The sequence below is a fragment of the Anarhichas minor genome, unplaced genomic scaffold (genome assembly GCF_050575085.1).
Source record: "Anarhichas minor isolate MPS153535 unplaced genomic scaffold, ASM5057508v1 ptg000027l, whole genome shotgun sequence".
Taxonomy (NCBI): Eukaryota; Metazoa; Chordata; class Actinopteri; order Perciformes; family Anarhichadidae; genus Anarhichas; species Anarhichas minor.
Window position 1 is genome coordinate 12,006,322 of NW_027466473.1, and position 58,658 is coordinate 12,064,979.

The following is a 58,658-nucleotide window of genomic DNA, read 5'->3' on the forward strand; positions in this document are numbered from 1 at the left end:
ACAAGAACACTTTGAATTGCATTGTTACATTTCGTTGAGTTGGTCCACTGGCACCAAATGACTTGACTAATTGTGTGATGAGTGAATATTATTTGAGATATTACCCCAAATTACTGCTATTTTGATACAATATATTTTGCTTACAATTGTTTATCCGTAAATGTACCCATATAGTACATTTCAAATGTGTTGGAGTTTTTGTTATAGTTTCCTTGGAGTTATTCCAATCTTCACTATCAATAAAGCTTAATGATTCGTCTCAAATTAGTGACATCTTCACTACAGGCTGTCCTTCTGCTGCTCATCTCAGTGAGAAACTTATTTACAGTAAAAATTGCTCAAATTAAAACGTGGCTGTACATAACAATAAAAAAACATCTTGTGAAGCTAATTTACGGTGTATTCTCCCTTTAATTCCAAGAGCGAAAGAGGTGCACGCTGCGCGCCCCCGCTTAACGTGCGCGCAGCCGATGTCCAATACGCGACCGTTAGCTGGGGCGAATGCGGTGGTACCAAAGAGGAGAACAATCTGACCGACCGGGTGATGTGAAAAGTCACAGTATCACATCAAAACCAGGGACTCCAGTCGCACGCTTAGGCCTGTCAATGGGATATGAGAAGGACCATTCGTCAAAGGGTAAATTAGTGTTCCTCTACACACGTCTACATTGTTGTTTCGCCACTTAGAAAGACTTGTATTTTTAATGACGAATTGCCTGCAGTCTCTGCGCTTTCCCGTTCTGATCGCAAAATGGCGGAGAGGCCGACAAGCTAAGCTAAGCTAGGCTAAGTGGCAAAGTTGGCGTTCACAAGAGCATCGATTTAAAAAACTGAACGTCAAGATAACCTGACGGTGGTATTATTTAACCACACTGAACGTGGTTGTCATCTCAAAACCAGTCCGGCGCTTACCGGTCAACGCGTGATTAGTACCGAGACACTTGTTGTGAAGCCCAGCTGAACATTTGGCTAGAACGTTAGCGTCTATTTATGGTGATGAGCTAACGTGGTGCGTTAGCCGGCTAAGCTAACTGAGGGGCTGTCAGCTTGCTGCCGTATCCTCTACAGCCGGTGCAAATGTTCTGACGTTGACACAAAATGCACAAGTCAAATGCTAAATTTACAAGTTTGAGGTGTTGGCCGTGTTGTGTAAGCCTCGGCGTGTGTATGAATGACGTTATACAATACAAGTAAACCAGTGAATAACAGCTAATAGCCCTATAATCAAACTTGGGTTACATATCCTATTCCCCTTTTAATTGTAACGAATAACTTGTTTGTTTCAGCATGGGACTGTGTTGCTTAGCTCCTTGTTGTCGTAGACCAACGCCCTTCGTGTGGTGTCTGTGTAGTACTATAAATCTAGTCTAAACTGACAGCTTCAGTTCACGTCTACGTTATCGTGCTAAGCTAACGTTAGCTGGAAAGGGCGTTGCTGAGCCATTGCTGCAACTTTGCCCTTGTGGCCACAGATGCCTTGGAAAGACGTCACTCGAGCCCGATTTTTTAACAGAGTAACGTTACTGTTGCTCAAAAAATATTAAAGCAGCTTTTAGCCAATTTGGGGTGTTTCCACGCATACTGCAAACTCCCTAAAGGCAATAATTCCCTTAAGGCTTGAGGAATCCCAATCCGGGTGGAGACTAAAAAAGGCACCAGAAATACTGATAATCAACAAAGCTGTACAGATTTCACTTGAGATGTCTATAACTGTCCGATGAGCTGGATTTCACTACCTAATTGAATGCCCTAGTAATTGTCCAGTAGCTGCAGCTATTGCTTGGCATTAAATGGGAGGGTCTATGTCTGTAGAAAAAGGCTCTGAACCTCTCAGGGTGTACAGATATGTTTTATGTTCTCCATTATCTGTTTAAAATTAAATAAAATGTTACTGAAAGTGCAATTCATGTTTTACCTCTGCTAAATTTCCTCCTGTATTCCCACTTATTATTTTTCTCCTTTTTGTATGAGAAGATCCTCACTTATTAAAGAACAATACTTCTTAATTAAGTGGAAAATCAAAGAGTAACTGGTGTTATGTTTTGACATTCTGTCAAACGTGTTTCTATATTCTCTGTCTTGTCACGTTTAGATATTGGACTGTTGGCATTGATAACGTGTGCGCTATGTTTTAGATAAAGGTTGAGTAACTTGTCTTTTATTGTAGGGGAGTAGACTCATAATGCAAAAGAAAATCCCGTTGTGGAGCGAGACGTCACCGACAAATGTAATGGTGTAGGGGAGGCTGCCAGTTTGAAGTGAAAACATGATTTGCCTTGATGTTTGATTTGTAATCAAACATAGTCTTGTGGTTCAGTTTGTGTCAGCAGGGACTTGTTTTGGCCTGAAGGTCACCCATAAGGAGAGGCATTGTACAACAGCTTGACATAAACGGAGCGTGATGATGACTGGAGCTGGATGTCCCACCAGAATGTATGCTCGTTTCATTGCCTTTTTAGTTTTGTTAGATTAACATTGATTCTCTTTTCTAAATTCAATGCTGCTTCTGTTAGTTATCACTCCTGCTTTTAAGAATAACATTGATGGGAAATAGATCCGCAACAATTTTAATTGAATTATCAATTATCAAGTGAGAAGGACAACCATTCTCTGGTCCCAGCTTCTCCAGTGTGAGGGTTAGCGGTTAGTGTCCATTGTCAGTTGAATATCTTTGGGCTTTGGACTGTTTCTGTGACATCACACAGACATTTGAAGATGTCACCCCAGACTTTAAGAAACTGTCATGGACATTTATTATAGACTAAACTATTTATTGAAATTTTAAATGATTAGTTGTTGACTAAGTGTCCATCTGAAAGATGGCAAGAAGTAAGTCTTCACAGACCACCATCATGATCAAGAATCAGAGCCCTGTAGATGAAGTCAAATTGTCCTCATGTCACATAAGGATCACACCATTACATTTACAGATCCATTCCTACATAGTGTTGGAGAATGCTGCATTCATATCAGGATTAAAACGTGTTGTTTATTTGGAGAAGAAGTAAAGTATGAGTCACTGAACATGGCTCAAATTTTGAGTGTTCTGAGGAAGACGGATTGCTGATGTCATAGTCTGATATTGTAGCCTAATGGGAGCTTAGTCAGGTGATCTGTTCATCTTTTTGCATTTCACAAGAGGATATGTTACGGTAACATTCGGTCAAGTTGTTATATCTGTGTGTGAATAAGGGCGACTGAGGCTCAGTGGTAGAGCAGGTTCATCCTGTAGTCGATGGTTCGATGTGTCCTTGGGCAAGACACTTAACCCCAAATTGCTCCAGCAGGCTGTTCCTGCGGTGTATGAATGAGTAGATGGTCCTGTTGTGCAGGTGGCACCTTGCATGTTAGCTCCTGCCATCAGTGTATGAATAGGTGTGAATGATGACGTGGTGTTAAAGCGCTTTGAGTGGTCAAAAGACTAGAAAAGCTCCATACAAGTACAGTCCATTTAGCATTCATGAGTAAATGCAGAACGATGTGTGGCTGCTCCATCTCCTAACGTCCTGACGTCTCAGTTTTCTTCAGTGGCAGGTACAGGTCCTCATGCTTCCTGTGCACTTAGTGACCTCCACATAGACACGTGTACATGACAGTAACACCTGACTCTGATCCAGATGTCCTTAACTATTGGGTATCTGCTGATATTTATCTAAATGGTGATTAAATATGTATTAGACAGCAGAAGTTTGTTAGACGGTAAGGTTATACAATAATCATATTACCGCAATTAATCAACTGTTGTTTATTAATGTTAATTCCATTTGTGTGTTGATGTAAGGCCAAAATGTAACTTGTCTGCTGTTGACTTTGTGTGTTCTCCTCCAGCTAGTGTCTCAGAAAAAGATTGTTTATGAGGTAAAAGTAGCGCCTCTCTCTTTTTTTTTGTTAATCGATAAAATTCCCGTTTGATTGCTGAATCTTTAAAATGTCAGAAAAGTAGCAAATCCTCACATTTTAGAAGCTCTCATCTTACTTCATAAATGACTTAAAAAGGTATTTACTTCAAAATAGTTAGCAATTATTTTTCTATTTTCTATTAACTACTAAGCACTAAATCTTTATCCTAACTTAATACTGAAATAATAAAGCTTATCTAGAGGTTGAAGTCCTCAGGTAAAATATGTTGCTCACCAGTAGCTGACCACGGGGGGGGGGTCCACACATGAACAGATGCATACTCTATAATAACATTGCAAACCATTTGCCTGTCCTCCTTCAGTAGAAGCTGTGTGCAAATACATCGAAATCAATCGTTTTATTCAAATAAATAGTGTTTAGATGATCGTACAGGTTGTAACACTCCCCCTTACATTACTACCTTTTGATACGCCTGACACATAGACAGGACCTTGAACACTTCCTCTTGATTTATGACTGGGATCACGTTCTCACTGTGTTCCACTGAGCCGAGATGACTACATTTGCCTTTCAATGGAATAACTGGAGGACTTTAGCGGGACTTTCTCACTGACTGAAACCAGGCCTCGTACGGTCACTTCTTTATTTCTGTGTTCCTTTCAAAACATTTCTCTCAGATACAGTTGCTGGTGAAGCTCAACAGTCTCAGGCAGGTGCAGGAGCCACAGAGATTGTCCCGGTTACATAACAGTTTGGAGGTTGGTCCGTTTAGTCAAATGGCTATTTTTGAACCACGCTGAGAATGCTGTTCAGCTAAAATCGTTTGCTCGGTCTCGTCAGTGCTGAGCGCTCGTCATGCATGCATGCAGGCAGGAGAGAAGAGTTCTTTCTAGGACACGTCATACATGTCCCTGGGTAAATGTGTTGTTGTCTGCTGCGGCTGCAGTGCTTTCACTGAAGACAAGTGCTCATCTCTAAAATAGAAATATGTGCCGAAAACTTATAAGTGGCAACTGGCAACGGACGGTGAAACGGAGAAGAACGATGCACCAGACAATAATTCAGACAAAGACGGCTTGCTGTCGGGGGTTAATCCTGTTAGCCAGCGTCCCAGCCCTTCTTTACATCGTCAGCTGTATGGAGGACTTGTGGTCTCTGTCACTTAGACACACACACACACACACACACACACACACACACAGTCACTCTAGGTTTTCTGGTCTAGCCACTAAGCAGCTTAGTGCTATTGTGGCCCCAGGTGCCAGCAGTGTTGAAGCTCAGGAAGTAAACAGTCCCACTAGCTTCACCATCACTGAGTGGTGTTTTTAAATGTGTCGTTGGTGCTGTTGATCTGTGCTCTTCTATTGGAATGGTCCCGTTGTCCCAAAATGAGTATAAAGAATCAGTCGTTACCTTAAATATCCTTTTGTAACATCCAGAGGTTCAGATCAGGTGTGCAGAAAGAAGAGAGCTGCTACTCCAGTTTTTAAGTATTATTTTAAGTAATATTTTTCTCAGTATAATTTATATTGTAATAATATGAATAAGAATATGAAATGAATGTAGTGAAGTTAGTGGCAGCATTGAAGGTTCTGAAGTGAAAGAGTCCCTAAGATGGCTTTCCCCCACTTCTCATTGCATTGTTTAACTAAACGTTGAAGTACTTCCCTACTTTCAATCCTAGAATATATGTGAATATATGTGTTTTATCATTGTTGCCGATCATCAGTTGTTTTTTAACCCCTTCTCTCTCCATTCTCTCTTCATCAGGTGATGGGCACGTCTGATTGTTGAGTAAGATTTGGGCTGCTGAGAACTCCGTGAAGCCTTGACTCAACCGTTGATTGACGGCAGCCTCTCCAGTTCACCTCCCTCTCTTCACCACCTCAGAGTCTCTGAAGGAAGAGCGTCACTGAGGGATCGGACACACACTTCCCAGCCGGACTCCCCCTCCCCAGAACATCACCTCACTCCCACCTCCCCCAAGAGGGAGAGAGCAGCAGCCACCATGGTGCTGTCACAGAGACAAAGAGATGAACTGTGAGTGCCTGGATAGAAATATTTGTGCGTAGGCTCATCACACATGCAAACAAGAACAGACATGTAGACAAACACACATGTGGTGCTCATGAAGAGGACCACTTTCAATTAAAGTGTGTGTGTACATGTCGGCTTTTTTAGCAATACCTCGAAGTTTTACCACACGCACAGACGTATGTGTCACATGGAGAGCAGTGGAACGTGTTTGGCTGTCTGGGATTAATAATCCAGAAGAGGATAATGCAGATGTCATGAGAAAGTGCATACCTTTACAAGAATGTGTAATCATTGAGGAAATGTGAAGAGACGTGAGCTTGAAGGTGCTTCATTTGATAGCTGCTTAGTGAATATTTCATAACCCACATGATTGAGGCAGAGGAGTGAGGGGGATGGGAGGAGGAGGAACATAAGTGAGCGGCTCTGTGCCGATCATAGGGCACCCCATCTCAATACACGTCAGTCCAGACAGTGTTTTATATCATCATCGGGGTTTAATCCTAATTGGTCATGCAAAATCTGGATTGTTAATGTTCTGATGAGTTCCAAAAAAGGATGTGATTTGGATAATTTTGGGGGAAACCCTTCCGTCAGTTTCTGTCTGGGTTACATTTCTAAGCCGTTCAAAGTGGCCCTGAAGCCGCAGCCTAAATTTAGCACCGTTACTCATGAAATATTCACCCGTCTCCTCATGAAAGAGCCGTCCCACTCATTTACACTACCTAGTTCGTCTGTGTGTGTTTGTGTGTGAGTCTGTACTTGTATTTAAGGGTGTGTTTCCATGTGCTCGTGGTTTCTCTGTTCTTACGTTGTCCATAGAAACACAAAACACAGTTTCCCAGTGATTCGATCCTTACGTTTTCTTTTGTAGTTTCTTACGGCACTTAGTCAAATTTGAGGTGAAACTATGAAACTTGAATCCCATTGCTCCCATCTGTTAAACAGGGTGTGGTCTGACAGCGTTTCTGTTAAGGTGGAGCTAATATTTAATAAATGACAACCTCACTTTGACTTTTATTAATTCATTTAGCACATTTTTGTACATAAAGAAGTGTAATTGCACTGATACTGACCACTTAAGATTTGCAGAGGCATCTGTGATTGATGACGAGTTAACGCCTGAAATTCTCTCACAAATCTGTTTTATTCCACTTCTTCACAGAAACCGGGCGATAGCCGACTATCTCCGTTCCAATGGATACGAGGAGGCCTATTCCACCTTCAAGAAAGAGGCTGAGCTGGATATGGTAAGAATACAACTGTGTATTTGTCATTTTTACAAAGAAGAATGTGGATCCCTTTCTCAGTGTCTTTCTTTTCTGCATCCATAGAATGAAGAGGGAGATAAAAAGTATGCAGGCCTTTTGGAAAAGAAATGGACCTCAGTCATCAGATTACAGAAGAAGGTAAGGACTGTTTGTGTGCTGTCTCGTAGTGTATTATCTATATGGACAGTAGGATGATATAAAATAGTTCACAGCCTTCTGACTCCTCTTCTTCTTCTCACCGCTCCGCCTCAGGTGATGGAGCTGGAATCAAAGTTGAATGAGGCGAAGGAGGAGATGACACACGGTGGACCTGTGGGTCAGAAGAGAGACCCCAAGGAGTGGATCCCCCGTCCCCCAGAGAGATACGCCCTGAGCGGGCACCGCGCTCCGGTCACACGGGTCATATTCCACCCCGTCTTCTCTGTCATGGTCACCGCCTCCGAGGACGCTACCATCAAGGTGCGTGTAGAAATAGGGTTTACACACTAAGCTGCATAATTTGAAAACATGTTTTTCAAAGTTTAAGAAAACTAGGGGTGAAGCCCAATCTTGACCTACCTTATTAGTGTCCTATAAAGACTATTTTACATTCATCAATTTAAAGAAGTAACGGCACTGTCACAACGATATATTACACATCAATTTGTCCATCAAAAGGTCCCATCTGTACTCTAGAACTCCTTTAGCTTTTCTCATGTTTACATAATGTAATATCTTTGAGAGCAGCGCTTTTAAAACGTGTCTCTACCAGGAACATTACAGTGATGGCTGCGTGCAGCAGCATTTGTAAGCAGAATCACCACAACATGGCCTCTGCAGCTCTGACCCTTTAGATCAAAGCTGTGCTGCAGATCTGAGGCGTTTTATCCTCTGAGCTTCTGCTTCAACATGCTTTGCTCCCCCCTGCCTCCTCCCTTTATCCTCCTCCCTCCCTGCTTCCCTTCCTTCCTCACCGTTTCTGTTTTCTGCTTTGTCACTAATCATCTATGTGGCGATGGGCTGAGGCTCATGTTGTCAGAGGCAACACTCCCAGAGCACTGCACCTTGGGAAACATGCAAATCTGTTTGTCTTTCAACTCAGCCTTCTTCTTTCCTTTGCAGCCTTTAATTTCTCTATATAACATGGTTTTAGCTGAAAGGCTTTTCTTAACCATTTAAACTGTTTCAACAGTTTTTCAATATAGCATTTTTGGCTGTGAGGCCACTAGACATAATTCAAGTGACCCAAATCAGTAATATCATAGTCGCATCATGATTTTTAGGTGAGATGTACGTCTCTGTTTGATCATTGGCTGAAGTGCCTCCATGACTGACTGTCGCTACCCCTGATCTCAGGTGTGGGACTATGAGGCGGGGGACTTTGAGCGAACCCTGAAGGGCCACACAGATTCTGTGCAGGACATCTCCTTCGACCAGACGGGGAAGTTGCTGGCTTCGTGTTCAGCTGACATGAGCATCAAACTTTGGGACTTTCAGGGGTTTGAGTGCATCCGAACAATGCATGGTAAGAGATATTCACAGAAATAACAAACGGGAGCACCTGTACAAGTGTGGATCTATTTTGCTACAGTTCACTGGAAAAGAGTTTAAATATTTGTTCCGATTCTGGGTTTCACTCTCACTGTGGTTACTTTAAGTTCATTTTTATAAACTCTTTTCTGATGATGGGTTGGCTTTACTTTAGAAATCTCGAGTGCTTTTTGACACTGTGACTTCGGGCACATCTGACTATTTACACAACTAAACTCTCGACTGTGTCGTCCAGGCCACGATCACAATGTGTCATCTGTAGCCATCATGCCGAACGGGGACCACATAGTGTCGGCCTCCAGAGACAAGACCATGAAGATGTGGGAGGTGGCCACTGGGTAAGTTAGCGGCACCTATTTTTACCATCTTCCTTCACATGGTCTTCGTTTTATCCCTGATAATATTGCATTAGTTCACGATTTGTTTTTTTGCTAAACAGCTGCTTATTATTAAACTTTATCTCCGTCTGCAGGTACTGTGTGAAGACGTTCACAGGCCACAGGGAATGGGTGAGGATGGTGCGTCCCAACCAGGACGGCTCGTTGATTGCCAGCTGCTCCAACGACCAGACGGTGCGCGTCTGGGTGGTCGCCTCCAAGGAGTGCAAAGCTGAGTTGCGGGAGCACGAACATGTGGTCGAGTGTATCGCCTGGGCCCCCGACAGCGCTCACCCCACCATCCTGGAGGCCACAGGCTCGGAGGTATGTACAGCTGTCGCATGGTCTAATATTTACCTACAGAGGATGTTTGTGTATGTTCGGTTCAGCTGGAGGGTTTCCCACAAGTGTTTATAGCATATGCAGCGCAAGTAATGAGTGCCTCATAAGACATTAATGCACTTTAATTGAATAAGATTAGATGTAGTCGGAGTCTTTCAGACTCTGCAGGTTTCAGCAATTGGTCAGATGTTCACATCACATGTTTGCTTTGATTAAAACAGAACATGACAAAGTTGAGGGACAGCTGAGGATGTGTGAAGGAGAACTCACCCCTTCTCCGTGGCTCAAAATGACCTTTATACCTTTTTTTTGAAGCATCTCTTTGATGACAAACGTTCATGTAGCCAATCACTGTTTCTTACAACTTCCCTGTGTCTCTGTTTTGCAGAGCAAGAAGAGTGGGAAGCCTGGCCCCTTCCTTCTCTCCGGATCTAGAGATAAAACAATTAAGATGTGGGACGTCAGCATTGGCATCTGCCTTATGACTCTGGTGAGTAGCCCGATGTCTACGACTGTCTCGCGTTCCTGCTTACTGATGAGGGGAGCGGTGGGTAATCGTCTGGTCTCTTCAGGTGGGACACGACAACTGGGTGCGTGGGGTGTTGGTTCATCCTGGAGGAAGATTCATAGTGAGCTGTGCCGATGACAAAACCGTTAGGATCTGGGACTACAAGAACAAACGCTGCATGAAGACCCTGTTTGCCCATGAACACTTCGTTACCTCTCTGGGTAAGAACCAGTGATGAATGGGATTAAAAACGTCGTACTTTAACCTGCACTGCACATGCAAAAATACAGAACCTAAACCCAAGCGCAAATGCTCACTTGTAGTTTATCTTAAATGCAGCGTGCCTGAACAGATGTTTTCCTCTCTTGCAGATTTCCACAAGACTGCTCCCTACGTGGTGACGGGCAGTGTCGATCAGACAGTCAAAGTCTGGGAGTGCCGCTGAGACCGTCTCCTTCTCTTGCCCCCCCCTCCCCAACCCCAAAAAGCATCCCTTAGGCCCCACCCGTCTCTTGGCCCCTCAGCCCTCTTCCTTCTGTCCTGACACCCAGCCCCTTTCCTCTCGCACTCCAACCCCTAGTTGACCAATGGCGCTTTACCTTCTCCCCGTCCACTCTCTCCTTTCCTTTCCCGTCCCTCCTCCCCTACATCGGTCCAGCCCTGTTAAGATGACTATTGTCCTTTTATGTAAATTATTCTGGATGTAGGGTACGCTTAATAAATGTCACGCAATCTCTGACACATAAACACACTCAAAAGATGAGAAGTATTCCTTGCATGGTGATTCAAACAAAAAAAATGTATACTGTAAAAAATTTGCCGAACTTGCATACTGTTCCTGTCAGGTCAAAGGGTAAATATCCTTGTGTGCTGGCGCAGGTGGATTCCAGTTAACTGACAGTGCACGAAAAACCAATAGCACCCCTCATTGAGGGGGTTTAGCTTTTGGTTTGTTTTGTTTTTTCTCCATGCTTCAACTGTTGTGGTCTGTCACTGCGTGGATGGTGATGGAGAAGGTGTGAGGAAAGTAAGCATAAAAGAAGGACTGAGTGGAAGCTGTCCAGGGCTAGATGATAACAAGTCGAAGAAAAAAAAAATGAAGCAGGATGCAGCTCCCTAGTCGAATCACATTAGGTTCTGTGGGCGAGTGCACGTGTACATGTGTGTATACTTTGTGTGTGCGTGTGCGTGTTTGTATATTATGACAGGAGAACCTCTCCACCGTCTCTGCTCTGATGGTCAGAGGAGAGAGAGGAGGCAAAGCTTCTCGTCCACTGTGTTCATTCATACTTCTTTGTCTCTTTTAACAAACTTGCTTTCTAGTAGACACTCACAGGACCTTAATGATCCCTAAGCTGCTGAGAGCACAGGCACACGCCCCCCCCCCTTAGCAAAAGTGTGTTTTACAGAGGAAAAAGTCTGCTCACCTTCTATGAGGTTTGTGTGTGTGTGTGTGTGTGTGTGTCGCCCCAGAGAATCGCCCAGTGCCCTCTTGCTCACTATCTCTGCCTTGTTAACCCATTGAGGGCTCCCTCACACGGGATTTTCATTCTGCTTTCTGTGGTCTCACTGCTCTCTTTACACACATACACTCACAAATGCACATACATGCACAGTAAAAGTTGTGTATCAATATATCTGGATGTCATTGTTTGCAACATAATGAAATAAAAATCTGTAAATATAAGTTATCTTATTTGTATGCTTTCTTTAAGGAAAGGAGGCGAAATGAGATGAAGGAAAACCTCGCGGAGTCTTGACAGAAATGACCGCCGCAAAATGTCATAGTGAGGTCAGACACTGCAGCACACCTTCCAGTTCATCCCACATAGGAAGACATTGAAGGCACCCAAGCTTGCAAGGCGCATTTGTGACCGCGGTCTCCTCGTTCTATTCAGCCGTCTTTATATTCTCAACCATTTTTTAGTCCGTGTGACTGTAAGACTTTTGGTTGTTTCAGACAAATGTTGATTAGTGGACAAGGAGACCAATGACAGCCTGTGGCCCACAAAATGAAGTGTAGATGTAAATATAGGAGTTTGGTCTAATAACTTAAAATCATAAGAGAAAAGCGTTTTGAAAGAAATGGGTCACGAGAGACAAACTGGAAAAGCACTACTCTAGGCAGCGGATATTATTTATGTATGCCTATCTGTCTGGTGCACAGATGACGATCAGGTGCTACACTGGCATCTTTTAAGTGACTTCAATCAGTCCTGACCTAGTCGTAGTTGGGATGAGATGGGGAGGATGTGGGTGAAGATGCCAAGTGTGATGTGGAGGGAACAGTATGATACGTTTTGACATTTATTCCTCAGGTACAGCCCGGTTACTGACATTGCAAGCTCAGACTGGAGAGGCAAAAACATCAGGAGGCAAAAAGGGACAGATCAGACCCCCTTATCAATTATGTACGGTACCCCAGCCTACTTCTGTGTTCACACACACACACGCACACATCTGCTCACTCACCCACACAGCAATTACTCTTTCTCTGTGGTATCCTGGCAACAGTTTCCAGGATTGCCAAGTGTGCGAGCACCACACCTTGCTCTGTCCTGCAGGTCTGAGGGGGGAGGAGCGGGGGGGGGGGGGGAGTAAAGAAGGATGCAGATGCCAAAAACTAAAGTTATTACAGCTCAAGGTTCACGTCGTAAAAGGACACCGACGACGAAAACTGTTGTGCGAGATGTGTGCGCAGAGAAGTGGCTTCACGGGACTTAATGAAAGGATAATAAACCTGTCTGAGTCTGAAACTCTTGTTTCTCAACAGAGGCACTGGAGTAGAAACATTGGCCTACATCTGCCAGCCACCACTCTCTCTCTCTCTCTCTCTATCTATCTCATGCCTTGCACACACTTTCCCCTCATGCAAGCTAAAGACATCAAAACGGGGAGAGAGAAGCTCCCTTTCTCATTCATATTTCTTCTTCTAGGTCACCCATTTCTCTCCATGTGACAAAACTAGCAAAGAGCGAAAGAGAAAGGAGCAGCGGAGAGGTATAAGCCAGCATTGATTCCGATAAGCTGGCGTGATATGGGAAGTGTTGAGAGGTTTCAAGGTCACTGTATACAACAGACCGGTCTCTGACAGATGCAGCAGTATCAATTCTCTCTATGAGGACTGAACAATTTCATAGGGCAGGCTGGATTTTTCTTTATTAACATACGCAGACGGATACAAGTAGTTTCATGCGCAGACCGAGGCTCAGATGGCTGCAGGGTCTGTGTTAATATATAGGTTTGTGTGTCATTCCAGTATATCCCACGTGAGTCCCACTATAGTTTACGTGAGCGGCATTCTAATCCCTCCGAAGCCTGGGGAGGATGGTGGAATTGTTTACAGGATGTGGCGCTCTCTAGTGGTAGCATGTGTTGAGAGGTCCATGTCCCTAAAAGGAAAGAAAGCTGCCCGTCTCTCTGCTCTCTGCCATGGAAAAGATAACCTTGTCGGTAAGATCCAGATGGAGACAGTAAGTGAGTCATGTTGATCAAGTCTAGGACTAGGTTTGTAATTAAGTTGTGGTTAGAGTAAGAGCAAGTGTTTGTCACCACAATGAATCCAAACCTGATAATGTGTTAATATCCAAGAAGTTTACAATTTCAACTTTTCACCCAAGGAAATCGACCAAAGAAGGGCGAGTGGCGATAATATAAACCGCCTTTGTGGACGTTTTGTGATTAAGTTTTGATTGTAAATTATATTTTTGGGCCCTATTTTGTGTGTGAGAAATGTTAAAAACCGTCTATTGACGGGCACTATTTTTTGCACATTCATCACATACAATACAAACGAATCCTTGAGTTCTTAGATTAATCAAAGCCAAACAATTCAGGTTTTATTTCCCCCCTCTTGAGTCTGTGACTCCACACACACTCTGCTCAGTCTAATTGAGTCCCCTGTATTGCATTGCTTCCTCTTTGTCTCTCTGTAGATCCACTAGTGATGCAGCACTTCTAACTGGGTCAGCCCCATCTCTGCCTCACGTCCCTCCCACCTCACTGTTTCTCCAAGCCACCCCTCTCCTCCTCCTCCTCCTCTGTATATGCATAACATCCCTATGGACTTGTTTTCTTGCAGCTCATGTGCTTACCATGTGCAGCAGCTCTCTTCTCCCTATTCTCTCCCTTCTCCCCCTTTTCTGCCTAATTAATTTTGTGTCATCCACCCTGCAATACAGCCTGTTGACTCTCCCACTCACACACACGCACACTTTACATCTTGCATTACAGTTGTTTAAATTCAAACCTGGCCAGCTAATGGTTTGACAGTCTAAAGCGGTGTGAGTAGGTTTGTATGTACGCATGGCGGAGGCAGCTCTTATGCTCTTCTGATCTGCTGTTTTGATTGGCTGAGACGGTCGGGAACCTGTGATGTTAAGGGATATATAAGACTGAGCGGTGTCCAATCAAAGACTGTTACCGTGCAGCAACACGTACACTACATACATGCATCTGTATACATATGTAGACAAACACATCACTGTAACATGAACCATTAATCATAACACTGAGATTTTATTTCCCCCTGAGGCAGATATATTGCACAAACTACCACATCATCAGAACACATCCATCATTGGTCACAGCATCGCAATATGCAACATAAGTAGACCACATGCACCACACCAGATGGAAATAAAAAAAGAGAGGAAATGCTTGTGATGCTAAATATTTTTTCAGTGTGTGAGACTGAAACAGTGGGTGTGAGTTGAAAAAAATCTGTAAAAGAGATGCAGTAAACTGAAACGAAAGGTAAAGTGAAACGAATGACATCATAAAAGAGAGAGAGAGGTAAATAACAAATAAGAAACTGCAAGTTCTCATTGAGACATATCCTTACGGTCTTTTGGTTGTCACTTAATGTCAATTATTTTTAGGTGGCAAGGGAAATGTAAAATTATTTATGTATTTCCTTAAAAGAAAAGAGAGACTAAAATATATCTGCTTTATGTTTTGTAAATTCAGCAGCCTATAATCTCATAATAGCTGTTAATCTAAATGTTGATCTCAATATATGCTTCTACACATTATCTGGGACAATTTAATAAAACCACGTTCGTGTCAATACCCCACACACTATTTTAATTGTAAAATTGAAGAATTTATGGGGAGAAAATAAATCCTTGTTTGTATTTAATTGCTTAAACTTGTTAACGTATTACTATGGTTGCTACATGAGGCTTAAACATCAACCAACTGAATAATAATATTGACAACCGCTCATTTTGGTCGGCTGCCTGTCCTCAGTATCACACGCGGTCACTAGTAAGCCCCGCCCCTCGTCGTTTGATTGACATCTCTGATCCCGAGACAGCAGGGTGGCCAGTCACGCTCTCGCCATGCAAATGAGCCGCGCTCGGGCCGGGCGGGTGCCCATGTGGACCAGCACCATGCCTTGTTGTTCTGAGCGCTGATTGGCTCTCCGGCGACTGATTGTTCTTCATGCGCTGCGGGCCAGCGGCGAGGACGAAAACACGGAGCTTCGGTTACATGGAGCGGACATCTCTTTCTCGACTCCCACGGAGGTCCGCGAGTACACCGTGACCCCTTTTTGATCCAGGTTTTTTTTAACAGAGGTTTAGATAGTTTTAATGTAAAGTTTGACGTGATTTGAGAGAGCTAAAGGTTAGCGCTTAGACGACAGCGCGGAGTCGGAGGGAGTGATGTGGTCGCCGGGTTTTGTCAGAGGCCGTAGTAACAGGGCGGGGCAGGAATCTGGGAGGGCGGGCCCTAACGAGAACACGACTCGCCTTGTTGTGTGTATTCCCGTGCTCGCATCGCCATCTTGTTGCAATCCTATTTTTTTTTTTTTTAACGTATGCGAGGATCTACTTTCCGTTCGGCCGGATTAAAAATCGACCGTCTGGTTTCAGGAGCAACACACGGGGGACGAGAAGCTCGGGCCTGTGGGTGTGAACCGTGCACACAGCGCTTCCTACCGGGACACTGCCTACCTAACCCTCTCGGTCTTTTTCCTCCTTCCGTCCCGAGCCACCGGGTCGCCTGTCGTGAGGGTTTTACGCGCAATGAGCATCGACACACTTTTGGAGGCGGCCAGATTTCTGGAATGGCAAGCCCAGCAACAACAGATCACACGTGGTGAGTTCAACAGCAGACTGGTGCATCGCGCGGATCGTACGTGACAGTGCGGGCTACATCCTAAACTGCGTTTTTAGGGGGGGACCGTATCCCGTTACTATCGGCGACCGGGGCTTGCATTTTCAACCGACCCGCCTATGATGAACGGAAGCGTCTGCAGTTTTTGTTCATGCAAAAAAAAAAAAAAAAAAAAAGTCTGAAGTCCCTGCAAACTATCTGCGCATCCCGAGTCGCTAATTGTTGCACATATGTGTCTTCCCCTAATGCGGAAACGGTCAAACTTGTTTTCGGAACTACTTTGCGCGCTCGCGGTGTGTGTGTATGCGTGTGTGTGTGTGACAGTTTGAACACTAGTGACTCTCCGTACATGCGTGTGCGTACATGTGTGTGAAGAGTTCCTGTCAGTAACCGTGGTCCATTTATCTGTTGTATCTTTGTCATGTAGTATCTCGCTGTATGGTGTGCAGTTTATGGCAGTGCATAGACATGTAAAAGCTCAAATACACGTGTTTCCACCCCCCAAATCTAAAATGAGTGCTCGTTTCCAACAGAGGTTCACATATCTGCTACAAATAAGCTCTTACAATCGATTTGCCCCATTTCTTTTTCCCCTTTTTCTTGCCCGTCGAGCCTTAGCAGGGCGGTGTCGAGCAGAGCTCTGCTCTTTACATAATACCCTGACATTGCTCAGCTATCTTGTGACACACACACACACACACTGGGGCGGGCCCCTCACGCGCTCACCACCTCCCTTTTTTTGTTTATCTGCATGCGAGCGTGCGAGCATTTTAGACTATTTGTTTGCGTTCCTTATATTAATTTATTAAGACACGATGAGTCAGTCGAGGTAAAGAACCGTGACTCGCTGGGGGGGGGGGGGTGCTTTTCTCGTGTTTCTCCCCTCTGATGACGTGTCTGACAAATCAACCCCCTTCCCCCCGCATACTTACCCTACCGCGTGCTAGGATCCGCCCACAACGACCACGTGCACACGTCCCCCCCCCCCCCCCCCTCCTCTTCTAGATACACACCTACGCGCACGCACGCACGCACTCCTCGTCCCCGCCCTTCCCATTCAGTCTACTGACAGTGGCGGGTCAGAGAGAGAGAAAGAGACCCAGCCTCTCAATGCATAACTTATATTTACGTTTGGGTGCACTTGCCAACTCATAGCACAGTATATGTGGATTGTACTACAAAAGTTAAAAAATAAAGTTTTTTGTATACACCAGTAAATGTCAACATAGGTCAGTATGTTGGACGTTATTTTTGACTTCTGCTACTTGGCCCCTCTGTGTCAAATTTAGATTTTTTTGTGTGTGTCCTATTTGCAAACTAAAACAACAACTGTACTATAACACCAGTGTATCCTTTATAACTAGAACCAAGCAATACAGTTGCACTAATCATGGTCTCATAAAGGTATTTTTTAAATATTCATGTGTATCAAAATATGGGACGCGTATGCAAAATCTCAAGCAATGAACGGTGTTGACCTGCTATACATGACAGGAGGCTAAACTCTACATGACTGTAAAGCAGAGACTTTCTCTTAGTTTGTGTCTCAGCGTCTGGATAGAATAAATATCTGGAATTATACGATTACGGCTGCAACAAATGATTCTTTTCTTGATTAATTTAAAATCAGAAACCACAGAATGAGTGGCGTTTGATTTCAGCTCTAGGTACTACGATGATATCCCATGCGGTCCGACTTTAAACCAAGCGTAGTGCTTCCCAAAGAGGGAGTTGTACTTCCACTGCTCAGCAAGAAGAGATGTGAGCTCATGAATAATTCAGGAGCTCAGATCTCTACTCCGAGGAAGCCCTATTAATAGACAACTCAATTGTTGACAAATCCCACAAATTAAAACCCCGACATGAGTGATATTTTTAAGGCACGTACATCACACTTCTCCGAGGTGAAGAAGGCCGGCAGGTGAGAGGAGGATTGCGTCCTCAGAGGTTTGCAGTTCCACGTGGAGAAGAACTGAAAGTATTACTTAACAGGCAGCCAGGCATGTTGCCATGTGGTGTCTCTATTTCCTCTGTAATGGTGGAGATGGGTGGGCAGTGTGTTGGCGTCGTGCAGATTTGAGGAATCCCTGGGATCGTCTGTTTCTAATGCTGCCGTTTCCATAGTGACAGAGGGCTTTCCACAGTCGGCCTGGTGCGGTGTGCAATAACTACTCACTCACAGCATTTACAGTGTGTGAGTGTGAGTGTGAGTGTGATTCAATTTTTGGTCTTTTCTTTTTTTGTTTGCAACGAAGCTTAATTTATATGTTGACCAGCAGAGTGGCTCCTTGACATCAATCCTTATGCTGCTGGTCAGACGAGCCTGACGTAACCCAGCATGCTCGGAGCTGGGACGGTCCAATCACGGCGCAGACAGACAGAGGGGGGGGGGGGGGGGGGGGGGGGGGTTCTCTCCAGTCAGCAACGGATGCAGACTTGATTTCTCTGATTATTTCCCCCTCCCCACGATCCAATTGCCTGATGACATCATTCTGTGTGTGTGTGTGTGTGTGAAGACTAAACCTTTACATCATTCGTCTGATGTTGATAAATTATAAGTTATTGGTGATGTCCAGTAAGTATGGACGTTTGTGTGTCTGTGCATCCGTGTCGTTGCATAATGTCTGTTAGGGTATGAAAGGCAGATTTATGATTTTATCTTAAATCTGAACTCCTCTTCCAACCACTCTTATCCTCTGTCCTCATTTGTACGTCTTCTTTTCCCGCCTCCACACAGAAGAGGAGCAGCGCAGAGAGACGGAGCTCATCAACCGGGAGGCAGAGTCGCGGCGCGCGGAACTTGTGACGGCGCTGTCTCAGCCAATCAGAGCCAACCACGTTACTTGGGGCCATGACACTCACCGCCAACAGCCGCACCACCCGCCTCCCCCCTCTCTCCCACCTCCTCAAGTCCCCATCACTGTCATCCCAATGGTCCCAGTTGTCACCGCGACACCCTCTGTCCCGCCTTTTCCGCTTGCAACGCAGATTGCGGTGGCGGCAGCAACGTCGTTCAACGGCTCACTGCCAGTCAAGATGGCTTCCTCCCCCCCGCAGCAGCAGCAGCAGCAGCATCAGCCGCCCTCTCCTCACCTGTTGTGCACTCACCAGATTAAGGTAGAGACCAGTCCGCAGCTCATTGGTGTAAAGCCCGAGGTTCAGATTCAGTACTCGGCCTCCATCAGCACTAATGGATCTGGCTCTCTACATGCACTGGTCCCCCATCAACTTTCACCTTCAGCTCAGCCGCGGCCTAACGGAGTGACGATGGAGGACCTGAGGGGGATGGAAGGGAAGAGGAGACCAGGAGGGTCAGTTTGTGTGCGTGTGTGTGTGTGTGTGTGTGTGTGTGTGTGTGTGTGTGTGTGTGTGTGTGTTAAAAAGTGTACGTTGGTTTATGGTTGTATTGATGATTTATTTTGTGTTTCCAGAGCGGGGACCAGAGAGGTGCATAATAAACTGGAGAAGAACAGGTTAGTCATAATAAACTACTTGTTGTTGTTGTTGGTCTCATCTCATCATAAATAAAGGAAAGCAGCCATGTTTGTTTTATCTTGACCACCACGTTCTCACAAAGTTTTGTGTTTTTATCACGTTTGTCGTGAAAGAGTTTCATCAGCCCAAAAGTAATGACATTTCCTCAACCCATGCAAAACCATGAAGTCCGTCTCAAGCATGTAAAATTGGAGTCATGAGGTCTCTTTTTGATGACCGCAACTTGGTTAAACTCTCAAGCTTTTGCTAATTGATGGTGAATACTCTCCAAGACAGTAAGCTGATGACAACCATATCAAAAAGTTTGACCCTTTCTCGTTTCTGACTCTTGGCCCTTCAGGCGAGCACACCTCAAAGAGTGTTTTGAGATGCTGAAGAAGAACGTTCCAAATGTTGATGAGAAGAAAACCTCCAACCTCAGTGTGCTCCGCAGCGCTTTGCGTTACATACAGGTAGAGTTTCAACACATTTTCTCAGCTTTCCCGGCATGGAAAAGGCTGAAAGCCTTAACATACACTGGTGCGACACATTATTCTGGGTGCTGCTCGCTGCTTGTTTTGTCATCTTATTGTTTTCATCTTTCTCCGGTCTCGAACGGATCGGTTCAGCTCAAGGTACAGCTCAGGCTTTGCTCCCCTGCAATTGATAAACGATGCTTGTTTGTTCGCCATTTAGCCCCTTTTTTTTGTGTATTTAATTGACATTTCTATCAAGTGTTGTGTAACTCCATCTTCTAGTCATATAGTGTCATGAAGTGTGTTACAGAAAAGGCTCTGGTTCTCCCAAGAACTAAATAACTAAAGAATAAAGGAGTAACATTTTTGGGGGGAGTTGGGTGGAGAAGTAGCATTGCATTGCTGCGGGTGGTGTGTGTGTGTGTGTGTGTGTGTGTGTGGGAGGGAACGGTGTAGCCTGGAGAGGTGGGTTTTTAGAAGAGGGAGGACTTCTGCACTGTGGCAGAAATGAATGGCAGCCTGGAGCCAGATTCAGTGGCTCCTTTTTTTTTTTTTTTTTTAGTGGAGTAGAAGCTTCACGATTTAGAGTTCAGTGGAATATGCCGTCGGGAGTCGGTGGAAAGGAGCTAAATTAGGCCACGAGATGGAAGAACTTGTTCAAAATAAGACTGGCTTCAAAGTCGATGGCCAGCCAGCAGGGAGCACAACAGATAAGGATTGGACTCTTTGACATGATGCTGCTGATCCATACAGTGTGGTTAAGGTTTCCATGTGTTGTAAAGAAGGTTTACAGAAGACGGGTCACTATTCATCAGCCACAAAAACAAACGGCAACATTGTTGATAGGACCTACTAGCGCTGAAACAGTTGATCAGTTAGTCGGTCGACAGTTAATCATCAACAGATTTGATAGCATATTGATTTATCGAGCATAGATGTCAAACATTGAGTTACTACATCGACTCAAATGTGAGGGTTAGCTCCTCTTCTCTCTTTTGTAAAAATGTAATAAGTGGAATAATTAAATGGTACAAATAATCATTAGTTGCAGTCTGGGTATCCACACAGCTACCAGTCGGTACCACACAGTGGCTGGCAGTAGCTCCCTCAGCCCGCACTGTCGCACAGACACTGGTTAGTGGGGAAATACACACAATATTTAAAGGAATATTCAATATCAAGGAAATCACATGAAAAACCCAATGATTTGTTTCACTCCCTCAACTTCATCACATCTAACAAAACGCTTCACATGTCAAATCTAATCTTTGTGTTTAACCTGGAATCTTTGATTTGGACTACAGCCTTGTGTAAAATAATAACACAATTTGTTGATGTGAACACAATATGATTCTACTGAAAGTCAATAACACAGAATTATTTACCAAAACCAGCTTACACCGCTGCACTAATCCCAAACTGCTTCTAGCTGATTGTCTATCTCTTGCTCTGTGTATTTCTCCTCTAATCTAGAATATAATCAGTTTTATTGTAGACGAGTGGCTCGCCCCCTCCTTTTCCCCTCCTCTCTCTCGGTGCTTCTCCTCGTGTAAACCTCCCTCCTCCCCTCCCCTCCCTCTCCCTGAGCCATGTGAGATCTGAGCACATGGCTAGCGCAAGCCTGGTGACGTCACCGTCGCCCACCCACTCCGATCTGCTCTGCACCTCTAGACTGCGGAGAGACCGTGATAGGTGCCGGCTACAGCCGTGTTTCCATGGAGGAGGTGCCGATTTGCGACAGCTGTGTCCGATTTGCTTTGTCTTATAAAACCCCGTCTGTCTCGGCCTTTTCTTCTCTACACCTCGGTCCTTCTCGGCCTGTTTCTCCCCGCTGTCTCCTGGTAACCATCGCAAAAGGCAGCAGGTGGCCACAGTAGTCTGGTAATCCATGTCTGTCTGCACAGGTGTGTGTGTGTGATGTAAAAAAACAATCAAACTCTTGTTATATTGGTCTTTTGTCAATGGCTCCTCCTGTCACAGACTTGTTGTCTGCCTTAACCTCATAGCAACCGTGTGAAAACCACACGTCCACACAGATGTGTGATTAAGACACCTTCTTCAGGCCAAATATCAGCACGCTTGAGTCATCTTCACCTCTTTTCTCTTAGGGAGGACATCTTGGAAGAGGAAGGATGAAGGAGGTATAGATGAATCGGGGGAGGAGGGGTAAAAGGAGGGAATGGTGTCGAGGGAGCGATGGATGAAGGTGTGGGGTGGAAGTGTAGAGGGGGAGGGGGAGGGGGGGGGGGGGGGGTGTTCTGAAGCCCCCGACTGGCAACCAACCAGTCACATCACTCCTTTTATGTAATTACCTCCATGCTTCACCCAATTAGATAGCTCCTTGTGTTTTTTTTTTGTTTTTTTTATACAAACTGCTGCTCAAGCAGCCAAATCCTCACGGATGAGGTTGCCAAGGAAACTGCTATGGGTGACAGCTGTTTCCTTGGTGATGTGCTGCAGGCCTAATGGTGTCTGGGTTTTAAGACCTTTGACGTGATGTTCATGGGTGCACATGTAGCACATAAACAACCAGTGGTAGAGGCACGATGTTCATTATTCAGTGAGTGTGCACACAATACAGATGGATCAGACATGAAATAACAGGCACGAAGCAGCTGGAATTACTTTTTCAGTAAATGTGACACGGCCTCGATCTGATTGGCTGTGGTTCCCAAACCTCCCTGTCACTCGTGACCTCACAGTTCACCAGGTCTAGACCGGTCGCTGTGAGTTTTGGGTTGGGAGCGGTGAGGTCATCGCATGCCTGCAGAGAGCAACCAGCTCGTGCTCACTGAGGTGAGTCTCCTGTAGTGGGATCATGTGTCCTCCATGTGCTTATTTCATGTCCCCGGTCTCGCATCTCCGTCCTTCATCTTCTCTTCTGGTTGCACCAGCAGGACAGGAGACTGTTCTAACAGTGTTGAGCATTCAACAGCTGGATATTTATTTATGGTAATGCAGTGAACCAGTAAAAGCTTACCAGCATTTGAATGGTTTCTGTTTCTGGTAACCAACATTAGCCCGTCCTGTCCCACCTCTCGACGCCCTTCTTTACACCCCCCCACAATTTTCCTCCCCCCCCCTCTCTCTCCCTCCTCCTCTCTCCCCCTCATTCCTGCCTAGTAATCTGTTAATGTCCTTATCCTGTCATACTGGTGCTCATGCATCAGCTGACCCACACATAAACTGGGTCACATTGGCCACATGCTAGGACCGGAAGGGCTCTTTATAAATCTTTTTGTGTAGTCTTTTTGTGTCTACTGCTGTGTTTGTCTTCCTTGTTTCATTTGTAAATCTATAAAAACACACATGCAGCTCAGCGCATGGCAGCGCTGTGCTCAGAATCAAGTGTAATGACTGTAATGTTCAGGCTAAAGTAATCCATTCACATCAGAACTGCTGGGATGGTGGCAAACTTGAGTGATTGGTGGTAATAAAACGATGACTCCTGCTCTGACCCCGTCGTCTCGAAAAACAAGCATGATATCCAGGAAATGGGAGGAGCTTAGGTAGATTACCAGCAACAAAAGCAGTGCGAACATGCTTGAATTTGCGTGCGTGGCTTCCTTCTGGTGTATGAAACTGAGAGCGTGGGGAACATTTTGTTTCAGGATTGTGCAAGCTGGGAGAAATGTGGGAGTGGCCGAGAGTGCACAGACAAAAAAAAAAAAATGTCTTAATTCTCTTTTCTGTTGCAATGACAGTTCTTTAAAAGATTTAAAACTACCTCTGGCTTCATAGCCTGTACGTAAGGTGCATTCTAGTAGTAATAACGGCCTCGGACAGAACACGTTATTTATTTCCCCCTGTTGTTAAAAGTATATTTTATTTCCTTGTTTTATAATCTGCTCCTGTTTTCCGTCTTAATCTGCTGTTGCTGGTGTTGGCTATTAATGCAAACTCACACTAATATTCCAACACTCCTCCATCTGTTTCACATTAACACATGGCCAGTATTTCATGGGGCATAATCCCGCTGCTCCCCTCAAAGGCTTTTATTGAAAACTACTTTTAACTTCTAACACCGAAGGAAAAACACATCAAATGAACAGAACAAATGATGTGAGTGAGGACTAATTTATTGTTCTAGAGAAACTCGCATGCAGAACTTACATGATAATATGAACCATTGTGACAGCCTTTTATTTGAGAATTAATACAGTACATGTGCCAGCAACGTACCAGTCTTCATTTCTTAATTATACTGTGATTGTCTGTGAGAATTTATTCTCCAGTGTTTTCAGACGTGCTCGTGATCCTAATCTTCCGTGCCGTCCGTATCTCCTCTGGTAGACTTTGAAGCGTAAGGAGAAGGAGTATGAGCACGAGATGGAGCGCTTGGCCAGAGAGAAGATCGCGACGCAGCAGCGGCTGGCCGAGTTGAAGAACGAGCTCAGCCAATGCATGGACGTGATGGAGATCGACCGAGTCCTCCGTCAGACCATCCAGCCGGAGGACGACCAGGCCTCCACCTCCACCGCCTCAGGTACAGGGATGAGATGCGGCGACTCGCAGAAGAGATGCACTGATCAGTCTCGTATATATCAGATCTTCAAATTTACACACACATGTGCTAACATGATGGTTTTACGTCGCACACACATATTTACATAAGCCTTCATGTACACACTTTGTGGATGGTTCCATGGTGACTAACGGTTTCCTCTCTGGTCCCCAGAAGGAGAAGACAACTTTGAGCAGGACATCGACGAGGACGTCCTTGCTCCTCCCGCTCTCGCGTCGCTCCCCAAACCGCCACCTCCCATCTTACAAGCCCAGCCGCTCCTCAACCATCACCTGTCGATCCAGCACGCCACCCTGCCTCTTTCTGGAGTCCTGAACGTGCCCTCCTCCTCCTCCGCTCCTCCTCACGCCATCGCACCTGCTCCGGGTCCGCCCCCTCCGCAGCCTGCCCATCCCATTCACCCCCCGGCGATGCAGATGCAGTCCACCGTGATCGCTCACGCTGCCGTGTCCCACCCGTCGGTCATCCAGGCTGTCAATCACAGCCTGCCGGCGAGTCACAAGCATCTAACGCACATCGCCCCGTCGCCCGGCCCCATCTCCTCCATCCATCAGCCGATGGCGGCGGCGGCGGCGCCGGCTTCCGCCGCTCACCAGCCGATGGCCGCCCAGCCCATCGGACACATCACCGTCCACCCGGTGGCTCATCTGGGAGGCCCCCTCCAATCCCACCTCCCGACTCTCTACCCCCAGGGCGTGTCTGTGTCCCAGCCCACCATGGTGGGCCACATCACGCACACCTTCACCCATCACGCCCTGCCGCACGTCCAGGCCAATCCTCAAGCCAACACTAACGGAGCCCAGATGAACAGTGCGGCCGTGATCAGCCAGGGGAGCCCGTCGCTAGGGAAACCCACCGCCGTGCTGGCCCCCCTCCCTCAGTTGGTCGGACAGGCCGCCGTCCTCAACCCTGTCACCATGGTTACAGTCCCAACCTTCCCCGTCGGCACGCTCAAACTGGCCTGAAGGTAAAACACAACGTAGACGTGGGGCTGTCGGTTGAAGGAGAGAAAGATTCAGACCTTCTGGATGCGTTTTTTATACTCCTATCAATAATCAACTGCAGAGAATCTCTGGCACACAGAAATTGACAAAAGAAAAACATCAGTTGTTTTTTTTGGACAACTTGTGATGGAAAATCTCCGGAGATATTTTGGTCACAGCTCTGTTAGTTTGTGAACAATAACATTAAAGCAGTCAGTGGGTCAGGCCATTGTTTGTGAAAAAATAAGACATTTGTCTGCGCTGCAAAGACAGGAACTCTGTTCTACCTTCCTTCCTACTTCTCTCCTTCCTTTCCTTTTCTCCTCTCCTTCCTTTCCAACCAGAAGCACTAACATAATAAGCTCAGTTCACACTCAGGCATCAAGGATTTACCTTAACGATTCATCCACTCATCGAGGGAAAGAGAGTTGTTTGTCGTTGGACTGTTGGTGATTCAATATGTGCCCGTTTTTTTTATACTCGTAATCATGACGTCACGTGGAATAATGTCACTGATGTGTTTGAGAGCAGGAGGAGCTCCTAATGAATTACAGACCGGTGGAAAGTAGCTCACGTTACATAGTTGGCTTAATAGAGCTAAAGCGTTGTCAGTTTCTGATGCAGTTCTTCACTTTTTCACTTTTAACTCATGTTTATTGCATCCAGTTCTTGCTCCTCGATGTGACTGTTAAACCTTCTCCATTTACCTCCAAATCAGGGTTCCTTGCCACTCCACTTGGCACCACACACCTTGCAAATAGTTTAAGAAAAAGCCTGAACAGTGCAATAATACAACCAGATCTACAGTTTAAGAAAGAAAAAAAAAAAAAAAAAAGACCTCAAGTTTGGTCACAAGTGTCCCATTCAACAATGGAGTTTTTTTTATCCACTACGTCTCTGTTATTAAATACGGAGCAACTCCAGATATGATCGGCAGGGTTAAAGGGGCAGAATTTGGGCAATGATTGCTTAGTTTGCTTAACGTACAGAAGCATACCGGCCTGTTGACGACTTATGAGTTAGGATGAGAAAGTACTGAATGCAGTCAGTTGAAATATACATTGTTATAGACTGTTTTGACACGATGCTGAACAAGACTCTACATTATCCCAAATGCCTCAAATTTGTGTTGTGAGTTTAATGTGAAAGACTGGAAAAAAAACCTCCTCTACAGCTGCTCTCAAAACATTCAGTGACAGGTGTTCCTGTAGGGCCATGGTCCTCTTCACTCTAATGCAACAGCTCCCTCTGCTGCCTCATCCCAGACCTCATTCTGATGTCACACACACACACACACACACCTGCGGCACAACACAAACTTCCTGCACAGGCTTTTAAAATCTACGATGAGACATGTTGAGTGTAAGAGTTCCCTCTTTACCTTGAAAGAAAAGAAAGGAAATCTTAACTCAAGAAGTTGTGTCCTGCATTATATCCCATACGGTCGCCTGAGTAACTCAAACTGCTGAGAAGATTGTAAGATTGGGAGGTGTGGATGAAACTCCAGAAGGGTAGTAAATGGACCTTGAGTTAAGATTTTTACTCGTCAAACAAGGTGACATACATTTGTCTCGTTAAACAATTGGGATACAGCACAAAAGAAAGTTAAAAAGACTGGAAAAAGTATCGTTTTCAGGCCTAAAAAACAATTCACATATTGCAGTTTTGTGAAGAATAATTTGGCAGCGACATGACATTTATTTTTGACAACAAACGATATGAAACATTATGAAACATTACGCCAAATCCTCTGAAAGAATATGTTTCCATTACAAACAAGGAAAATGTGTTGTGACACCCACTTTTCTTTTGTGTGTGTGTGTGTGTGTGTGTGTGTGTGTGTGTGTGTGTGTGTGTGTGTGTGTGTGTGTGTGTGTGTGTGTGTGTGTGTGTGTGTGTGTGTGTGTGTGTGTGTGTGTGTGTGTGTGTGTGTGTGTGTGTGTGTGTGTGTGTGTGTGTGTGTGTGTGTGTGTGTGTGTGTTCATGTTCATGTGCACACACTCAAAACGTTCATGGCCTCACAGCCTTCTTGCCAGCCTATACATGTCACACCATGAAATCTCCCATCGTCGTATGTGTTCGTAGTCGACGTCGCCTCTTCTGCTGTTTCTGTACGTTATGTCTATATGTGACTGTATTCAATATGTTTTATAATCTGTACTATAGTTAATCCTACTGTACCTGTAGCATGGCTCCGTTTGTTGGTTCTACAGTTTGCCCTGTGCATGATGGAGTGTGTGTGTGTGTGTGAGAGAGTGTGTGTAGCAAGCAAGATATTTTTTTACACAGAGGCGATTTATGGTATGAGCCTGTTTGAATGCTATCGTGTGTGCCTATACTCAGTTTTCCTGAACACTGTGACAACTCTGGCAAAACACGAACACGTCGAGCGAATGGAAGAGACAAAGATTTACTGTCATGACTGGGTTTTTTTTAATGTTTCTAAGTTTTCCATTTTGTGAGTTGGACTGAGATGTGGAGTGGAAAAAGTAAAAAATCAAAAAAAGTTGTTGCTCTTTTCTTGATAACATGTCTAATATTCGATTTGACTTTTTTGTAATATTTGTATTTACGTACGAGAGATTTGTGAACTTGTGATGGTATGCACGTTTTGGCATATGAGTGTATGCATCTTAACATTTTAAATGCTCGTTTCTTTTTGTTTTGCATGTAGATTGCCCTTTTAGTTTCTTTTGTTTAAACGTTTTTTGTTTTTCTGTTTATTTTTGGGACCATGTACAATACTGTATGACGTGGGCAGGATCTTGGACCTCATGCTACATTGATATTATATATGAATATAAAAACATGTTTTCCCTATGGAGAAAGTTTTAAGTTATATATCGCCTGTACACTTTGGGCTGCCTTTTAGATCTAACTGTCCACTGTTTAAGATAACAATGATGATAATGAATAAAACATATTAATGAAGAATTATGCTGATGAAATAATAAAGATTCTTAATAAATCTTATTACATTTACTACACATGTTGCTCCTGTATTTATTGGTCTTGTGTGAAAAAAAGACAAACTGCAGTTGGAAAGCTTTTTAAAACATTTTTTTACTTGTCTTTACGAAAAGAATGAGATTAAAAATACAAAAAGATAGAAAATACAAGTAACTCACAGGTAATAAACATGAAAAATGCTGTTTACAAATTCAAAACCCAACTTCAACATGACTACAAAGACCCCTAGATGACTGTTACATGCTTATCAAGGTTACTACTCAAGTTGCAGTCCTGGAACACATTAATGGAACAAAGGTAACTATTGTCTCCGGATGAAGACATATGATGATCGTCATTTTAGGATGAAGAATGAAGAAAATCACAGAATCGATCCACCTGTGAGCCAGTGTTGACCTGCTGAAGTCTGGAACATCTCCTGGCTGCAGGTAAGCAAACATGCGCAGGAGTTTGAGAGGCTGCGTCTTTATACTTCGTCTAAAGTTCACTTGTTTGTTATTTTTTGGGGGGACAGACAACCTCAACGTCGCTACTTTGATTTTCATACAAGTTCATCTCTTTTTGCTCATGCATTGTAGACGGGGTCTCCTCTGTGTTCCTGGGCGCTCCTCCTTCGTCTCCTCCTCTTCAGAAACCACCTCTCTGGCTGTGCTGCATGTGCTCCTGGACCCTCTCCAGCACCTCCTGCATCCTCCTCAGCTACAGAGGGGGATAAATGAGGTGAGTGGTGATAACGTCACTGTGGCCGAGTGAATGAACGAGAGAAACGTACCTCTTCGTCTTTCTCAAAGAGGATTCTTTCCGTCTGAGAGTCGGGGGGAGCCAGCGGCAGAGGAAAATCGGCCTCACTCTGCTCTCCATGCTTCTCACGCAAACTAAGACCCATAGTCACACAAAGAAGAACCTGCGTGAGCACCCGGCTTAATCAGCACAGAAAATATCAGTGTGCACATGTGCTGCATGGATTTGTTCTTTTTTTAAGAGCCTATATTGTCTTTAAAACATCCTGTAAAACAAACCCCTCTCCTCCTAGAAGCAACAATGTAAAAGGCAAGTGTGTGAAATAATCATCAAGACTCGTGTTCCTCAACTAATGGTTGCCCACAAATAAGCAACTTCAGAGACAGAGTTTTATTGACTCAAAGAAGTTTAATCAACCAATCCACGGTGTCCGCGTGCATCCCGACTCCACACACCTGCGCTGCTTCTCCTGCACCACCATGCGCGTCATATTCTGAATGCACTGGGCTCTGTAGTTTTCATAGTGCGTCTCCCCCGTCACATCCTTCAGGTCCTGCATGTGCGTCCTCACCAGCATGTTCCTCAGCAGCAGGAAGTCAGAGTGAGCCGGGTTCTCCACTGACCATGCAACGACAACGTGACACGAGATCAGACCGTTTTTATCTTTGCTATCAAATGGAACAAAAGTCATGGAACAAAATCAAGTAACCACCCAAATACAAAATGTCTAAAGACACTGTAAAAGCTGACTAAGACAAAAGAGGAATTTACCTTCTACCACACCCCAGGGATAGACACGACCCCTGAACTTGCGACCCTCACTCTCCGCCTGCACATTACTCCCAATTACTGCAAATGGGATGCTGTCCTGCAGGGAGAATCAAAAACAAGGCGCTGTCAGTCTTACCCTGGATGAGACGGCACGTTTAAACAAAATTAGAGTCAACTGAAGAACCTTGAGTATCTGGTCCTGTCTTTTAAAGTCTTCGTCCTCATCTGAATCACACTCGGGAAACTGGTAGATGTTGATCCCAAACTGCTCGATCTCCTCTCTGATCTAGAGTACGTGAACACATTGAAACAATAACGCTTGAGGAGAAACAGACAAGAAATGAAAAATAAAGCTTCTCCTCAATTACGTGCGTGTGTTTAATGATTTCACACCTTCAGCTTCTTTCTGTCGACCTCCGCTTGTGTCAGGCTATCGGCTTTGGCCACAACAGGAACTATGTTAACTTTGTTATGCAAAGCCTTCATGCACGCCACATCCAGAGGCCGAAGACTGATGTTACAAAATAAACAAACATGTGTATGTTAGTGCACACAAGCAGGAGCATGCCAAAAAGATATTGAACAACTTTTAGGTGAGGCTGTTGCAGTACTGTTTGACTAGTTTAGCCTCGTGGGCAGAAGTAAAGACATGTCGTCAGCGTACCCGTGGCCAATTGGAGAGATGAAGTAGAGGCAGCAGTGGACTCTGTTGTCCTGGATGTTCCGTCTGTTCAACCCGCTCTCGTCTCTGAAGTACTGCTCAAACTGCTGGTCGATGTAGTCTTCTATTGGATTCCAGCTGATGCAGACATACAACATCTGTGAGTAAAACAACAACCCTGGCGGATAGCTGACAGTTTAAAATGCAATGCCGTGAGTTGCAGTCTGGTTCATTATCACGGGGCCTGTCTTTAACACCAGAACAAATGTCACGTCCGGGTCAAGCTGCTTTGAGTTTGAAGGCGGAGAAACATGCCGCGGGCGCACGTTGATGACCCCCACCTTTCTGTGTCGTTGACAGCGTCTCCGAACCCCGGTGTGTCTATGATGGCGAGCCTCACTTTGATTCCTTTCTCCTCAATGCTAATGGTGTGTTTTACGATGTCGACTGTTTGATCGATCCGTTCTGCGGACACATACAAGTGCAAAGTAACTACGCAGGCAACGAGTTAACAGTGAGTGCAAAGCATGCACAAGAACACGCGCACGCCTCAGGGCCAGAGAGGAGTAACAGCATCAACATTAGCACAACAGAAATGGCAGCTAACAAAAATAAATAACAGACCTAATCTCACCTTGTGCATTGGGAACCTTCCTGTCTTGGTAGAGGTCCGTGAGGAACAAACTGTTGATGAGTGTGGATTTACCGAGGCCAGACTCCCCTACAGAGAGAAAGACACAACCCAGAGCTCTTGAAGTAGCACGAGTAACATACCACATCCAAGTGTGCAATGTCTGTATTCCTCTGAAGGATTTACTTCAACAAACAGGAAGTGCTTCTTCACACATAAAACGAGATGACATGTAGAAATCAGAGCAGGTGCGTCTGTAATCTACACCGATGAACGCATTTCTTAGCATTGTATCAGTTCATTTAACATCCAAAGTTCTAGATGTTTGTATATGGAGGTGTGATTTGCAGTGTGCAATACAATCCCCGTTATAGGAGAGATGTTACATTCTGTCACGATAGCAGCCCGTTAAAGGTTCCCAGTTAGCAGACATATGGGAGGACTCACCCGCCACCAGAAGCGTAAATGCGAATCCTTTCTTCACCGTCTTTCTATGAACCTGGTTGGGCAACGTGGCGAAACCCACATACTCTTTGTCCCGATCCTGCAGAATGAAAACACAAACGCAATGTGTGCATATTGTTTATAAGTAAGGATTAAGAGAGTGAGTACTAATGCTACTTTATGTTACAGTCATGGTAACAACCATGACTGTAGCGGCCTGACCTGGACAACGTGACCCTCATCATGATCTGCAAAGCATCATGGGGCCAGACCACCTAAGTCACGTCTAATACCCGTTAACAACGTCGTCATGCAGCACTGATTTTAACATGAAAGTTAATGTCTGACATCCGTAACTAACTTTATATTTCCTTTATGTTGATAGTGCAGCTGCAAAGAGTTTTCTGAACTCCATAGTGGGAGTTCAGAATCGTGTACAAAGTTAGGAAATGTATAAAACTAGGGCTGTCCTTGACAAAACAAATCCTTAGTTTAGTTTACTCACACGATTTTGTCGACTAATCAATTGGCTGATTTATCGACAGATCTGTAAAACTTAAGTTACTCCACAAAGAATCATGCAAAACCACCATAAAAAATGAGTAATCGACTAAAGCAATCTTAGACGACCACGACCAAAACAACCGATTGGTCGACTAAGAGTGGGCAGCCATATTTAAAACAGAAATGATGTAACTTAGGGGCTTCTTCTGACACACAGAAACCCACCTCTGGAGAGTCATAAGGGTCAAAGCGTCCCCAGGGGCTGTGTGGACGAGACGCCGGGCTGAGTGGACAGTCCATAGACACCTGAGAGATGAGCTGCCTCCTCAGCGCCAAGAGCTGAAGATCTGCGTTTGGTCCCACGCGACTTGGTCTATGGGGGACTGTCGGAGAGCCAGCGGGGTTGCAGAAGACGGCACGGGGCAGACGGGGAGTCCCGGGGAGGCTGGTGAGTCCGTTGGTTGCTGTCCCAGTTCCCTCCGCCTCACGGTGGACTGGTGCCTGGTGGTCCGGTGCCTGGTGCTGGTCGCCAGGCTGAGAGATGGGAGGCAGATCCCTCATGGCGAAAGGAAACTGAGTGTCCTCCTGGTCCTCGATGGACAGACTGGACAACTGTGACAGGAGGCACATTATGGATTTTTATGTACGATGGAAAGTCTCAAAAAATATAGTATCGCTTTTAATCAAAACTAAAAGGGGGAGTGATTTATTTTTCCTATTTACTGATCTGCTTGGAAAGATGACGGCACAATAAGAAAGTAGATTACTCTTGAGGCCAAAGTAAAAGACAGACAGAGAGCTAAAAAGAGCACAGAAACCTTAAAATATGTAGTTAATTCAGTAATCACAGAACGTTATGACTACATTACAGTTAGAGTCGTTAGTCAATGCGGGACACAAACAAATCCAGCACCGGAAGTCCTTTCCCCCTCAACTGAAATGTAATAATCTTTAATCTATGTATGTATAGCATCATTGGTATCACAAACTGACTAACAGTCACTGTCATGCTCTCTGAATACAGAGCATAATGAGTCTTCTGTGTCTTTTGTTGTGGTGGATATCCTTTCTTCACCGATTAGTCCTGACTTGTGATCCCATTATATCATTACAGAGGCCTTCATCCATCTGTCCAGGCAGGGTGTGTTGACTAACAACACACCGTCTGGAGTTGGAGGTCTGTAAACATGAGTGTCAAACTGGATTTACTGTAGAATAAAGTAGTAGTTTTAAAAATCCTACTCGCTGTCATGAGCGGTTAGCACAGCCGAGACTCCACACCTGCTTTACAGGAGACGCACATTTCAGGGCTCGCATTGTGCTGTTGAGGCCCAAAGACAGCAGAACAACACGGCCCACAGTGCTGCTGGCCTGATCACGGTTCGTCTGCCATCCCTCTACCTGTCAGCTCTCATTACCCACAAAGCTTTGCAGCAGGCTTAACCCAGCTTCTAATGCTGTGACAGGGTGGGGGTTGGAGATTTAACTCTTAAACACACACTAGCTACAAACACTATCATTAAAGACTATTCTACAATTGTGTCCTACCTCCTTTTCTGAGAAAGTTGCATCTTTTTTGAGCAGAGGATAGAAAATATAAAAGGGAAAACATTTAATGTTTGTAAAAAAAAAAAGACAATACAAATGCATAGAGACTTGTAGAAGCTGGATAATGAGTAGAAGAGTATGGCTGTTGGTCCAAGTGAAATAAATAAGCTCCTGCTATCAATACTCAAAACTTTAAAACAAAATTCACACTTTAAGCTAGTAGAACATAACACTGAGTGGCTTATAACAACATGTTCTCCCATTGTTTATATCACACACAGCATCCTCCTGATGCACTATACTTACTCTTCTTGAATAAAGGGCAAACAAATATAAGTGCCATACAAAATACCTAAAAAAACAACAACCTCTGGCTGCTGTTGGATGACCAATTCATATTGCAGAAACTATCGGTTATTGTAAAAACAAATCAGTAATGCAACCTAGATGTGTTACAGACGAAGTTACCTTTCTTGCTGCTGCTGCGGAACCTGACTGGAGATGACATGTGCTGCATGTTGCTGCCTCAAACTGTCCCCAGATCAGAGGAAGACAAATTGGAATAAAAACCACGATGTGAGTGATGCCGAAAGACCAAACTACACAAGAACTAATACAGTATGATGAGGCATGTGGTGTGCGTGGGTTCATGCACACACACTGATCTCCGGGTGCAGTCCGCTCTGACGTTAAGTATGAGAGAGAGAGAGAGAGCGCGTGGAGGCTCAGTACTAACAGCTGGTGATTCAGTGCAGGATGCTAACAGCTAGCTACTACTACTACTGACAATAATAATGATAATACAAATACAAATAATAACTGCTATTACTGCATTTTTCATGATTGTGCTCAAAAGTATGCTAGCTGTTATAAAAATGTTTAAATGTGTAAAAAATATTTAGTGTGCCTCTGCTATCATGTAGGCTAGCATTAGCTAGCTAGCTAGCCCCGGTTCGGCTCTATAAGATAACTAGATTAAAGTTAAACCTCACCTCTCCCTGGCTTCCTGAAGTTACGTAGATGTAGACAACCCAACAATTAGTCTCATGGTAATATATATATTTGAAAGAGTCCATGGAAACCTTTAAACTACACTTTGAATCTGTATTCGCTAATCAATTTCTCCTCTGTCCGCTTGTATGAGTGGTTTTCAGACACGTTAGCTCTTAGCAACGTTTGTACCGTCGTTTATAGAACGTTATATAAACTATTGAGTGGATACACATATTGTATATTATATGTACATTCTTGTATTTTATTTATTGAAATTGCATCCCAACAGCAATCAATAATTTAAATGTTCCGACAAAAAAAAAAAAATCCAGTAAGGGCTGTGGCTGCCGAGTGAGATGATTGACAGGTTCTGTCTACTTGAGTTGCGCGCACTCTACCCGCGCACTCATTGCGCGTCACCGGAGTCTTCAACTCGCTGCCAGTTTGACAGCTGAGAGTACCACGTGAGTACTAACAATAGCCACGTGAGTACTAACAATAGCCATGTGCGTTGTTTACGTTTATTATTATATGTAAACGTTCAAAATGATAAGTTTGGAGGAGTGTCCTTGGAGGGGGCTGATGGACCGGCTGCCAGTGTTGCATTTTATTTTGCATTGGTAACATTGCTCTTGTAATTGAACTGAACTACCGCTAATGGTCTCAAAGTCGAGTGTAACGGAGCCCCCCAGGGCTGTGTGCTCAGCCCCTTCCTGTTCTGCTCTACACCCATGACTGCCACCCCAAACATGAAGAGAACTCTGTGGTGAAGTTTGCCAACTACTGCTCAGTGTCAGTAAACTCAAGGAGCTGATTGTTGATTTTAATAAAAAAAGGAGGTGAAGAGGCACAACCCCAGTCTACATCAATGGAGCTGAGGTGAAGCAAGTTAGCAGCATCACAAACAAGCTGACATGGTCCTCACACATCTCCATCCTGGTGAAGAATTCTCATAAACGGCTGTATTTCTTAAGGACACCTAAGAAGGCAAAATTCCTGTGCCAAGTTCTTGTCAACTTTTACAGAGGAGCAATAGAAAGCCTCCTGACTGCAAACATTACAAACTGACGTGGGATGTGCACGGCCCAGGACGGGAGGGCTCCACAACTTCAATTTAATAAGCTGCACTTTTTTTTCAGAGCCACCTGTCAAGCCCACAGGAGGTGAGTGTGTGTGATTCCGGGTCCATAGGTTTTCAGGTAAGTATACTTTTAAATGTATTGATGTCACTCATCTATGTAAAATATCATTATACCAAAATGTGTGGGCACTTCAGGATTAGTAAATTGTTGGCCTTGGCCACTGTCTTAAATTATAAAGAATAGCCTTAGAAAAAAAAAAATATATATATATATACATTTTTACCAAGGTGATTCAATGGTAGTGATTTAACATTAGTCATTTGAATTTATACTTCTCTTTATTAAGTTGTACATTTATACGTTCACTGCTCAGTATGTGGGCGGAAACATTTCAACAGAAAATACAAAAAAGCATTCTCTTAAATACTTGACCCATGCAGTGTAGCTGGTATAAAGTGCCATGTGTTTCACAGCTTCTGGACAAAGTTGACACCGGAGCCCAACCGATACATTGGCCGACCAATTTTTACCGGCATCATCACAGATGTTGGCTGATAAGTAAAGATAAACTGTAGCACTAAAATGCCAAAGATATGACTTGAGGTAATTTAGAAACGGTGTTTCCATTACGTAGTCTGTCCACCAGAGCGCACTAACAAACGTTATGGAATTATAGGAATCCTTATCAAAAATGCTTGTTTCTGTTGTGTCTTATGTTAATGAATAACTACCGGCCAATGCACTGCAATTTAATTAATATCGACCTCTGAACTGTCAATATGGGTATCAACTAAATCTAGTTTTGTCGGGTCTTGTTGAAACAACATAAATACTGGTTCACAGAGCAATATGAGGCAAATGTAATGTGCTCGGCAGTTTTCATCAAGCAGCACACAAATATGAACTGCTAAATGTCCCATATGAATCCCACTGTTATGCCTCCGCAGGTTCTCCGCGTATTAATGCTCCACACACCTTTTTAAGAAACGTTCACTTCTCTCCCAGTTGTTTGAAAAGGCACAAAATGTCTTCATAAATAGTTTTCTCCCTCAAAAATGTGCTGCGCAGTCAGAGAAAAGAGCTGTCCTCTGTAGATCTGTCCCACAGCACTCTGCATGTCCTCCTGGTCCTGTTGGAACGGCGTAGCAGCGAGACTTTGACCTGTAGCGGCTGTAAGGGCTCGTCCTCGGCTTTGGGTTGTCCTGAGGGGTTACTGCATTCATAGGTTTCAGGCCCATTCTCGCCTGGGTCCATGCTCGTCGACCTGTAACAAGTCAGGCCATGTGTGTGTTGCTCTTCGTCCGAATGGCTTTCAGGTAGGCCATTTTGGGTTTGGTTCTGAGCGAGGTGATTAGGCTCCATGTGGTTGTTCGCATCGTCCGAACGTCGCGTGGGGTCGGAGCTCTGTCTTTGTGGCTGTGAGATGTGGGTTTGTTCATGTGAATCCAGGGTCTTGTCCAGGTTGTGAGACTGGTTTTGATGGTTGTGCTTCTGCCAGAAGGCTCTGCGGTGCTGCTCTAACTCAGACAGCAGAGGCAGGCCGATGTCCAGGTGCATCAGCAGGTTCTCAAGCCACTCCTGCAGCTTCGAAAAAGAAGGACTGGAAGACAAAGAGTTGCAGTGATTAGAGGCTGTAGAGCTTCACATGCTCTACTGCAATAATGCATTGATTGAATATGTAGCGGACTATTCGTGCAGTCGTACCGTTGATCAGCGTCCATGTCACAGCAGAGGACAGCCAGAGGCAGGAAGGCCGGGGGGCAGCGTGGAGGGTGGTACTGCTGCAGGAAGCCGGCTACATTTAGCCCGAAGTCATTGGACCGGGGAAGGTAGTCGGGGTCAGCATTCACTCGACCTATAATCTATAGAGAGACAGAGATACGGACTCTGCTTTAAAACTGATAAGATGCTTGATCAATAAAAAGAAGTGGATAATATAGGGCTGGGCAATATATTGGTATGTTATCGATAACGTGATATGAGACTAGATATCGTCTTAGATTTTGGACGTCATATAAATATTGGTTGTGAAGGCTGCATTACAGTAAAGTGATATCATTTTCTGAATTGACCAAACTGTTCTAGCTGTTATATTATTTAATAACGATATAGAGGTATTTGGTGAAAAAAAGAAATCATGACATTTGATTTTATCCGCCCCGCCCTAGGATACTACAGGTTTATTTGTTTTGACATCTATAGAACATTTTAACACTTTTAGGATTACTATTCTTTGCCCAGATGTTCTTACCTCACATATCATGATACCAAAGGAGAAGATGTCCACCCGCTCGTCATAGCTTTTCCCTGAGAGGTGCAGAGGAAAGATTGGAAAACATGAGCCACATCTTTACTGGCCCATGGTGGAGACGTAGCGATCACGTTTTCACTGTATTCATATTAAACCTGCAACTAGACCTCAGAATCATTTCAGGTCACACACTTAATACTTATTTGCATATTTTGCTATCTTGCATTACTTCTGGCATCAAGAGGCAAGCTGAGGTTAGTCAGTTCCGCTTCGAAACATCACTGAGAGTATTTATACTTTTTTTTCTAGGGTTAGGGTTAGCGTTAGAGTCTTACTCCTACGCTGTGAGGTCTCACATGAATCTAAAGTCCTTTACTCGTAATCAGAAGTATTGTACCTGTGCCATTTGCCATATTTTAGCTGGTATAAATAAGGTAATAAGGCTTACAATGATTTTTCACAAGCGTCTCCTCTGTTATAGAATTAGGAAAATGTAGTCCAGGGCCTCCAGGCTACCAAAGGTGTTGGAATTAGTTACATCATACTCTTTACCTTCACTACAAACAAGCCTCTGTGCGACTGGTTCAGGTTCAGAGATTGCTATAACCGATGGCTTGGAACCTTGTGCACTCACCGTGGATCATCTCAGGGGCCATCCAGTAGGGGTTTCCTACCACGGTGTAGCGCTTCCTCCGGTCAGGCCTGCGGAGCTCTGACAGTGTCCCCTTCGCAGGCCGTTCCATCGAGGATGTTGTGGTCTGATTCCTCTCCTTTATTACCAGCCTGGCTAGTCCGAAGTCTGCCACCACCACAGTCTGGTTCTGAGAGAGAGAGAGAGAGAGAGAGAGAGAGAGAGATCAATCAATCATGTATGCAACAAGAATTAAGCATTAAGTGGAAACTATACAGTAGGAAGAGTTTGATCATTTAAGTTTTAGATTTATAATTTGAAAACATAATGAAATACAGACGCTAGCTTTAGTTGGGAGCTGGTGTTGATGTTTACAACATTTGAATGATATTGAAATTTTAAAACTGAAACTTTAACGAACAAAAGTTCCATATAGGTTTAATATTTAAGAAATAAACATTCAAATAACTATAAGTCAGTTTATTTCCCCAGGTGTCATAATGATGACCTGTTTGGTGGATTGACTCTGCTGTTTAAACAGATTTAATAGACTTGGATTTGGATCCAAAATGAAGCTGGCTATCCAAAGCTAACCCTAGTTTTGTTTGTTCACAGTAAGTTTACAATTTTATGAAATATGAAGCAATCAACATATTGATGAAACACCTCAACACTGTGGGGAAATAGTCATTTGTGATGGGTTTGTGTATCCTACGGTGAAGCTGTCTGATGTTAGCTGATGTGTGTGATGGAACCACTTGTTTACCTCTCTGACCAGGCAGTTGTGTGAATTTAGGTCTCGGTGGATAACATTCATGGAGTGTAGATATGCCTTAGAAGGAGAGATGTTATATACATTAGGGGAAGTTGGTACTATAGATCAAATAAAGATTTTGGATATTAACCTTGAAAGACTCACCATTCCAGCTGCGATGTCTTTGGCATAACCCACTCTTGTACTCCAGGAGAAATCCTCATCCTACGAGAAGCAGAGTGTGATCAACATACTGTGCCCGTGTGCTCTGACAGTCCTTCTGGAGTTTTAACGTACCATTTTTACGATGGTCTCTCGGAGAGTTCCTCCCTGGATGTATTCAGAGACAAAGTTTATTCGTTTGTCTTTATAAAACAGTCCAATGAACTTGAGGACATTGGGATGGTCCAGACAGCGCATCACCTTCACCTGTACAAAATGAGAGGAAGAGTGGTTGAACAAATGCTTCACGTCATTGCAGCAGCAGGGAAATAGCTCACAGGTAAGATACTGACCTAGTAACCCTCTGGATGATGTAAGATGGGGTTAAAACTGTGCTAGTGAAAAATACAGCTTTCTTACCAACTTAAAACCTAAAGTGGGCTCCCGTAGTGAAGAGCACTTATCTTAACTTAGACCTGTTCATTCTTTAGTAGTCCCCTAAATACAAATGACCACCAGCAGGGTTGGTAGGACAGGTTAACTTCCTGCTCTAATAACTATTTACCTCCTTTAAGAAAGTCTTGTGGGTCTCTTCGTCGAAACGTATCAACTCTTTCATCACCATCACCTCCCCTGTCTCCTGATGCGTCACCTTGATAACAACAGGTTAATCACAAGGCTGATTTAAAATCAATCGTACAGAATAACTGCCGACTAGGTGTAGAGTCGTGAAGAATGGAGGGAAATGTAACTGCGGTACCTTGACAGCCTGTCCAAAGAAGCCCTTGCCAAGCACTTCTCCGTGGATGAGGTCCGAAGGTCTGAAGATGCGATGGGTTCGATCTCCGGTGTCCACACGGAGAGACTCTGAGCGAACCATGTCTCTCCTTTGAGATAACAGCGACAGTGCCCCGGAGGACAGAGGACACTTATCGATACTACAGCTGCGCCTGAGAAAGAAAAGAAAGACTCAGACAGAGAGAAAGAGAAGAGTAAGAAAGCAAAGTAAGCCGAGAGTTAGCGCTTACAGAATATGTCTGGATCGCATTCCCATGGTCCCCTGGTGCTGAGGAGGGGAGAGGCTCATGCTGATTTGTCCATCGGTCTCCTCCCCTGGACTGGGCTCTTCCTCCAGACTTTGGAGTTTGTGGGTCGAAGAAAGTTTGTCTCGGACACAAAGGTCGGGACAGCTGATGTCGTCCTGGGGATCGTTTGAGAGGAGGAGTTCATCGGGAGGCTGCGGGTTGTGTTCAATGGTCAGCTGCAGTGGTCGGCTTGTATCCTGGATCACACAGTTTATCTAGAGGAAAGCATATCGTATTGACCTTTTGGTGACGTATTCGTTTTTCCGGTTTAATTGTTAAGTTTTTTTTTTTTTTGTGGATGTTATGGCTCGGTGGAATCGGTGGGTAGTTTGCGGCCTACCTCGTCTGGGGTGATGTTGTGGACAGGGATGCCGTTGACCTCAAGTACTCGGTCCCCATTGTGGACAGAGGACAGCAGGTCAGGGCTGAGGGCAGCTGTGTCTAACCTGAGGGAGACAGTCAGTGAGTTAACGGGTGCAGGAAAGGTGGGCGAAGACAAAACGAGCCTGGGTTGTTGGCTCTGACTAAATGCAAAGTCCACTCTTGGCTCGGATTCAGAGACTCACCCTGTCACAGTGACAAGAGGGCCTTTCTCTTGGCTGAGGTCAGTGGTGAGAGTCAGGGCTCGTCGGCCACCTGCACGGGGAGGGAGAGACACCAGCGCCACCATGTGGGGACTCTTGGCGAGTGGCGAAGATGACCTCGCTGCTGAAACTACACCCTGACAGAAACAGTGGCCGCTGCAGAACGGACAAATCAAGAGATGGAATAAAGGGCACTCATCAGAATCATACATCTTTACATAGTTTACCAAAAATGATACCCTTACTTTTTCATAGATTGTTTTAGGGGCTTAGAAAATTCAGCAAAGAACTTTAATTTCTTTCCTTTCAGCTTCAAACTCACCAGTAGAGTTTTGTGCGTTCGACGAGCGTGTAGTTGTCTCCATCTCCAATGAACATTTCACAGCTCATACAAGTGAAGCATTCAGGGTGGTACTTTTGCTCTCCGGCAACCTGTTTAGGCAGTGTGGTAAAACACAATGCAGAAGCCAATGTCATAATATTGTTTGATACAGAAGATGATAGTTTGGTGGGGTAGGGACCAAATGCAGCTCTGAAACATAAAGAGTCATTTCTATGCATTCCTGCAAAAGGGCATTGCAGTGTCAGGATGTTTTCAGAGGATATCCTCCGGTGTGAGTGTTGAAAGACGAAATGCATTTACTTTCATACCAGGAAGAAACCAAGACACAGGAAGGCTTTGAATTTATCAATCGTTGGCGTATCATGCTAAGATCCTGTATTTCTTGTTACAGAGATTAATGCCGTACTTCTACCTGTGAATATTACGTAATACACATTTTGATATTTGTATGGCCACGTCTCAGTTGGAACAAATGGAGGCTTTGAATGATCAATAAAGCAGCTATTTTTAAACCAGCACACCAACTATCAATAAATTTGTTATTGGCTGAGTACAACATGTTTTGGAGCGAGTAAGCTGAAAAACAGACAGGAGGATGATATGCTAGGCGGCTTTGGCTTGGGACTGTTGGTTTCGTCTTGAACTGCAATGTCGTGACTAATTATAATGAAGTGTTTGTAAGCATCACAGAAATAGGAAAGGTCTGGTTCTAAAATGAGTTATCGTGGTACCATAATGAGTCCTGTTGCGATGGTCTCTTTGCAGCCGTGGCAGTGCTCTCCATAGCGGGCCCAATAGTGCTTCTTACAGTAGAGCTGTGCCTCTCTCTCATAGTACCAGTGAGACAGGATGCAGCCACATTCACAACACCTGGAGAGAAGTGTGAAGCAGGGAAGAGAGAGAGAGTAGGATGTGGAAACAAGAGAAAATGGAGATTTAGAGCGGATGTAAGATGATTCTTCAGAGGTGTGTCGGAGCAAAGTAACGTGAGCCTCATCAGTGATGGAACACGTGAGACTCGCGAGGTCACACACGGGGTCAGGTGCAACACTTTCAGGTCAGTTGGACCGTAAGTTATCGTCACTGTCACCGATACGCATCTCCTTTCCTCTCTTGACTTCTTTGGCCCCATGCTTGTGTTGAATGACAATGTGATTCTTTTATTAGTCACAAAGTTGAGCCTAAAATACAGTTAATGTCACAACAGGGATTGTGTTGAAATGTTGCATGATACAGCGCCTTGCAAAAGTATTCACCCCCCTTGGTGTCTTTCCTATTTTGGAATTAAAATAGGTTTTTCGTGAAAATAGTGAAAAAGCGAAATTCAACAAAAAACAAACAAACTGATAACTGGTGCGTGCTAATGAAGGCCCTAAATACGATTGGGTGCTACCACTTACCTTCAAAGGTCACATAATTAATTAATTACAGTCCACCTGTGTGCAATCTAAGTGTCACATGATCTAAGACAGCACCATTAGATACATTATAACAAAATGGAAAGCATCTAGCACCACAGCAAACCTACCGAATGAGGACCATACTTGGGGACCAGGCAGGCAGGACATTAATCAGAGAGGCGACATTAATCAGAGAGGCGTCAAAGAGACCAAAGAAAACCCTGAAGGAGCCGGAAAGCTCCACAGAGGAGATTGGAGTCTCTGTTCATAGGGACACTTTAAGCCGTACACTCCACAGAGATGGGCTTTATGGAAGAGTGGCCAGAAAAAAAACATTGTTTGAAGAAAAAAATAAGAAATACGTGTGTGGAGTTCGCCAAAAAGTATGTTGGAGACTCCAAATGTGTTATCTTATTGTTTTTTTTTCTTCCAGCTCTGTGGATATTACGGCTTAGGCAGGTTGGTTGTAGTGCCATATTCTTTCCATTTTGTAATAAAGGATTTAATGGTGCTCCTTTAGATCATGTGACAGTCTAAGTGTGGAATGATCTGTCCCATGACTTTATTTAAATAATTATGTGACTTTTTAAGGTAATTGGTAACATTAGACCGTATTTAGGGGCTTCATAGCAAAGACGATTAATACATAAGCACGCACCACTTTTCAAGGTTGTTTTTTTCATTTCACTTCACCAACGTTCACTGTTTTGTGTCGATCCATTATATAAAATCTAGATAAAAATCCATCGCCAAGTGGCTGAATACTTTTGTAAGGCAGCGTACACTGTGACAGAGAACACATTCAGCCAGATGTCAAACTAATACTGCTTCTTACAAACGGAATGTCACATGTCTTCACTCCAAGGGCACACCCACTCAAAGATTGCAAAAGAGAGCTAAACTAATTGAAAACATTGCCGCAGTTTAAAAAGCTATTGTTGCTTGAATGCATCACAGCATGTTCACTTTCAGTCCTTTAAAAACTGAAAACAGAAACTCCCCGTGGCATCCTGCGCTGAAGCTGAATGAAGAATAATACCTATACACAACAAAAACCTGCTTCCTTATCTCTTCAATGCAACCGCCTCAGTGGGAAGTGACTTCCTGGACAGAGTACAGCCCCATGTTTCCTCTCTCCCAGCCTCAACTGTAAATGCCACGCTGTCCTCACAATAGAGAATGAAAAGGTTGCCTTTCTATTGAGAATAAAAGTTGGAGAGTTTCCTCTCGTGTACAGTGACGACGTTTCACTGTGATCAATCGTGTTATTTTATTTAGTCGTCTTAGATCTTGGAACACAACTTAAAGTGGTGAAAAGCATGATCCTGTACATCTACTACTAACTTCCGTGCTCATCAGTAATTGATGTGGTTTTGTATTGCGCTTGTCGGAGGCTACGTCAGTGTCACTATAGTGACGACTACACCCAGTCGTTCTTCTCTTTCTTCTCTTTCTTCTCAGAAACGCTTGTTGCCCCTGATGGAAATGTCACATCACACATCACTTCTTCTGGTAGAGATTGTAAATACTTTATTTAACCGGGAATAGGATCAATTTTAAGTTGTTTGTGAATACAGACAACAACATGGTCATGTATGATTACTTGATATTGAACTTTAGGTTCACTGCTGCAGCTCATATTCAGCAGGACTTGAGTAAAGTTAAAGAGTTTCTACTCTTAACAGGTTTGCTGGGGAAACAGTGCACTGTGGGAAGTTCAGTTAGAGATCTATTACACCTGACTCCGAATTATTGCGGAGGAAATAATAAAGTAATAAAACCTCATCAGACAGTTGCAGGTTGTTTTTTTTCGACCCTCTGTCTTTGTTCTTCTGCTGGCATCGGATGTGGAGCCTCCCAGCTTCCACCTCAACATCTGGTCATTTATCCTCCTCTCTGTTTCCTACTGCCACCCATCTCCTCACATTACTCTGTTTGACAGTAATACCTTCACCTGGCTTGTGCTGCGTCTTACGCTTATCTTTAGCCATTCATAAATATCCCGAGATATGTTCCCGTGTCACTAATAGTGCCAGCACCTGTTGTACATACAACAAACATGTTGTGATGTCGGGACATTAACGCAGGTCAAATGTTAAGAATCTGATGACGTATTTTCCTGCTAGGGTTTCCTCCATGTTCTGTCTGTGTCGCCCTGCTGGATTTCCTTTAAATAACCGGAGATATTAAGAAGTAATGTTTGGGTGTTACAGGGATATTGCCTCAATGGTGTTATGTATGCAGTATTATGCATGCATCTTTTGATATAGACCTGAGGAAGAGGAGGTAGAACAAACAGGGATCCACAAAAACAAACATTTTTTTAGTTATGGATTGTACGGTAGGCTGCGGCAACATATTTGCTTGTTATTGTTTTGGTTTCATTACTCATACTCATAGTTGATGTGAAAGTAGACAGAATATAGAAGCACGACAGGTTACTCATGTGTCTCTTTGTCACAGCAGAGTTGTTTTTGAGGAAGTATCGCAGATGTTGAAGTACAATTTGCTGAGGTATTCTGTGTTTCACGCTTTCACACTCTTTCTCTTCTTTCTCTCACTGGCACAAACACATCGCAGCAAATTGATGGCAGTCTCTCTTACCGTCCTTTCATCCCTCTCCGAAACCTTTGGTCCCGTCGTGACATTCTGCCCCGTCAGTTCGCCGATAGACAACTCTCTCTCAGAAACAATCCGCCCAGTTACTAAAGGAGCTTTTTAGTTGCATGTGGTCATGAGCGGATCCTTCATTTATTCTGTGGCAGCAGGCGTTGTCTTTTTCTTTTCTTTTTTACTCTCTGTCTCTCTCTCTCTCTCTCTCTATGCGCTCAGAGGCTTCCTGTGCATCGGAGTTCACTCTCTAATGAGCAGAGGAGCTGTGTGAGAAAAAGCTCTGACCTACTGACACCAGCTGGCCAGTCTCCCTCTGCTGGCTGCCAAGAAATAGACATATCCCAGTATAGAAGTTGTGCTCCACCGTCCCTCTCCTGTTACTCCCAGTATGTAGACCTCTGCACGATACAGTTACGCTCCTCGGTGGAGTCCACAGAGTGTGGAGCTAGATGGGGGTTTATATGAGTTCAGTGTGTTTTGTGGTGAGCTTGTGTGTGTGTTTTGAAACGAGCTCTGTTCCCATCAGCGCCGACGTAATCTCTTTATGAATGCTCCAATTACTGCACTGCCCTGATCCTACAGTAAAGCACTCTATTCATTACACACAACCAACAAAAAGGGAGAATTCAGTTAATTAGGGGAAGAAAAACAATACTGTATGATACCCTCAGATTATACACGTGAGTGTGGCTCTGCTGCTGTTGATTTGGCTTTAAAACGATAAGATGTCAGAGGAATGAACAAACAAAAATGACACCGCTGTAGATTTCTTATTTTGTCTTTTGTTTCAAAGTACATTTTCTAGAATGAGTCCAGTTTAGTTTACATCTCCAGACTGTAATTCATAATAGTAGTATTCCTGCAAACTGAAAGACAGACTGTGTGTGTGTGTCTTCTATGGTTTATTCTTAGTCGTTGTTTATCTTGTTTATGCTCGTTTCTTTTGGGACTCATTGGTCTATGCTGTAGACTACTTAATACGCTGTAGTGTGCACTATTAGCCGAGTCATGATGTCGCCACAATGAAGACAGCGGTTGAATGTTGCTCTATCTTTGGCCATAGCTTGTTGTTTAGCCTTACTTATGGTTATCACACTGCCACAGCACACAGAATATGCAGCTTCCTCCTTTTACCTTCTGCCTAACCCCCCCTGACTGTTTCACATATGTGTGCATGGGCGACATGTCAATTATTCCAGCCGCTTTAAAATGACAATAACCTGAAACAACTGTCATTGGTCATTTCTTTATTTCAGAGAGCATTGTCTGAAAGTGTACAAAAGTGCATCATTTTCTTCATGGGAACACAGATGTTAAAAACACATGTTGAGTTACATGGTAGAGACAGATGCAAGAGCAATAACACTTTTTATCCAAATGACATCACAGACGACAATGTGATTTAACACAATGTAGAAAACAAAGCATTTATATTAACCCATACTAGTACACAAGTTTTAAAAACCGTTAAAACAAACACACACGCACACACACAAAATAACTAAAATATTTAAAGGTGTATTAATGCACTTGAATTTGTAAAATGAGACTAAATAGATAACGCAATCAGCTTTTTCTGCTTTTTGTCAGCATAATTTATAAAGACGAGCAAACGTGAACAATTTCCCAACAGTGTTTAAAGGAGGTAACAAAATACAAACAGGAACCAACGCTCCTCAGATAGTATTTCAATGGCTTCTAATCATATTACTTAACATTTAGTTTGAATTATTACCTCAACAGCAAATGTAAAATCCAAATCATATTATCATAACAAATACCTCCTTTTGATAATATAAAGGTATCCATGTCAACAAAAAGTTTACACTAATAGCAATTAGTGTTATGTAGCTATAAAACGATGCAGAATCTCATAAGTGTAAACAGCTGAGGACCTTCAGCCTCCACATTTGCCGAAGTTGCTGAGGCCTGAGCACAACACAGACTGCTTCAGGGTCAGATAATGACCAGTCAAAACACCACCTTCACAGTTCCCCCAAAACAGCAGCCGTCTGTTTTTTTGTCCGTACAGATTATCCAAGTGTTTGCACTTTGAAGTAAAAGCTCAAAACAGTGAATTAATGAAACAAAAATGACACTCTGCAGATCAAAGGAAAACCAAGTCTAACTGGGTAAAAGTATGCCCTCGGAGAATGTTTTTTTTTTGACATTGTGTCAGCATGCAGACAGGTCTGAAGGAGCTGCCCTGAGGGAGTCCTTGGTGTCAGTCTTCACCCATTGGATCTACGGTGATATTTGCAAAGGAACACAAATTGTGTTCAACAACAATAAACAAAAACTGTATTATAGTACAGCTTGACCTCACAATTTAAGAAGAAATCTTGTTCTTTTTTATTTCAGTGGTGCTCAGCCTGGTAGTCGGGATCCCCAGAGAGTCACAAGGCATTTCAAGAGGGGGATATTGCTGTTCCAAGTACAAACAATTGCATCCCCTTTTAGACTTGTGCTTTTTACTGTGTCATGGTAAACATTTTAAATTATTTTACCAAAGTTTTAAATTGCCAACGCAGCAGCCTGCAACAAAGGAATTGCCTTGTTTCAAGGAATCACAACACTAACAGGTTGAGAACCAGTGCTCTTTTTGAAAGAGACGCTTGTATCAAAGCAAATGAAAAGTGTAACATGTGGAATGTGTTGAAGCTCTAGCTTCTATGGCAGGTAAGACATTTACAATCTGGGATCATGCAGTAGCACCACTGTTGTTTTGATGAGGTCACTTCCTGTCTGTTGGCCTCTCACTTCCTCCTTTGACCACAGTATTTACCCTGACAGCCAGCACCTAAGTATCAGAGCAGAGAAAATCCTTATTTTCTTGACATACAATAAATACAGCCTATTGTATAGATAAAAACTACACTCTAAAACATGAAAACACAAGTTCCCTTGATGTCTTAACGATGTGTGAGTTGGGATATACAACAAGCATTGTAGTCAGAATTGCGTCCCAGTGACGTTCTCTCGGTTAGACTGCTCAGTTTTTAATAATAACTACATAGTTCCTGTATTTGTGGCTGTAAGGCTGTGGCAATTCTTAAGCAAGTCATTTCTCTGAAAACCATGTTTGTACCAGAATTAGGTGGTAAATTGCACGAGAAGCTTCTACTGGCTTTGTTGAATTATTAGTGTATAGGGATCATTACTGAAGTGGATCGTAACTTATCTCAAGTTACAACACATAAAGTTAGAAGAACTCCTGGAATGGGTCTGACTAGACCATTTTAGTTGACTCACAAAATTCCAGTAAAATCTTTTCCAGTGTATAGATCCGGCTTACTGCAAAGCAATACAATGTGTTGTTGTTTTTTTAGTTGTTTTTATTACCTCTGTAGCCCCCAGCTCCCAGAAACGCCTGCATGGCTGCATATTTGGCTGCCTTCTGTGCCATGGCTGAAGAACATGAAAGTAAAAAGGAAAGTTATTCTGCAGACATACACAGGCTCTCTATAAAAATACCCAGCTGTAGAGATTTTAAAAGCATACACAACAATATTTCCACCTCAAAAATGTATTATGGTAATAAAAGTACAGAAATCCAGATGTCAAATGTTCTCTCTTTTGTGCTTAGGATACAAAAACAACCTCTAAACGAATATTTAAAGATTTCCTTTAAGAAACAAGGAATGAATGGGTGATTGTCATGTCATGTAGATCTTCATGTGAGCTGGACGTATGTGTGTTAAGAGACTGAAGTTAATTAGAGCATGCCTGTCCCAGAGGACCCAGCGAGTTTTCTTACATTTTTGTCCTGCCCCCGTGTATCCTAGAAAACAATAACAGGAAAGACAGATTCATCATGAACAATTGATAATCTTTACAATGGTCCCATTTGTTATCTCAGCAGTGACATTAATGAAAATATGCCAAAACAAATATTCACCACGCAAGGCCGGACACACAGGATGAAAGCATTTCCTGTTTCTTACTTTTGTGTGCATGTAACTTTTTGGTACTTTCAAGCTTTAACAATATTATTCATTTTAAATCCATACAGAGAATGTGCTGTGTGTCAAAGAGAGAGAGAGTTAAAGTGTGACAAAGTTACCTGGATAGTTTCCACCAGCCACTCCACCGTAGCCAGGGCCAACACCCCCTGCTGGAACAATGACCACATTACAACCTGCATCACTACGCACTTCTCTCCCAGCAGTCAGGCATAGGATTTACTGTGCAGTGGTCTGTATTTTGTGAATGCATGTGGTTTCAAATCTCAAAAAGTGAAATGCAAATGTTCATAGTCCTGACCTGGTAAGCCGCCCGCGCCTCCTCCTAATCCCTGACCTGTTCCAGCAGGACCTCCTGCTCCTCCTGTTCCTCCTGTTGCACTACCTGGACAGTTAGTGATAAAGGCTATACATGAATGGCAGGTAGCATAATGGTTAAGTAAGTTTATTATCTTAGCACAGTAAATATGAAAACAAAGCAACATGTGAATAAACATGGAAAAAGATGGAGACAGAAGAGGTTTACAGTCCAGTGTTATCATGCAAGAAAGACATATGGAAACAATGGTTTTATTTCTTTGTTCTAAAACAATTATCAGCTTTTTCATGAAATGTTAATTTATTCTCAATGGAGAATTTTACCTGGTCCATAGCCAGTTCCACCCAACGACGAGCCGTAACCTGATATAGGAGGCTTCCTTTTCCCTAGTGCTTGGCCACCAGGTCCATATCCACCGACGCCACCGGGTCTAAAACCCCCTGGCCCAGTTCCAGCACCTCCTGGGCCAAAGCCACCAGTTCCAGCACCTCCAGGCCCATAACCAAAAGGGGCTGTTCCAGTTCCAGTTGGCCCATACCCTCCTGGGCCATAGCCACCAGGTCCAGCTCCAACTCCCCCAGGAACACTTCCTGTACCTCCTCCTAATCCTCCTGCTGGGAAAGTGTTTAAATATATAAGTACAACGATATAGTACATAAATGTATACAAAGATAATTACCATCCCTGATCCTAGCCCGAACCTCACCTGGTCCATACCCAGCTCCTCCATAACCTGGAAAAAATGAATGAGAATGGTCAAACAATGTTCCGCTAATTACTTTTTATTTAAAACAATCAAATAGGTGTCTCCATCAGTACAATGAATGTTTTAATATTGCCTGCCTCATCGTTTTAATGGTATGATCATTACTTACCAGATTTGGAAGGTTTTCGTTTTCCTAATCCTTGGCCCCCTTGTCCAAAACCACCTCCTGTGCCAGCACCGCCTGGTCCAAAGCCTCCAGTGCCAGCACCACCTGGTCCGAAACCACCCGTTCCTGTCCCGGCACCGCCTGGTCCAAAGCCTCCAGTGCCAGCACCGCCTGGTCCGAAACCACCCGTTCCTGTGCCAGCACCTCCTGGTCCAAAGCCTCCTGTGCCAGCACCGCCTGGTCCGAAACCACCCGTTCCTGTGCCAGCACCGCCTGGTCCGAAGCCTCCTGTGCCAGCACCGCCTGGTCCGAAGCCTCCTGTTCCTGTGCCAGCACCGCCTGGTCCGAAACCACCCGTTCCTGTGCCAGCACCGCCTGGTCCGAAACCACCTGTTCCTGTGCCAGCACCACCTGGTCCGAAGCTTCCTGTGCCAGCACCGCCTGGTCCGAAGCCTCCTGTGCCAGCACCGCCTGGTCCGAAGCCTCCTGTGCCAGCACCACCTGGTCCAACGCCCCCAGGCCCATATCGGCCAGGTCCAGTACCTGTTCCACCAGGTCCAATTCCTGCACCTAGAAAACCGGCATAAGTTCTTGACTTTTGCAGTCATTTTCAGGTTTAGTTTAGTTGCTGCACCTGCTTAGGAGTAGAAGCTTTTTAACTTGCCAGCCAAAGCATTGCTTTACTTTAAAGTAGAAGAAGTACTGCTTCATACAGCTAATTCAGCTGAATGATAACATACACAGTTAACCACAACACGGCACCACAAAAGTATCTATGTATGTACCACTACTTTTTCTTTGCTGCATTTCAAACAGAACTGCTACAAATCAGCAGTGTGAAAGACTTGCTTTTATTTGCAATGATAAGGTAGATATGGTATGTTTTCATGTACAGAGGAAAACACTAAACCATCTCTACATTTTACAGGTATTTATAGGTCATAAATAAGTTTCTCACCTTGCCCATAGCCTGCTCCACCCAGTGATGAGGATCCATAGCCTGTCAGAAGGAGTTCACAGTCTGAACATGTTTTAAAACATTATACATGATTAAATGTTGTCAGTGTTATAATAAATGACCATTGTACCTGATTTGGGTGGCTTTCTTGTCCCCAGTCCTTGACCTCCAGCAGTATAAACACCAGGAATGACCCCTGCTCCACCTGGTCCATAACCACCTGGCCTGGTCCCTGCACCACCCAGTCCTGTGCCGGCCGTGCTAGGCCCGTATCCACCTGGTCCAGTGCCACCAGGTCCATAACCACCTGGCCTGGTCCCTGCACCCCCCAGTCCTGTCCCGGCAGGGCTAGGCCCGTATCCACCTGGTCCAGTGCCACCAGGTCCATAACCACCAGCCCCGCCAGGTCCAACTCCACCTGGTCCAGTCCCATACCCACCAGGCCCAACACCAGTACCACCAGCTCCTGCCCCATAACCTAAAAACAAATAGTGGTTCAGTTTCAGTTCTCTGTTTATTAAATGTTTGCATCTGCACTCTGTGTATGTGTCAATTCTTATCATACGTTTTGGTGCTTTGCCAGTGCCGGTGCCCAGACCTGGACCTGTGCCATATCTTGAACCTGGATAACAGAGCAGATAAGATAATTTGACCAATGTTTCAATTGCATGCTATTTATATGAGTTACATGTGTTATTTTGATATAATTCAACTTAATCATTAAAATTGAGTCACACTGTATAACATTCTCATAAACGTCAACTTACCACCAGGAGCCACACCACCACCATATCCCCCCAATCCACCACCGACTCCACCGGGGCCCGCTCCTACTCCTCCTCCTAAACCTCCAGCAACAGATCCAGCCCCTCCAACTCCAAGGGTTCCAGCTCCCCCAGGACCACCACCAGTGCCTCTGCTTCCAGTCTTGCCTCCATAGCCTCCAGGTCCAACTCCATATCCCCCAGGCCCAGCACCATAGCCACCTGGACCAGCCCCGTAACCTCCGGGTCCTGCACCATAACCTCCTGGGCCAGCCCCGTAACCTCCGGGTCCTGCACCATAACCTCCGGGTCCTGCACCATAACCTCCGGGTCCTGCACCATAGCCTCCGGGTCCTGCCCCGTAACCTCCGGGTCCTGCCCCGTAACCCCCGGGTCTTGTACCATAGCCACCAGGACCAGCTCCATAACCGCCAGGCCCAACCCGACCCCGGCCTCCTGCTCCAAGAGTCCCATATACTGATAGGAAGATAAAAACATTTAATGTATTATGTAGCTTCTTTCATTGCTCTCTTCCTTATTTAAGAGAGGATAACATAGTTTACAGGGTTGTTTTTGTTCACCTTTGCCTGATTTTCCTGCTCCTTGTCCTACTCCAGCTCCAGTCGGGTAACGTATGCCTGAAGGAGATAAAGATAGAGATACTGCAGTTCAGATATGTTTGGGGCATCTGTTTGCTGTAACTTAGATGGTAAGGATAGTGTCAGTTAGCGTACCTCCACCTGGTAAAACTCCACCAGCACCATAGCCTATGATGGATAATGTATAAACATCATTGTTATAAAGGCATTAAGGTTTGGGATGAATACACAAACATTCAAAGAACATGGTAGCAGCTCACTTTTTCCAGGTTTGAGGGCTCCTATTCCTACTCCACCAGCCCCAGGTACCAAGCCGGCTCCTCCAGGACCACCTCCTGCCACCCCACCTACTCCACCAGGTCCAACACCTATGCCTCCTGCTACAGTCCCATCAGGTCCGTATGCAACATTAAAAAGATAGACAAATATAATATATCTTTTTCTTGAGTATGTGCATTTTTGTGTTACAAAACTGTGTGTTAGTCATTTTTTAGTGGCTAGATTGGAAGTTTAATATACAGTGGTGGATATTGGATGGTGGTAGATGTAGTGGAGTGTACATTCAGATGGCAGAAATGGCACCTGTGGGCGGTTTGGGTGTTCCTCCAACTCCACCAGCTGCACCTTCTGGTCCAACTCCAGTGCCAGTAGCAGGACTGTCTCCTCTTCCCACTCCTGTTACACCCCCTGAAACACCTCCTGCTGCTCCCGGTCCTCCCCCTGTACCACCTCTCTCTCCATCAGGACCTCCCTCTCCATCTCCTTCACCTGGCGTGTCCCCTCGGGGGACGCCTGCAGACAGAACACCGGTGAGTTTTCTTTATTTTAATCACCATTAGCTTCCACAAAGTCCAAACAAAAACAATAACAAGCCTGGTGAATGTTCAACAGATTTTGATAGGTTAAACAGTGTATTGCTTTGTCATCTACCATTGATAATTTACTGTTCGGTAATAGGTAAGCACTATGAGTAGTTATCCTGAAACTTGAGTGGTACATTTTTAAGGGTGAATTGGATTTTATTTCATTCACCTGGGGGTTTGAGAGGTTTGGCTCCAGGTAGTGTTCCACTTGAGAGATCACCACCAGCACCTGCAAAATGATACAGTGAAATGTATTATTCCTTGATTTCAGCTACAAGATCTCTGCTGAGAGGAAGTAGAAACTGTGGAGGCAATTAAAAATCTCAGAAACACAAGTAGGAATCATAGTTGGAAGGTATAAGGCGAAGAAATGCTCTGCACTGTATGTAGGTGTCTTCTCGACCCCTTCTAAGTTTTCCATTATTTAAATTATGTACGCATTTTAGAAATGTTAAATAAAATCAATGTAAAAAGTATCTAGCAATTATTCAAAATGGATAATCTGTGTCGGCAGGAATGTTTAATTTTGAAATATTCCTGGATCCTGGTAGTTTTTTTCTATACCTCAAAGTTCAGAAGTTATGAGTGAAAACTTAAAGCCCTTTATAAATGGCCACATGATGGCACTGTCCACAAGAACAACTAAGAAACACAGATCCTTTGCCTTCCACCAGATTTAATTAAAATTGATTTAAAATCTGCATTATAGTTTTTTGGATGTCCGGCTGACTAACAGTTGCACTCAGAAGACAGAAATAGATGAACATGCAGTGTTTGCAGACAAACGTGTGAAATCAACACTGACCTGGAACATCTGTCCCATTGAGTCCTGTTTTATAGAGATGATTAAAAAAATAACACATTTTCGTTAATACTGCTTCTGAAACATGCCTGAATGAATTAGTAGCAGATCAAATCAACACCTTAACTTACACATATATTTATTTTGAATTTGTTTAATAAATGACCTAAGTACCTGGCTTTGCTCCAATGATGGGGATTCCTGTTCCACCCAAGCTATCTCCATCATATCCTGCACTCACTGGTCTGCCAGCTACACCAGTACCTCCTGTTTAAATACACACACACACACACACACATTTATTGTAGCATCCTGTTTTGTTCCTTAGTTTTCACAGGTGTTTGCTATGTAGCCTGTGGGCCATCTTGTACAGTATACCCATCATATTATTTCATCCTTGGACCTGAGTTTTAGTGTTTGTGGTAATTGTTGTCATGTAGGCCCACAATCTGTGCATCATTTTAAGGTAATAAATTACAGGTTCTCAAGACTCCTGCAAGTTTAAACACACCTTCTCCTCCAGAACTTCCAGACCCCTCTATCACACTGCCAGCCCCACCATCACCTAGAATAAGGTTAAAATATCAATAGTAGCTTTGGAAAAGCGTGTGAACTGAATAAATCAAACAAAGACAATGGCAAAATCATTTTTAGATAAGCCAGTTTTCTCTTTCTTTATCCTCTAATTTGGAAGCTCCCCTACATCACTGTCTTTTCCATCCCATTTAGACATATTGTATATTAAAACTAATGTACGGGATACCCTCTGAGTGTTGTGGTAATATGTGATGTAAATGTGTTTACTGTGTAGATACCTTCTGATGCTGGAGCTGGTGTGCCTCCTGTGGCTCCAGGTCCTGCTCCTGATCCACCAGACATAGTTTATCACACATAGATCATCGGATTAATTATTGATAATTGATTGTAACCAAAATGTGTATTCCTAATCCTCAAAACATAAGCTTACCACTAGGTCCAGCTGTTGTCCCTGCACCGCTGCTTGTGTGTGTGCCATTCACTGAAACACCAATGCCAGTCCCTGTACCAGATCCTGTAGTGCCAGTCCCTGTACCAGATCCTGTAGTGCCAGTCCCTGTACCAGATCCTGCAATGCCAGTCCCTGTACCAGATCCTGCAGGGCCAGTCCCTGTGCCAGATCCTGCAGGGCCAGTCCCTGTACCAGGTCCTGTAGTGCCAGTCCCTGTGCCAGATCCTGCAGAGCCAGTCCCTGTACCAGATCCTGCAGTGCCAGTCCCTGCTCCTGCCCCAGGTACCACTCCACCAGGTTGCCCTACAGTTTGTAAACGAGATAACTTGGTAGATTCAAAAGAGGTGCTCTTGTTTTCTAAACCAGCTCTATTCCTGAGTTCAAACCACTATATAATATACATGTGATGTTCTACTTTACAGTCTTGTCAAAGTACACCGTACCGTACTTAGCAGCTTTGGATCCTGCTGTGCCATAGCCTGAGGATCACAACAAATAACATGTGGTTTAAGTATTGACAACTAAAACTACTATAAAGCACAGTGATTAAAACATTTGTACAGATCAGATAAGCAGTTAAAGATTACCGTTAGAGTCACTGACTAGTGCTAGTTACAAAATCACTTTCCTGACTGAGAATTCTGGTGATCTAAATTAACTTTCCAAACAAAAATTTTTTGGGGAATTAAAGCTAAAATATGTAACCTTGCACAAACATTGTCACCCTTCAGTTGCAGCTAAGACAGTGTGATCAACTAATATAAACATTTTACACCATAACACATTGCTGCTTTTTAGCAGCATAATATCATCGATATGCCATCGTCGAGCAGGCTGAATAGCAGGTTGTAGACTGAAGTAAATGTAACAGTTTTATTATTTTACCGTACTGCAACATACTGATGGGCTATGAGATGTTGACTTTGAAACTGTCCCTGTCCTCCGACCTATCTACTCATATTTCCAGCATATCCAGTCTAGTTTGAGACTGGAGGAGCATTTGTAATAAAACAAATGACGGAGCATTATTGTCATTCCAATATTTCAAAATATTACTATTGGCTATGCTTTTCTATTGCATTTCTCTTACCATGAACATTATGTGACCTGATTATTTGTTGCCAGGTGTGGTAATATGCACTTATTGCTGCATTTCCTACTAACCACCAATAGAGGCCAATAAAGGAATAGTTCATACTTATATGTGATCTAAACTTCAAACATGGTTCAGATCTTAACACTGACAAAATGACATGTTACTACACACTAATGAAAACCAACCTAGACCTCCAGTGCTAGTTCCAAAGCCTCCTGGTCCATATCCACCAATACAATTACACAAGATAAAAGGTGGAGCATGAAAAACTCCATCAAGAGACGTTGGAGAGACAAAAATACCAGCAAACAGAAAGAAGACCAACAACTCACCACCTCGTCCTGCTCCACCTCCAAGAACCCCACCAGCACCAAAACCACCTTGACCTACATCAGGATCATATGAAAATGATTTAGCTTTTTACTGGAATTTGGATGAAAACATCCATCGTCATGTTTTAAGAAACAAAAAAAGGATATTTTGATACCGTATTTAGCAGGTTTTGATCCAGCTCCATAGCCTGTAAATATCAGAAATCATTTAGGCAGGTTAGGATTTAGCTTAGTTTGAGTTTGGCAATATTTGGCAACATTAAAATTCCCTCTGAACCTGTTCCATATCCAGCCCCTGGTCCTGCACCATAGCCTCCACCTGGTCCATAACCTGTCCCAGGCACCGGTCCAACTCCAGGCCCATATCCACCAGGTCCATATCCGGTTCTTCCTACTGTTCCTCCACCAGGAAGCCCTAGGAAAGTGTGAGGATTTTAGCTCAAATAAAGGCTTTTGAATGTATTAAGTCTTAACCTGTTGAACTCTAGGCCTATTTCTTTTTTTTTTTATTTAACAATGACTACAACTAAGAAAAGAAACAGCAGAGGCAAGTGTTGAATGTAAAAGCTTCTGTAATTGGGGAGTTAATTCATGTACGTGTGTATCATTTCTAATCTGTGTCTCTGTTGGTTTCATACACTTCTGAGGAACTGAGAATGTTGTTCTTCTCTTCATACCTCCAGCAGTGCCGGGTCCAAAGCCACCTGGTCCACCTCCCGTTCCAACACCATAAGCAGGTATCGCGCCGGTCCCCAGTCCTGCTCCAGGTCCACCACCAGTTGTTAGTCCACCACCTTGTCCTGGGACCCCACCACCAACTCCTCCTGCACCCAGGCCACCTCCGGGCAGACCTGCAGACAGCAGCATTTTATTAGAAAATATAGATGAACCCGAAAGCACTTTATAGTCTATTGACAAACAACAAGCTATTTGCATGGCAGACATTTTTTTCTGTTGATACATATTACATCGAATTACAGATTTACTGTAAAGACCAAAAGGCCAGTTTGTGATAAACAGATAAATCTGCATTTAGTAAATCATTTTTCAAAAGTTGTTTCTTACCATATTTGCGGGCTTTGGCTCCAGCATAACCTACAAAATGCAGACACATCAAGGTCTTTTAAGAAAATGATATTAACCAGTGGATCGATTTGAATGTAGACATTCTTATTTTATCTTTCATTCTCATCTTTCATCCTACCTCCAGGTACAAAGCCAGCACCACCTGGTCCATAGCCTCTTCCAGCACCACCTGGTCCATAGCCTGTGCCAGCACCACCTGGTCCGTAGCCTGTTCCAGCACCACCTGGTCCTACTCCTCCACCTGGTCCATAGCCTGTACCAGCACCACCTGGTCCCACTCTTCCTGGTCCATAGCCTGTTCCAGCACCACCTGGTCCTACTCCTCCTGGTCCGTAGCCAGTACCAGCA

The 58,658-nt window shown here is 44.0% G+C and overlaps 4 protein-coding genes across 7 annotated transcripts; 2 read left to right on the forward strand and 2 right to left on the reverse strand.

The window, feature by feature from the left end:
- The first annotated feature begins 478 nt into the window (after window positions 1-478).
- On the forward strand, window positions 479-11,610 carry LOC142960102 (lissencephaly-1 homolog A-like). 2 transcript variants are annotated; one of them, XM_076101718.1, is made up of 12 exons: window positions 479-637; window positions 4,539-4,619; window positions 5,632-5,901; window positions 7,061-7,145; window positions 7,230-7,304; window positions 7,419-7,625; window positions 8,502-8,670; window positions 8,932-9,034; window positions 9,169-9,397; window positions 9,804-9,905; window positions 9,988-10,144; window positions 10,295-11,610. In XM_076101718.1, exons 3-12 carry the CDS (start codon window positions 5,870-5,872, stop codon window positions 10,366-10,368), a joined length of 1,233 nt encoding a protein of 410 aa, XP_075957833.1. In that variant the 5' UTR covers window positions 479-637; window positions 4,539-4,619; window positions 5,632-5,869; the 3' UTR covers window positions 10,369-11,610. The 2 variants fall into 2 exon arrangements, with proteins under 2 accessions (XP_075957833.1, XP_075957832.1); XM_076101717.1 differs by lacking the exon at window positions 4,539-4,619 and having other exon boundaries at window positions 480-637.
- Window positions 11,611-15,581: 3,971 nt separating this feature from the next.
- mntb (MAX network transcriptional repressor b) lies at window positions 15,582-28,488 on the forward strand. 3 transcript variants are annotated; one of them, XM_076101713.1, is made up of 6 exons: window positions 15,582-16,025; window positions 18,781-19,354; window positions 19,475-19,515; window positions 19,869-19,990; window positions 24,287-24,479; window positions 24,675-28,488. In XM_076101713.1, the coding sequence occupies exons 1-6, from the start codon at window positions 15,953-15,955 to the stop codon at window positions 25,481-25,483; spliced, it is 1,812 nt and encodes a 603-aa protein (XP_075957828.1). In that variant the 5' UTR covers window positions 15,582-15,952; the 3' UTR covers window positions 25,484-28,488. The 3 variants fall into 3 exon arrangements, with proteins under 3 accessions (XP_075957828.1, XP_075957827.1, XP_075957829.1); XM_076101712.1 differs by having other exon boundaries at window positions 15,607-16,025; window positions 24,672-28,488; XM_076101714.1 differs by having other exon boundaries at window positions 15,612-16,025; window positions 19,475-19,516; window positions 19,879-19,990; window positions 24,672-28,488.
- Window positions 28,489-28,545: 57 nt separating this feature from the next.
- septin4a (septin 4a) lies at window positions 28,546-32,854 on the reverse strand. Its single transcript, XM_076101715.1, has 11 exons — window positions 32,449-32,854; window positions 31,723-31,819; window positions 31,279-31,365; window positions 30,986-31,109; window positions 30,648-30,782; window positions 30,377-30,494; window positions 30,168-30,269; window positions 29,984-30,080; window positions 29,668-29,830; window positions 29,244-29,346; window positions 28,546-29,170 (listed from the first exon to the last, which is right to left on the reverse strand). Exons 1-11 carry the CDS (start codon window positions 32,851-32,853, stop codon window positions 29,099-29,101), a joined length of 1,503 nt encoding a protein of 500 aa, XP_075957830.1. The 5' UTR covers window position 32,854; the 3' UTR covers window positions 28,546-29,098.
- Window positions 32,855-36,165: 3,311 nt separating this feature from the next.
- On the reverse strand, window positions 36,166-46,027 carry LOC142960098 (LIM domain kinase 1-like). Its single transcript, XM_076101711.1, has 15 exons — window positions 45,661-46,027; window positions 42,388-42,526; window positions 41,636-41,745; window positions 41,296-41,469; window positions 41,070-41,175; window positions 40,673-40,944; window positions 40,405-40,594; window positions 40,210-40,296; window positions 39,780-39,911; window positions 39,648-39,707; window positions 39,495-39,560; window positions 38,732-38,918; window positions 38,098-38,153; window positions 37,551-37,708; window positions 36,166-37,446 (listed from the first exon to the last, which is right to left on the reverse strand). Exons 1-15 carry the CDS (start codon window positions 45,702-45,704, stop codon window positions 36,915-36,917), a joined length of 2,313 nt encoding a protein of 770 aa, XP_075957826.1. The 5' UTR covers window positions 45,705-46,027; the 3' UTR covers window positions 36,166-36,914.
- Between the last annotated feature and the right edge of the window lie 12,631 nt (window positions 46,028-58,658).

Bases quoted from the DNA above. Each gene is read 5' to 3' on its own strand.
- septin4a (XM_076101715.1), bottom strand. From the start codon at position 32,853: ATGTGCCTCCTGTCACAGTTGTCCAGTCTGTCCATCGAGGACCAGGAG. The intron at 31,110-31,278 runs GTGAGATTAGGT...ATGTGTCCGCAG, and splicing joins GAAGGTTCCCAATGCACAAG to AACGGATCGATCAAACAGTC. The intron at 30,783-30,985 runs GTGGGGGTCATC...TGTCTGCATCAG, and splicing joins GCTGTCAACGACACAGAAAG to CTGGAATCCAATAGAAGACT.
- mntb (XM_076101712.1), top strand. From the start codon at position 15,953: ATGAGCATCGACACACTTTTGGAGGCGGCCAGATTTCTGGAATGGCAA. The intron at 19,516-19,868 runs GGTTAGTCATAA...TTTCTGACTCTT, and splicing joins TAATAAACTGGAGAAGAACA to GGCCCTTCAGGCGAGCACAC. The intron at 19,991-24,286 runs GTAGAGTTTCAA...CTCCTCTGGTAG, and splicing joins GCGCTTTGCGTTACATACAG to ACTTTGAAGCGTAAGGAGAA.
- LOC142960102 (XM_076101718.1), top strand. From the start codon at position 5,870: ATGGTGCTGTCACAGAGACAAAGAGATGAACT. The intron at 7,146-7,229 runs GTAAGAATACAA...CTGCATCCATAG, and splicing joins AAGAGGCTGAGCTGGATATG to AATGAAGAGGGAGATAAAAA. The intron at 8,671-8,931 runs GTAAGAGATATT...TGTGTCGTCCAG, and splicing joins GTGCATCCGAACAATGCATG to GCCACGATCACAATGTGTCA.
- LOC142960098 (XM_076101711.1), bottom strand. From the start codon at position 45,704: ATGTCACGACGGGACCAAAGGTTTCGGAGAGGGATGAAAGGACG. The intron at 41,746-42,387 runs GTACCACGATAA...CTGCCTAAACAG, and splicing joins TCGCAACAGGACTCATTATG to GTTGCCGGAGAGCAAAAGTA. The intron at 39,912-40,209 runs GTAAATAGTTAT...CATTTTGTACAG, and splicing joins ACAAGACTTTCTTAAAGGAG to GTGAAGGTGATGCGCTGTCT.